Source organism: Phodopus roborovskii, unplaced genomic scaffold, assembly GCF_943737965.1.
Source record: "Phodopus roborovskii unplaced genomic scaffold, PHOROB, whole genome shotgun sequence".
Lineage (NCBI taxonomy): Eukaryota > Metazoa > Chordata > Mammalia > Rodentia > Cricetidae > Phodopus > Phodopus roborovskii.
This window is the reverse complement of record NW_026126412.1, coordinates 6,677,341-6,749,429: the sequence shown is the minus strand read 5'-3', so window position 1 is coordinate 6,749,429 and position 72,089 is coordinate 6,677,341. Positions and strand designations below refer to the sequence as shown.

At 40.2% G+C, this 72,089-nt stretch overlaps 1 protein-coding gene and 1 long non-coding RNA gene across 3 annotated transcripts; one reads left to right on the top strand and one right to left on the bottom strand.

The window, feature by feature from the left end:
- Positions 1–29,969: 29,969 nt before the first annotated feature.
- On the bottom strand, positions 29,970–42,729 carry Arrdc3 (arrestin domain containing 3). 2 transcript variants are annotated; one of them, XR_007834409.1, is made up of 8 exons: positions 42,185–42,729; positions 38,542–38,623; positions 36,781–36,928; positions 35,750–35,852; positions 35,172–35,428; positions 34,744–34,906; positions 34,329–34,521; positions 29,970–32,588 (listed from the first exon to the last, which is right to left on the bottom strand). XR_007834409.1 is itself a non-coding variant. In XM_051182794.1 (8 exons), the coding sequence occupies exons 1-8, from the start codon at positions 42,462–42,464 to the stop codon at positions 32,532–32,534; spliced, it is 1,245 nt and encodes a 414-aa protein (XP_051038751.1). In that variant the 5' UTR covers positions 42,465–42,727; the 3' UTR covers positions 29,970–32,531. The 2 variants fall into 2 exon arrangements, 1 of the variants encoding a protein (XP_051038751.1); XM_051182794.1 differs by having other exon boundaries at positions 34,329–34,483; positions 42,185–42,727.
- LOC127220903 (uncharacterized) lies at positions 39,855–41,870 on the top strand. The gene is made up of 2 exons (XR_007834410.1): positions 39,855–40,203; positions 41,196–41,870. It is a non-coding gene; the product is annotated as an uncharacterized LOC127220903 (long non-coding RNA).
- Positions 42,730–72,089: the final 29,360 nt, after the last annotated feature.

The following is a 72,089-nucleotide window of genomic DNA, read 5'->3' as shown; positions in this document are numbered from 1 at the left end:
TCCGCAACTGTTTATAAAGATTTTATGAGCATGATGGCAAGTACTTCAGTCCCAGCGCTGGGGAGGCAGAGGCAGGTAGCTCTCAGAAGAGGCAGCTGGATCTCTGGGTTCTAGGAGGAAGAGGTAGCTGATCTCTGGGTTCAAAGCATATAGTGAGTTCTAGGCTAACCAGGAAGTCTCTCAAAGAAAAAAGAAAAGATTCTGTGTGAAAAAATAACATAGTCTACCTTCTTGCGTCCCTGAGTTTACAGATGAAATAAAAGACCAGACTTTTTCGAAGGTATGGGTATAGTCTGGTACAGTCACAGCACTCAGCAAGATGGCAATTTGAGGCCAATGTTAGCTATATAGCAAAACCCTGCATCAAAACTCAACATCAAACAAAACAAAAACAATGACACTTTAAAAAAAGAAGTTAGCATGCTTTATGAGCAAAGGATTTCTTTACTTCCTTCCCCTTCACATCATCTACCACACAGTCCTGTCTATGCTGCACAAAGGCCTTGCCTGTCTGACGTCCCTTGTCTTAGTCTGTCTCTAGACTCCTGAAGGAGCTTCCCTGTCTTCCCACCAGTTTCAGTTACTTTCTGGTCACTGTGACAAAATACCTGGGCAAGTATTTAAGGGGGAAAGCCATGTCTTATTGTTGCTCATAGTTTCAGGGTTGCCTTCCACTATGGTGGGGAAGGAATGGAAGGTGAAGAGGCTGCTCACATTGCATCCACTGGGGTCCAGAAACAAGTAGAAATGCAAGCTGGTAGCCAGTTCAATTTTCTCATTCTTTTTTCTTCTGCCCAGGGCTCCAGCTGATATGATGGTGCTAATCACATGCAATGTAGATTGTCCCTCCTCACAGGCATCTGGATGTTGTTTTTGTTTTGTTTTGTTGAGACAGGGTCTCACTAGGCAGCCCCAGCTGGCCTGGGATTTGCTATGGAGACCAGGTTATCCTGCTTCTGCCTCTCAAGAGGGCTAGAATTAAAGGCATGGACCAAGTTATATGACTCTGGAAACACCCTCCCTTATGCAACTAACTGCCCAGAGGCAAATCTCCTAGGTGGTTCTAAATATAATCAAATTAGCAATGCAGATTAATCATGGGAACACCTTGAGGTATTGTAATAATCTAAACCAAATTATTCTATTCCTCTTCTTAAAATCCCTCAGAGCATTCCAACATGTTCAGGGTTAAATGCAGACTTTCTTGCACAATGCTATTGCTGTAGCCTCTGGTTCCCTGGGAGGCCTGGTACATTAACTTTCACTCACTGTATCCCAGGGGTACATTGGTCTTTCCCTTGTTTCTTTGTTGTGCTGAATGCTTGCCCTTCTCTTGGCCTGGAACAACCCTTCCTATATGTTTAAACCCACCCTGGATGTATTCATCCTTTGACACATATAGTCACTTTCAAAAGTGATGTCATTGCCTTTATCACTCTTTTTCTGACACTCTGGAAAGATCTCACTGGTTTATCATGATCTGTATTCTCTTTGGAGCCATGTCATGTGTTGTCAGTTAAGGTCATGTGACCAGTGCCAGCCAATGAAATACAAATGTAATGAACACGAAGGCAATGGCTTCCTTGGTCTTTTCATCCATCAACCTCATTCAAGTCTTTGTTGAAGCATCACACACTCAACAGCCTCCTCCTCCAGCTTGGTGAGTGTAGGCTTGGCTCTGGTTTTTCCCCTTGAATGTACTTTTGGCTATTGAAGTCATGTCTCTGTTTGTTTCTTTGTCTAATATTTTGTGTCCCACTAAGAATATTAAATTTCATAAGATGAAGGCTGTTTTATGTTATTGCCTGTGCCTGGTGTTATGCATGGCTAATGCTGCAGAAATAAGTACAAATTACATGAAGCCGAAATTGGGAACTTTACACCAATCAGGTAAAAAATTAGGAATTTTATAACTTTTGAAGACTTCTAATAGGAATATGACACTGGGCCACTGATAATTTGCCCCTTTTTATTAAAAGTGGGGTTTTACTCTATAGCATCAAATTCAAAGAGATTCACCTGTTTCTGACTCAAGTGCTAGATGATAGGTGTACACCAGTTCACCTGGCTGATTCAACTTTTTTGTGGGGGGAGGGGGTTGGTTTATCCAGGGTTTCTCTCCGCAGCTTTGGAGCCTGTCCTGGAACTCGCTTTGTAGACCAAGCTGGCCTTGAACTCACAGAGATCTTTGTACCTCTGCCTCCCCTCCTGAGTGCTGGGATTAAAGGTGTGTGCCGCCACCTCCAGGCAGCTGATTCAACTTTTAATAAAAACCAGTTGTGGCTCAGGCACTGTTCAATTATATTGTGAAGAAGCACATAAAAGAAGGCTCCAGCCCAAGCAGTGTTCAGCCTTTGGCTAAACAGTGCCTGCGCCCATCATGTATTTGTATAACAAGGCTGATTTGTTGGGTTTGATTTTGGTTTTGTTTTGAGACAGGATCTCACTGTTCAGCCCTTGCTGGTCTGGAGTTTGCTATATGGACCATGCTGGTCTTAAACTCATAGAGATCCCTGTCTCCCAAGTACTTGGACTAAAGGCATAGTACATCACCATGCCTGGCTTTCAAGGTGGACTTGAAAAATTAATAGAGATTAAAAAAGGTTGGGGGTTCAGGAGATGGCTCAGTTGGTAATGTGTTTTTGGCACAAGTGTGAGGACCTGCGTTCAACCGCCATTAAAAAGCTAGGCATGGTGGCATGTACCAGCAATACCAGCAATGATGGGCAGACAAAAGGACAACATAGCTCATTGACCAGCCATACTAAGTCAATGCACTTCTGGTTCAGTGAATATAAAACAATGAGCAACTAAGAATGGCACAGGAATTCAGCTACTGTACTCTTCATACACACAGACATGTGCACTGTAAGAGACATGAACAAACACATGTACCTCAACACACACACACATATACACATACACACATACACACACACACACAGTATAGAAGCCCACGACTTCCTTTCAATGCATTTGGCATTCCAACATTCCAACATTTTGACATTCCAACATTCCTGTTGGAATCTCTAGGCCTTTGACCGATTAGTGGAACAGATTGTAGCACGGGTGCTACACACAATACACATTAACAAACACATGGACCTCAATACACACAAACGTGTGCACCCAGTACACAGGAACAAACACATGTACCTTAGGACATACACATACATACACACACACACACACAATAAAGCAAAATCAAATGAAATGGTTCATTTGGCACAAGATTACAGAGTTTGTCAGGTCCAAATAGCATGGTACTGGCATCCTGGTAAAGACAAGTGTACTCTGACTTTGTCGCAAACGACATAGATGTGGAGGTAGAACTAGCTATATAGGTGTAAGAGGCATGTGGGCTTATAGGTGAGAGGGAGAGAAGAAACCTAACGGCATCTTGGTTTTGTTTCAAGTTCTTGTGATAAAATACCTCCACAAAAGCAACTTAGGAGAGAAAAGGTTTGTTTCAGGTCAATTCCAGTAACATCCCATCATAGCAGAAAGGCCACAGCAGCAAGAGCTGGAGAAAATGAACATATCATATCCACCTTCCTTCCTTCCTTCCTTTTTTTTTTTTTTTTTTTTTTTTTTTTTTTCTTTTCAGGTTGCTGTTTCTACTGCTGCTTAGTCCTGGACCCCCTGCAGCAAGAGTGGAGCCCAGGACAGTGGGCAGGTCTTCCCACCTCACAAGCATAATCAAGATAATGCTCACAGGGGCCAAACTGCTCAAGACAATATTCCTCATTAAAATGCACTTTCCAGATCATTCTACAGTTGTCAAATTGACAACTAAATCAACCATTATAATTAAAAATATGTTATTTCAGGGCATAGTTTTTATTTCTAAATATGTGACTTAAAAGGGAAAATAGTTTGAAAAGAAAAGAAATTCCTTATCTGCACTTATTGCCTAAATATGTTTCAAAAGAGTAGCTATGGGGGAGATTTAGATACAAGGTGCAAGAATGTAGTAAATTTAGAGCTAGGAGGAAGATCAGGAATGCCTTATTCGGAGCAAGGGTTGCTGCTTTGCCAATAGATTTTTAAAACCATGCTAGAAAAAACGCCAAACCACAAAAAAGAGTTCTACATCCTGGGCCTCTTGACAGGAGCAGAAGCGGGAGTTCCAGCAGTGTGCTTTTTACCACATCCCAGGAACCCTGATGCGGGTTGTCTTGGATTATAGTCTGAAATTTGGGTGGATTTCAGCCTCCATGAATGAAGACACCTACCTAAGGAAGTCTTCCTCTGTCCACCTCACTGGGTTCCTAGACATTGTTTTAAGGACACAGTGTGTGAGTGGACAGACTCTCTAGGAGAAGGCCACCGTAAGGTGACAGCCTGACCATCCTTCCTGTGCCTGCATGCAGCTTCTGAAAGCTGTCCTCATTCCTTTTAGGTGCTGATGATGGAAGGGACTATGTGGATATTGCACAGGGCTGAGGCATTCTGCATTTAAAAGGGGCAACAATTACTGTGTGAGTTCATGCACATACACATACATACCCACACACACATCCTCCAATACCCAGCACACACATGCTCCCACACACATATCCCACACATATGAACACCCCCCCACACCACACACACACACAGCTGTTATTGCACTGAGATTAGACTCTAACTTATGATTTCCTTGCTTCAGCCTCCTGAATACCGGGATCACAGATCTATACCACCACATATGGCCAAAACGTGTATTATGAAGTTGATTGTTCAAGTAAAAAAAAAAAATGTAAATTCTTGACTATTTATATCTGCATTCCAAAGAACTGATATACTCAGTAGTAATATATATGTTATATATATATATATGTGTGTGTGTGTGTGTGTGTGTGTGTGTGTGTGTGTATGTGTGTGTGTGTGTGTGTGTGTTTGTGTTTTGAGATAGGGTCTCATGTAGTCCAGGCCAGCTTCAAACTTGCTATGTAGCTGAGGATTAACCTTGATCATTCTGCCTCAATGTCCCATGATCTGGATTACAAGTGTGCACCACCAAACCTAGTTTATGTAGAGCAAGCATTCTACCAATGGGGTTACACCCCCTGCTGCTTTTTTGACTTTATGTGCAGCATCTACCTGCAGTCCCAGCATTTGATCAGCTGAGGCAGGAGGATAATAAGTTTAAGGCCAGTCTGTTCTATAACAAGACCCTGTCTGTTAAAACAACAAACAAACACATGTAAAAACCAGGCACACTCCCTCCTTGCAGTCACTATTGCCACTTACTCCTTCATTCATCTCGTCAATAAATACGTAGGACATCTGAGGTGACTTAGTGTCCACAAACTAAAATTCTAACAGAGAAAACAGGCAGTAAATATACTGAACAGGGAATGATGTATCAGAAAGAGTTAAGTGTCGTAGGAAAATATTGGACTACAGCACCTGTGTTATGTGTTAAAATGGTTAATCTGGCATTTCAGGATTATGTCAGATGTAGCTTAGCCCTGGTTCTCATGTAGCTTTGCATGCTTCCCAGTAAACATCATGTAAGAAGCTGGTACCATAACCTTATCGCTGGGAATAAACTGACTGTAGCTGAGATGCTCCATCCACCATAATGGACTGAACCCTCTGGAATGATGAGACCCCCCCCCCTCCTCAAGTTATCTTTAGGGTACTTTGTCATAGTGGCAACAAAAGTCACCAATATGGGATGCTTTCAGAGGAATGTTGATTAAGTTTCCCATCAGGTGGGATGGGTTATACGTGAAAGACCAAACTTAAGGATGCTGCTTTGAACTAAGCAGAGCTATGACAGAAGAGGCATGAGCAAGATGTATTCTGGTGTTTTGCCTAACCTTGCAGTGTTATGGGATATTTTATCACTTATGAAGATGTGTTTCTGCCCTTCATTGCCTGCCTAAGGCACCTTCTGATTAGTTTAATAAAGAGCTGAACAGCCAATACCTAGGCAGGAGAGGACAGGCAGGACTTCTGGGCAGAGATAGGAACTATAGGAACAAATCTAGCACAAGGGATTCACCATCCAAACATGGAGGAAGTCACAGTAAGGTACTGAGGAAAGTAACATGTCATGTGGCAGACACAGATTCATATAACCAGGATAATTTAAGTTTTAAGAGCTAGTTGGGAACAAACCTAAGCAAAAGCCAAGCTGTGAGGACAAGGATAATTCCTGCCTCAAGACATTTGAAACATCGATGGGATTCATAAATAAAACACTTAAAATCAGAAGCCAGAGCCATGGTGCATGCCTATAATCCCAGTACACAGGAGGCTGAGACAGGAGAGCCTGGCAAGTTCAAGGCCAGCCAGGTTTTATAGCAAGTACCAGGCCAGCCAGGGCTGTATAGTAAGACCTTTGTTGTAGAATAATATTTTAAGATGTGTTACATTTGTTTATGCTGTGGAACATTTGTTTAATGGTGCAAAGATGTGTTGCATTCCTTTATGTTGCATTTGTTTAAGGCTGTGAAACTGTGTTACTTTGTCTAAAACACCTGGTTGGTCTAATAAAGAGCTGAACAGCAGATAGCAAGGCAAGAAAGAGAAAGGGTAAACAGGGCTGGAAGAAGAAGAAATCTGGGGAGCAAGGGAAGGAGGACATCAGGGGGCAGCCACCCAGCTACACAGCAAGCCTTGAAGTAGGAAGAAAGGAATACAGAAATACAGAAAGGTAAAATCCCAGAGGAAAACCGGCAGTGGTGGCTCATGCCTTTAATCCCAGCACTCCAGAGGCAGAGGCAGGTGGAGCTCTGTGAGTATGAGTATGAGACCAGCCTGGTCTACAACAGCTAGTTCCAGGACAGCCTCCAAAGCCACAGATAGATCCAGTTTCAAAAAACAAAACAAACAAACAAACAAAAGCAAACAAAGAAAAAAGAAAACAAAAACAAACAAACAAAAAAAAAACGTCCATAGGCAAAAGGTAGATTGGATAATTTTAATTAAGAAAACCTGACTAGAAACAAGCCAGCCAAGCTAAGGCCAGGCATTCATGAAAAAGAATAAGGCTAACTGTGATTTTTTTGGGAGCTGGGTGGTGGGCCCCCCAAAGGGTCAAAGAGTAAAAAGAGAATCAACTACAAACCTTGTTACACAAAGCAAAACCAAACCGAGGGCAACAGCCCAGAAGCTAGAGATCTGCATCAGCTAACAGTACAATCTGAAGAGTTCCTGTGCTTGTGTCAGAGGTGGCCCTTCTTTGCTGTCCCATAAACGTACCCCCTCTCCTTCCCATGAGTAACTCTGCTGGAAAGCTGCAAGCTTTTCTGGGTACTAAAATAGAGTAGGAAGGAAGTCCATTAGCCTGTCAGATGATGTTAAAAGAAGAAAAGCAAGAAACACTTGGACACACCAGAGGGCATATCCACACACAAGCAAATATTTAGACATTCTCAGCAGTTATGATCAGATCCACACGTTAGCTGATGACGGTGCTAGACTGAGTAAAGAGTGGGTTTCTGAGAAGGAGGCAGAGATACTGCAGTGCTTAGCCTTGTCCTTACTCATTCAATAGTTTGCCGTCTAGCCCAGTTCCAGTATTGTTTCCTGCCCCCGAGCAAGGAAACATCTGATATTTATATAAGGCTGGCTGTCATTTTCCAGTAGGGATTCAACACCTTCCTCTGTGATCTTGGTGGCTCTGCCATTTTCATTCCTTGTCTTCCAGTCACTGTTTTCTTCAGGGATTTCAAACCATAACCCTCTCTGAGTTTTTAAAATCCTGTCCCAGCACTTAACACAGCTAGGACTGCCTCTCATTTTTAAAACACCACTAATGCAAGCCTAAGTGAACAAAAGTTCTGACTAACAGTAAGGATGTCCAGGGTTAGTGAAACCTACCTGGGACACCAGCGTTTGAGGCAAGAGGATCAAGAGTTCAAGGCAGTGGTGGCAATCACCTTTAATTCCTGCACTTGGGAGGCAGAGGCAAGCAGATCTCTGTGAGTTTGAAGCCGGCCTGGTCAGCAGAGTGCAATGAAACCCTGTCTTGAAAAAACAAAAACAAAAACAAAGAAAGAAAGGAAAGAAAGAAAGAGAAAGAAAGATAAAAGAGTTCAAGGTTCTCCTTAGCTACATTGCAAGTTAAATGCCAACATGAAATTCTATCTCAAACCAACAGAACAAGTAGAAATCAAACTGAACTAATCCAAACCATAAAGGTTCTATCCAGAGCAGGGAACAGCTTTAACACCAGCACTGTGTCTCTCCTAAAAATCTAGCAGTTCCTGTCATTCCATTATGGAGAGTTTTTCTTTGTTTTGTTGTTTTTCTTTTTGAGGTAGCCTTGCTATATATGTTCCATGGTGGCCTTAAGTTTGTAATCTTCCTGCCCCAACTTCCTGAATGCTGATGAGTTAAGAGTTTCTATATATCCTTAATATATAACTCTAAGTTTTGTTTTTCAGACCCCAGGTCTCTTTTCTCCCAGACATCTCTTACTTTTACTTTATTGTGGAAAGCAGTTTAATTCTTCAAACTCTTTCCTTTACCTAAACTGGGGGTTTTCAATCCTCCTTCGCACAGTAAGCAAATATATTAAGGTGTAGGGATCAATGTAAGAGACATTTATTTTAACCACCTTTAGTTGTGTTGTCTTAGAATGTACCACATAGACCAATTTCTTTTAAAATTAAATTATTTAATTAATTTATAAATGTATTCATCAGTGTGAGCATGTATGTATGTGAGCGCATGTGGACATCAGAGGAAAACTTTTAGGAGTTGATTCTCATCTCCTACTTTTCCGGTGAGCTCTTTCGTTGTTATGAAGCAGGAACTCTCTTGTTTACACTACACATTTGCTGCCCTTGAGCTATCCTGATTTCCCTGACTCTGCCTCTCCTCTTGCTATAGGAGTACTGGGCACACAGTTGTCTGGCTCTGGGGACTGAATTCAGATTGTCAGGTTTGTGCAGCTAGTGCTTTCATTTGGTGAGCCCCCTTACAGGGCCCCTCTTCAATAATGTCAATTGAGCTACTCCAGTAGGTAGTGCCTGGGTCTCTGAGAAACAACCAGGAAAATAGGTTGTGACCTTGTTCTGGCAAAACTTATGATGAATTGGCAAAAGGGGATAATATTTAAAAGAAAGGGATGGGGTGAAGAATCCTAGATTAGTTTGGTGGTACATGCCTTAAATCTCAGCATGTCGGAGGTGAAGTAGGAAAATCGGGAATTCAAAGTTATCCTCTGCCAAAAGGCCAGCTGGGACTAAAAACTATACATGTGCAAAAACAAAAGAAAGCCAAACAAAGAAGAGAGAGGAAATAAAAAAAAAAGTAAACAAACTTGTTGTGCAGACTCTGAAGAGTAAGTAGGGAAGGAAACATGCTATGAAGACTCACTGAAGGCTGATACCATTTAGTGAAAACAAATTAAGGAGTTTCCGGGACCTAAGATTAGATGTGAAAGTTCTGAAGAGAGAAAGACAAGCTTGGCAGAGCTGAAAGGCTTTGGGTGGAACAAATCAGAGCAAATGATGCTTGGGGCCAGAATGTCAAAGGAGGCAGAAGGTAATGTCACAGCTTCTTGCAAGTGGGTAACTGCCAAGGTTGAGATGTATACATCTAAAACTCATGTTTATGTTGTTTGGAGGAGAGATTCATGAAGGTAATAGAATTAGGATTAGATGATGTCATGAGGATCAAGCCTCCTGATGACATTAGTGGTTTGTTTTGTTTTTTGTTTTGAGATGGGTCCTGCTTTGTAGCCACCTATTTCTGTGTCCTGGGAGCAGACACCTCATACTAGCACGCTTATGCCACCCTGTGAGAACCTCTCCCATGTTATGAAACATCTGGTCAGATGTTCAGCACCAACTTCTCAGTCTATAGAACTGTGAGTCAACTCAATCAGTAATGATTCTGAGTTGTTTTTTTTTTTTTATGTAACAGCAAACGGACTGTGTATACCCTTGGCATTGCTTAGTACTGAAAGAAGCTATCGCTATATGGTAAGTGTAATAAAGATGGAAACAGAAATACAAAGACCAATGGAGATTGTGTTTGAAGTTTAAGCAAGAAGAGTTCAATGGACTGGTTGGTAAGGACCTATTGCTGAAGATATTATACAGTTTGGTTATAGGAAATAGAGAAATCAAATTGGTACTGGCCAGGAAGCTTCTCCCTGATGACTACCTCTTGTATTACTGGAAGGTCTTGTGGTGGCAGCTGTGAAAGAAAAGTCATCAGCAGTTATACTGAATTGTGAAACCCATGAGCTACAATTACCACTTGCATATCAGGATAATGACCATGTTACATTGATGCCATGAATGTTCTGCGGACAATTCTAGTAGTTTGAAAGAAATGGCCTCTAAAGGGATTGGTACTATTAGGAGACATGGCTTTGTTGAAGGAAGTATGTCACTGTGGGGTTGGGGCAGACTTTGCGGTCTCTTTTGCTCAAGCTTCCCTCAGTGTGACGATCAGTTGACTTCCTGTTGGCTGCAAGATGTAGCACTCTCGGCTCCAGAACTGTATCTGCCTGCACACTGCCACACTCCCTGACATGACAATAGTGGAAGGAACCTCTGAAACTGTAGCAAGCCACCCAATTAAATGTTTTCTTTGTAAGAGTTGCCCTGGTCATGGTGTCTCTTCACTGCAATGGTAACACTAAGACAATAACCAACTGCTTTCACAATGAATTTGAGATGAGGCCTGCTACACAGGAGGAATGGTTTTGAGAATCTGGCCATGTGCCCATAGTTGGGGAACTTATGAGCCCCAGGACTCAACCTCTATTATTTTGACAAATGCCCATAGCAACTCACTTCCCTCTACAGCAGTAATTATCTACTCATAGATTTATGCTGCTCATAGACCTCACCAGAGAAGTTTCTTTACAGTGGATGTGGTTAACACAGAAGCTCACAATTGACCAAAGTCCAGAGAGTAAGTAACTGTGAAGTGCTCAGCCATACATGGGACATCCATCTCTTGCCCCCCCATCTCAAGCTTTGTGCAAGAGCCAGCAGTCAAGGAGAAAGGATGAAACAATGTCTTCCAGACAGATCAGGGCAGGACTGCAACTCATAACAGTTGTGGCTGCCTAAATAAAACCTGTAGAGTAGCAAGCCAATCAATAGGTCTGTGCTAATTTCAACCAGCTCTTCCCTGGACTATATTGTGTCCCAAGGTCCTATGGCACACTATGTTTCAAATAAAGAAAAACAAAGATACCTCTTAGCCAAGGTTTCTTAATTTAGTACCACTGGCTTGAGGAAAGGAGAATTCTCCATTGTTGGGTGATGTGAAGTGCACTGTGGGATATTTGGCAGTTTGCTCAACTCTACCTACTGGATGCTACTAGCAGTTTAGCTGCCTTTATCCCTCAGTGACAGCTGAAACTATTTAGACATTAAACACTCTGTAGAATTGAGTGTACTGCGGAGGCCTAAGTTGCCCTGGTGAAAAGCCACACTAGCTAATATAACCAGAGATACTTACTTATCCCAATATCAGAAAATATTCAAAAATATTAACTGGGCTTTGAAAATAATAGAGATGGTAATTACAACTAAACAATATTTCTGGAAGCAGGGTCTTACTGTATAGCTATGGATGGCCTATAACCCATTATGTAGACCACGCTGTCCTCAAACTTCCAGAGAGCCACCCTCTCTGCCTCTTTAGTGCAGAGATTAAAGCACTATGCCTGGTCCAAAAATCATATTTGTGAGTTCACAAGTACAGTGATTCTATAATGTCCAGAACATACTGCTTTGCCCTGGCTCTCTTCTACAATGGTCTCTGAGCCCCCCTCTCCCTCTCCCTCTCCCTCTCTCTGTCTGTCTGTCTGTCTCTCTCTCTCTCCGTGTGTGTGTGTTCCACCCCACTAACTCTCTTGCACTTTGATTAGTGAGTTTCTGTGTTAGCCATTGAACACAGAGAGACTCTCTGTTAAGGTCTGAGAATGTTACTGTGGCTTAAACTGTTTAAAGAAAATACTTTTCAAGGCTCTCCCTTTGCTCTGACAGAACCTCCTAGAATGACTGGAATGATTCCCCACTTGCACACACATTTCCCTCAGCAGAAGCCTATTGCAGATACACAGGGACAATAATGCAACCACTTTCTGCGAAGGTTGGTTTTCCTCTTCTTGAATGTCTGGCCTGAATCTTTTGGATTTGTGTGAAATGTAACCCACAGTTAAGAGGGTTACAGCTGCCATGTGACGCTTTATTTTCATGACTCAAAAAATAAAAAATTAAAACTGTACTACATAAATGAGATTACATGAAAAAATCTGGCCCACATCAGCTGTTTCTTTTATTTATTTCATTTTTAAGGGGTGCCTCACTATTCAGTTCAGGCTGGGCTTCAGCTTATAACTTGCCTGTCTAATCCTCCTGAGGGCAAGGATTTCAGGCATCTGACACAACACCACTAGTCTTTCTTAGCCTAAGACTTTGACATGATAACTAGACAGGATCTTGTAAGGAGTAAGGTCCCATTGCCACGCCAGCCCCAAATAACACACCGAGACTCTGTATTTGATATAATTCAGTTGGCCAGGTACTAGTTTCTTATAGGCTAGCTCTGTCTTAAGTATTAACCTATTTCTATTAATCTAAGTATTTCCATGTGGTCTCATCTTACCGGAGAGGGGCTGGTGTTGTGCTCTCCCTGATCTCTACATGCTAACTCCTCCAAACTACTTCCTCGAATCCTCCTTGTCTCCTAGTCCTGCTTATCTTGCTTTCCTATTGGCCAACAGTGCTTTATTCATTAACCAGTATGCGAAACATATTTACAGAATGACATCTCCCATCAGGATCTCCTTCTTTTTCTGAATTGTTCCTCTTATCTGCAGAATCTAGATTCATGTTTGAATACAGGCACACACATGCCATTTCTACATATATATGACATGAAACCACAAGAGATACTTAGGGGAGAGACGTTGGGGAAGGGAGGATGGAAGGGTGAGAAGGGTGGATCTGAACACAGTGCAATGACATGCATATGTGTAACTGTCATAATGAAACATTGTTCATTAACTGAAAAGTAATTGTTATACAAGTAGGTAGCATTTGATTGTGGTTAGGTGGGGACTTGTAAGAACATGAGTTTGCAGTCATTGTGGTAATGTCAAATTAGGATTCTCTTTAGGCACTTTCAGAATTCCAAAATATAAAGGTTTTGATCAATTCTCTATGCAAGTGATCACTGGAGTTAATCTAGAGAGCAGGACATCTTGTACTATTTTGCAATCCAGGCTAGCAAATCATGCCACTTTCCCCCAGGAACTGGCAAGCTCCAAGAAAGCACACTTGTCCTAAGTATGCACAGTGTGTCTTTCCCTCTAAAAGATATAGTCCCTAGCTACAGCATTATACTCCCTCCCTAAAATCTGAATAACCAGTTCCTTTACAATGATGTATGTTAAGAGAAACCTAGGCTGTATAATTTACATTTCATATATGCTGTGCTTTGTAGGAAACACACACACACACACACACACACACACAGATCTCTACATGAGTAGCAAATGCTGTCTCTAAACTAAAACCAGTGGATTAGAAGGACCCTTGGCAAATTGTTTCACATACAGACACTCTCCAAAATGCTGAGGAAAAAGCTGTTCTAACCCTATAGGACGTGGTGGTAGTGGTGTAGGGGCAGGTACAAGTATTTTAGCCTTTCTGGATTCTTACATAAATTATATCCTATTATATCCTCAGACTTCAAGATGTCAATGACTGAAAGAAATAAGAATTTTAAATACGAGTAAGAAAAAAAAAATGGTGGCGGTCAGCCTGTGACAGGATACTTTGTCTTTAAACACCTTTTTCCTTTCCTCTTCCTCCTCTCTTTCTTCTTCCCTCCCTTTCTTCTTTCCTTTCTTCCTTCCTTACACTCATTGAAGTTCTTTTACAGTTAGTTTCTCATTTTGCATTCTTGCATATTGAAAAGGGGGGAAAAAGTACTCCCAAATGTAGCTTTTACAGTTCCACTTTTGGAGACATCCTATCAGTTCCTTTGGATGCTGTGGTGCCCTAGGCTTTATCATTACCATTTTGTTCTAACCTTGAAATGCATCTAGGCACTTCATATTCATCACAAGAAAAATCCATCAGGAAAAAGTCTCAGTTCTGACCCTCTATGCCCCAAATACAAAGACACCCACATTCATAAAAGAAACATTACTAAAGCTCAAATCTCACATAAAACCTCACAGACTTTATAGTGTTATGTTACATTCTCCAAGTTTTTCATACTTTCTATACATTCTTCTGTAGCATTTCCTAAGTTCTCTCTCTCTCTCTCTCTTTCTCTCTCTCTCTCCTCTCTCTCTCTCTCTGTCTCTCTCTCTGTGTGTGTGTGATGAAAAAAAAAGTTCCAGAGGAAGATATTGGGGTTCAACCTGAAGATCATTGAAGCAAATCAGCCAGCTACTAACTCTCACCTCGAGCTCAGGCTGAAAAGGCTGATCCATGCATGAGCTCTTCACCAAATCTCAAACTGCTGCCTCTCCTCAGTGTGGCTGGAGAATAAATGCCTCATACTGAATACTGAAGACCCTGCTTCTATCTTTTATACCCCTCTAGCACTGGGATTAAAAGCATGTGATCTGCTACTCTTTTAGAATGATTCAATCTTGTTTATCTTTGGGTAGCATTGAACTCACAGAGATCCATCTATATCTTAATCCTCAGTCCAAGGATTAAAGGGGTGTACCACCACCTCCTAGCTTCTGGGTGCTGAGATTAAAAGTGTGTGCCTCCCTTCTATAGTTTGTGGCAGATTTTGCTTTTCTGAATCCTTAGGCAAACTTTAATAAATCATAAGTAATATATCACTCTGTGCATGTGTCTCTCTGTGTGTGTGTGTGTGTGTGTGTGTGTGTGTGATATTGATGTCCTATTTAGAATGGAGCACTCAATAGTCAATATGTTCAGCTCTTTGAATAGTTAAATGTCTCTATTGACTTCTGTCCACTAAAAACAGAAGGTTCCCTGACACATTAACTATGGTTGTAAACATAAGCATGAAGGTCCTTTGACAATATGTCCATTTAGCAAAAACAATATTAGTAGGTTCTCTCAGAGGGCTCACAACATCCCCAAACATGAACTTTTAACCAGATACAGAATCAGGCATGAGTCTTCCCATGGAGTAGGCCTTATGTCCACTTGTTGATATCCAGTTTTCCTAGTGCCATTTGTTGAAGAGGCTATCTTTTCTCTAACTGATAGTCTAATTAGGAAGAAACTAATCAGTCCATATGAAACAAGATGATAATTATAAAGTAACAAGTTATCCAAGTTATAGGGTATGTTACAAATTAAATAGAGTCATGTACTACTTAACAATGAGGCTATGTTCTCAGAAATGTGTCATTAGCAATTTTGTTGTGTGAACATTGTAGAATGACCTTCTCAGACTTATGTGGTGTAGCCTGATACATACCTAGACTATATGGTATATGTATACAGTCTAGCCAATAGATACTTGAGGCCATGCTGAACAAAACAAGAGATTAAATCAAGCACAAAAGAGAATGATGCAATCAAGAGACATAATAAGCCTAAGATATACAAGCCTGGTGTGGGTGTAACAGGGCACTGTCTTCCAGTAAATGTTTTATACATTCTCTAAAGTAAATGTATAGTACAGTAAGTAAATAAGTTGGTAACAAGTCATTCATTATCACTACTAAGTCTTCTGCATTGTATACAATGGAGTGTGCTGTCTTTTTATATGTCTGAGTCTGAAAGTGTAATGGGTTTGTGTATGCCAGAACTACCACAAACATGTCAGTGAAGCATCATGTTACATCACTAGATGACAGGGACATTCCAGGCTCCATTAAAACATTATGGAACCATCTTTGAACACGTAGCCTGATGTAGATAGAAATGTCATGAGGAACATTCATATACATAAGTACTGTATGCTCTAACAACGACACAACTTGTCTAACTAATCCCAATAAGTATTCAAATATATGAGCCTATTCAAATCACCATGTATTGTTAAGCATACTACTAGTATTACAACATGAATGTATTATTTCAAAAAGAAAAACCCAGTTGTTGAAACATAACATCTAATGTGATGGAATTCAAGGTATGGTTGGACAAGGAGGGTTCCCTTAGAATGGAGGGCTCATGTAGCATCTAGCTTTCTAGCATTCCATGTGGCACCATGGTGAGGACATGTCTTTCTTTCCTCTTCACTTGCTGTCTTAGCAAAGAGCTGTACAGTCAATCCTGCCCCTCCTTCATCTTAGACCTCTCAGACTCCAGCAATATGAGAAGACATTTATGTTTTATTAAAAGTTTATTTATTTATTTGTATTTGTCTGTGTGAGTAGATACATATGTGTATGTTTGGGGGCGCGGGATGTACATGCCTGTGCATAGAGACCAGAAGAGGGTATCAGATGCTTTCCTCTATCACTGTTGAGTCAGCATCTCCCCCTGTATTATCAGGGTTCTCTAGAGTAACAGAACTTACAGAATGAATTTCAGTCTCTCATCTATAGCTATCTATCTGTCTATCTATCTATCTATCTATCTATCTATCTATCTATCTATCTTTCATCTATCTTTGTTAATCCCACCAGTCAAGAATAAGAGCACACTACAATTTGAAACAAGCTTTAACCAAATATTGGATAGGTGGGTGGTCTCTGGCATAGTTCATTTCCAGGTTCCTGGGAAATGGCCCCAAGTCATGATTTGCAGTGGCTTAAGTATTTCTATCAGGTCCAATCATAGGCAAAGCGTACATCCTGAGGTACCTTCAGACTACATACAATCAGGGAAAAGTATACACCCTGACATATTTCCTGCCTGTAACTCTCCTGACACATGTGATCAGGAATATCACTGCAGATCAGTCAAACAAACCTATTTAGGGGAGTGGAAACATGTGACTTGTTGTCTGCCATAAACAATGACCTCCAGCATTTCAGGAACTGTCTGTCCTTGAACAAGGGTTTGCATATCAGAGGCATTTTTGTTTCATGGATCTCTATAGCATAGTAATTAAAACTTCAAATATAGCTTTGGCTCTCAAACTGTCTAGTTCAAAAAGTTTGTGTGTGTGTGTGTGTGTGTGTGTGTGTGTGTGTGTGTGTGTGTGTGTGTGTGTCTGTGTGCTCATGTAGGGGATTTAGTATAATGACTGACAGGCCGCAGTCTACCTAATTCAACAATGGCTGGCTATTTCTGGAACAGAAAGTCCAAGAACTCAGTAGTTGCTGAGTCCAAAAGCCTGGATTTCTCAGCTGGTCTTTGATAGACACTGGAATACTGAGGAAGTAGGCTCCAGTGCCCATAAAGGAATGGACCTGCTACCAAGATGAGGGCAAGCATGCAAAGAGCAAAAACTTCTTTCTTCCATACCTTATATAGGCTTCTACCAGAAGGTGTGGCCAAGATCAGAGGTGGGTTTTCCCAGATCAAATGATCTGGATTAAAGGCATGCCTTCCTGTCTCAAAGATCTGGATTTAAAATGGGTCTTCCTGCTTCAAATTAAGCAAAAATTCCTCACAGGTGTGACCTCCATTTGGGGGGTTTTAGTTAATTCAAGATGTAGTCAAGGTGGCAACCAAGAATGGCCATCATGTTCCCTGAAATTGGAGCTTGTTTCAGCTAGACTCAAAGCCAGCAGGCCCCAGCTTTCCTTCTGCCCCTGACTATCTTGGAGTTGGTGTCAGACATACATGAGACACCAACCAGGCTTGCTACATGTGTGCTGGGAGGATATATAGGAACTCTGCCCCTTTGGTTGGTTGCTTAGCATGAGTTCTTAACCACTGAGACATCTCTCCAGCCCTAAGAAGACATATATTTCCATTCTTTATAAACTAGCCAGTATCTGCCACTCTGTCATAGCAGAATGAATGTCATAGCAGACTTAGGTACCTGGAAAGTAGTACATAGTCCACCTGTGTTGGCTGCCATTATCATTTCTACTGGAATCTATTCCTCAAGCAATGTTCACAGGTTCCCCCTTCTTATTCTAGCTTCTGAAGAGATGCAAAACCATTTTTTAAAATATACTAAACTGTGCTTGATAACACATACCCATAATCCTAGCACTTGGGAAATAGAGGCAGGAGGATCATCAGTAGTGAAGTCTTGGTCTAGCTCTTGCAGAGGGTGACGTGGGGGAGCAAAAATGTGGATAGAAAGTGCTACTCTACTTTCTGTCAGCTCCTCGGTCCTCTAAAGGGTGACAATATCTCTAGAGCAGAACAGGAAGTGTGACTCACTGACTTACTCTTTACTTACCTCTTTTTTGTTCCCTAAACAATTGTTGTTGTTGTTGTTGTTGTTATTTTCTGATTAGCTCCCTGTGTCCCCTACACACTTCTGATTTCTCTTGAAAATGTCTGAGAAAATCTGACATTATGTGTGGATATTTTGAAGAGCAGGAACGAACAGAATTGGCGTTCTGGTTTCAGGTATTAACTTTGAATTTTGTATGTGTGTGCATGTGTGTGTGTACATGTGTGCATGCATGTGTGTTTGTGTTAAGGAATGAATGCAAGCTGGCCACATACTTTCATGCTAATATAGATCCCCAGCCTTCCAGGTTGACTCTTTCCCGATTTCCTTCCCTATGGGTTTATATTAATCTGCAGTCATTAGATTGTCTGTAGGTTTTCCCACTTAAAGTTGATTTAGATGTCTGCTCTCTGAAGCAAGCAGTTTATCTGGAGTATATTATTCTATAATAACAAAAGTATATCACTCTGGACCTCCTGCTGCTTACAACTGGCTCCTTGCTGGTTGTGCTTACACTTCAAATGTCTTTGTAGTGAGCAGAGTCCTCACTGCTCCTAGTGGATGTTGATGGTACCCTTTATATCCCCTTGCACTGCCTCTTCGGATGTCCATTTTCTTGTTCCATTGTTCAGTTAGAAACTATGGTTTGCTGACCTGAAAGGAAAAATGAATGCAGTCATATGAAGTGCCTTAGTGTTAGATGAATCAGCCAAGACACGTTCTAGTACATGTGATTGGAGATAGCACATACAAGCCTTTGGGGGTAATTGTTGAGTGAGAGGGGGTAGATTTTCTCTCACGGACAAAACTTTCTTTCTCAGGATCAGCTTAGTTTTTTCTTCTATAAGAAAGATGTTTCTGGCTGTACATAATTCAAAGCCAGACTCACCCTGGCTTAGGCAAGGAAGGAAATGTACTGGCTCACAGAGCTCTGAAGTGCATGGTGAGGTCAGATTTCAGGGATAATCAGGTCAGCATTCCAGCTCTGTGACCTTTTGAGTTTCTTAGTTCTGCCTATGCCCGTGTCTTAGTTCATTTTCCATTGCTATAACCAAATACTTAAATCTGAGTAATTTATGTTCTGGAGGGCTGAGAAGTCCAGGAACACGGTGCTGCAATCACTGAGCATCTAGAGAGGGCCTCTCTGCTGCATCAGACAGGGCATACCAGGCACAGCTTAGATTTACAACAAAGTCAGTCCTCAATAGCCCATTAATCCATTCATTTTGGCAGAGTCATCAAGACACTAGCAACCCCAACAGTCCCATCTGTAAGCATCATTAACATATGGACCTAGGGATTACATTTCTTACAGGTGAGATAAGGGGGTCCACAGAACAAAGCAGGCCACCTCAGCTTTAGCTTGACTTTGTAACAGTTGACGGGGACTGAAATTGTTCAATCTACAGAGAAAGAGAGACCTGTTCCCAATGACTCATAGGTTAAAACAAGTTCCCTAGAAATCCATATAAAATTCTTCTGAGCTGTTTTTGGACAACATTGTCTGGATTGAATGAGTCCCTGTGACCTAAACAATATGATTAAGATAACAGGAAAGTCCACTCTTTAGTAGCTTATGACTTACCTTATGGTAAGAGCTGTGGGTCAGGGAAATTCATTGTTGTAAAGGAAGAGTATAAAACCACACTGAAACTCTTACCTTCCAACCTTAAGCATCCAGGAAGCTTTCCAGAACTGTGATTGATTTCTCAGGTGTTCAGTACAGTGGAAAAACCTATTTTGCCTGCTCTCTCTTAACCCCTCTCTGTATCTCTTTCTCTGTCTCATTTCCCTCTCTCTCTCTCTCTCTCTCTCTCTCTCTCTTGCACGTGCACGTGTGTGTGTATGTGTCTTTCTCTGTGTCTCTGATTCTCTCCTTCTCTCCATAAGTGTAAATGGCTACCAAATTCTGTTGGTAACACTGGCTTTTCTCAGTGTCAGTCTTAATCTGCTAGGGCAGCCCTATCAAAATGACAAAGGTCAGATGGCTTGAACAACAGAAACTTACTTTCTTACAGTTCCACAGGCTGGGAGTCTGAGAATTAGATCAATGTTCAGGCTGCTTCAGGAAGGACTCTGTGAGAGGCCACTCCCTGGCTCATAAACATTCATCTATGACTTTAATCCCAGCACTCAGCAGGTAATGGCAGAAGGATCTCTGAGTTTGAACCAGCCTGGTTTAAGTAGCATGTTCAGGATGCTCAGGGCTATACAGAGAGATCTTGTCTCTAAACAACAACAGAAAACAAGAAGCAACAACCCTATCATTTTGCTGTCCTAATGGGGCAGAGTAGAGACAAACCTTTTCCTGTCCTCCATTTCTTGTTAAGGATACAGCTCTACTGAATTAGGACCTCACCCTTAGGTATCAATTTAACTGTCAACCCCTAAAGACCTTCTCCAGACACCATTACATCTGTGGCTAGGGCATGAACTCTGGGAGAAAACAATTCAGTCCACACCAGTGTCCCAACTTTACCTTCGGAAACAGGGTCCTACTGTGACCTAAGCTTGCCGTCATTCATCATCCAGCTTAGCCTCACTTCCAGCTCACAGTATTAGTCTTCCTGTCTCAGTCTCCCCAGGGCTGAGATTGCAGGTGTGAGCCACCAGTCTTCAATGTCCAGCTGGAAACCACTGCTCAAGTATTTAAACATCTGTTTTACCTCAACGTGGACCACACCTTATGAGGAGTGTTAGCAACCCAGTAGGATAAAGTGCAAAGGCCTCTGATCTTACGGTTTCACTGAAAGACAGCATGAATACTTCTTTTTAAAAGTATTTTAGGAATTTATTCTTTGTTTATAATGTGTCTTGACTATATTCACCCCATTTCACTCTGTCACACCCCCCTTGTTTCACTGGACCCTTACTCCTTCCCAGAAAACACTCCTTATTTGTTGTTGTTTGGTGTGTGTGTGCATGCGCGCGTGTGTGCGTGCGTGCGTGCGTGCGTGTGTGTATGTGTGTGTGTGTGTGTATGTGTGGAGAGAGAGAGTTTATTCAGTATGGTGGTTAGGGTTGTTTGTATGAATATGAACTGGAAAGAAGGGGCTTATTTATTGGAACATGAACAGTGCACTAATAGATACATTACTAAAGAAAATTGGTCACCTTCCTGCAAGAAGCATGTTCCCCTCCCCAATCCATGTTGGAATGCTGACAGGCTCAATCTGGTGCAGGTCATGTATAGGTAACTATAGCTGCTAGGAGTTCATGTGTGCAGCAGATATGCCCTGTCCAAAATATACTGTTTCACCACACTCTTCCCCCAACACACGCTGGCTTTTTTTAAAAATAGATTTATTTATTTATTTATTTATTTATTTATTTATTTATTTATTTATTCATTTATTCATTTATTATGTATACAGTGTTCTGTTTGCATGTATCCCTGCAGGCCAGAAGATGGCACCAGATCTCATTATAGGTGGTTGTGAGCCATCATGTGGTTGCTGGGAATTGAACTCAGGACCTCTGGAAGAGCAATCAGTGTTCTTAACCTCTGAGCCATCTCTCCAGCCTCTCCCCCCCTTTTTTGTCTTTGATGTTTTCTGAGCATTGCAGGGGTGTAATACATAACTATTTAGGACTGACAACAACACTCAATAGCCACTTACTCTTAGCACGTTGACCAATCCAGAGCATCTGCATTAACTGTTGCCCATTGCAAGTAGAAGCTTCTCTGACCAAAAGCTAAAAGCGGAGCTATCTATAAGCAAAACTATTTAGAAGGCAATTTGACAACATGCTCATATAGGGAAGCAATAGTAGTTAGAGTCTATGAATTCTCTAGCTTTGGGTACTTGATGAGGTTTACAATACCAGGAATGGAGAAATATGTCTTATATCTAACAAAAAAGTGGTTGTTTACCCCATAACATCCATGCTTCTATTATTGCATCAGTGGGGCACAACAACATGTATCATATAAGGTCCTCTGCTTTTCTTTTCTTTCTTCTTCTTTTTTTTTTTTTTTTTTTTTTTTTTTTTTGTTTTTGTTTTTGTTCTTGTTTCTTGAGACAGGGCTTCTTTGTAGCCTTCAATGTCCTAGATCTGTCTACCTCTGCTGGGCACTTACAAGTGCTGGGATTAAAGGTGTGTGTCACCACTGCCCAGGCCAGGCCAGGTACATAGCTTTTTAAGACTGTTCATGGCAGGCAGTGGTGATAAAAGACTTTAATCCTAGCACTTGGGAGGCAGAGCTCCAGGTTTTAGGCCAGTCTGTTCTACATAGTGCGTTTCAGGACAGCCAGAGGTACAAAACCCTGTTTCGAAGGTAAAAGAAAAAAGACTGCTCATGCTCTTTCTCTCTCAGAGGCCTATACCTTCTGGTACTATGAAAACTAGCCACAGTAGAATAATATTTCATTAACCAGAACAAATACATTAGAGGGAAAATCAATGACAGGATCGAATTAGGGTTAGAATGATCTCAAAACTCTGTGGAGTTGATGTATAAGTCAAAACTATCATCTATCTATCTATCTATCTATCATCTATCTATCAATCTATCTATCTATCCATCTATCTACCTATCTATTATCTATCTGTCATTAATTTGGGACAGGGTCTCATGTTTCCTAGACTGGCTGTGAACTCACTAAGTAGCAGAGGATTTCCTTGAACTTGTAATCTTACTGCCTCCACCTCCTAAGTACTGGAAGTAACAGATGTGTATTACCATGCCCATAGTATGATGGGTTTTAGAGAGGGTAGAAGAAGATGTATGCAATGGGAACAAAATATATAGTGCAGGAGGGTAGCCGTGGGAATGGGATTGTATACAGTCTATACAATGGAACCATATAGTGGTCTGTCAGAAAAGATTGACAGGACATAATAACCAAGACAAGAGACTCAATGGATGACAAGACACTTTATTCTTTAATTGAGATCATAAATTAGATATTGGAATATGATTAGATATATAAGAAGGATTAAGAGTTAAAACCGTCTTGAGAAGCTAGAAAGTTTAACAAATAAATTACTTATAATGTCACTAAAATATAGATAAGAAGGAGAAAAAATTGGAGATAGTGGATGTTCAAATCATGATAGGGTTAGAAATTGAAGATGAAAAACTAAGAGATTTTCCTGAGAAAATATGAAGAGAGATGTGTGGAAGAAAAGAGGTAAACAGCCATCACTTCATCGTGAAGGGTCTTGTCATCAACTGTTGTATAACTGTATGGAACTATTAAGAATGAAGTATTGGACCCAGTTCTGATTCTCTCAGGATATATAGTATATTCGTGCTATGATAAGTGTGTGTTGGCTGCCTTTACTACCTAACGAATGCTAGGAGTTCATATTCTGCAAAGTCTGGTATATGTCAGGCATGTTTTGAAGTTAATACAGTTTTCCCACTTCCATCTAAGCGAGTGCTTTGCACAGTTTGTCATTCATACTCTTGAAGAAATAATGAACCAAAGTGGTTCCTCCATCAAAGGAAGGGGTTAATTAGCTTAGTTTTCAGTCACATCATCTGACTGTCAGAACATCCAGGTATGTTCACACAGACATTCCCAGTGGGCAAGGAGCCTGGGCACGCAATGCTCTGTGACCTAGTTTTCTCCTTGGACTCAGGTCCACTCTTGGGTTGACCATGGCCTCTCCTCCCCTTGGCAGGTCAGCTCTCACTGACCTTTCCTTCTATGCCAAAAGCTGCTCTTGTCAGTTTAGACTTAGAGACTTCTGTGTAGACAATATGTAGTGGTCCCCTTTAAATATCTGGAACCCACTTGACTCTCCTTTAGGGGCTCAGATCCTAAAGATGTCAAGCTCCCCCAAGCTGACTTCTTTGAGGTCAGCATTGACCTTGTGGTGCTTAGTTCTTGGGGAACTAAACTGTACCCAAATGAATGCTATGCTCCTGGGGCTGCTTTAAAGACTTGGCTCAAACCATGGGTCAGAGCCAACTAATAAAATACATTGGGTTACACTAGAATACAAGCAATTTAAATTCTGATAATTCTGGATCTGGGATCATTTTTAATTTGAGTAATGTGAGATTTAAGATTCAACCTTTATTGATCATGGTTTCCCCTTAAATTTTGAAAACATAAAAATTGTAAAAATACAAAAGTGAAAGTTATAAGGTTTAGTTAAGGTAATATACATAAAGAAATCTTGTGTATTGTAATATTAAAGGAACTTAAATGAATAGCTTTTATAGGACAAGCCCTAGACATATAAACTTATTGTTTTTTACATTTAGATAAATGTGTATATTACTTCTCTCCATTCCAAGTTACCCTACAAGGACTTAGAAATTTAGAGATTAAAGAAGAGAGAAATAAAATCTTTTCCCTGTTAAAAAGAATGTATTCCAGACTGCTCCCTGATCAGAGCTTTTTGATTTCTTTGTTTGGCAAGCTAGTTCATTGGTGTATTAAAAAAAAAAAAAAAACGAAGAAAACAAAACAAACAAACAAACAAACAAACAAAAAAAAAAAACAACTGGATCCTTAGAGAATGGAAAGAGTTAATTTTCCTTAAACTGGAGCAACTTTATTTTCCTCTATTGAATCAGGACAGCTAGTGCCAACGAGGAATAGAATGGTAACAAAATTCTATTACGTGTATTCCATTAAAGCTGAGCTAGCAGTACTTTGAGGAACAGATTTCACTCTGAAATAAAGGGGGATTGCTATGGAAGACTCTGTCGTATCCTCCCCCCCCCCCCCCGCCCCCTTCAGCTTCGAGCATTTATTCTTTGTGAAATCATTCCAAGTTCCTGATTTCTTCCTGACAGAATCTAATGTCAAAACTCTTGGAGATCATCCAAGCAAATGATGTAAGCATCATTACTACCCACCCTTTTTTGAAGTGAGTTTTCAGTTTTCTTCAGTCTTGCTCCAGCCCCACTCCCCCACCTCCTTTCCTGCAAGCCTGTGTCACAGTATCTTCACCAGCAAGCAGGCAGGTGACTTTGTTGCCACTCGGGAGAACTTAGCAACTTTTCACGAAGCTCCTTCCTTCTGACTCTTGTCCAGTTGGGACCCAAATGCCCTTTGTGAGTGTGAATTAATGTTTCCTGTATAAATTTTATCAACCAAATGTGTCATATCCTGGAAATGTATTAATCTATAGTTATACCTATGACATATTCTGTGTTATAATACAACAATTAAATATATTATGGGTTACAGTGCACATTTTCGTACATGTATACAGAGTATGAGGTCAAGGTAATTTGTATGTCTATTACCTGGGTCATGGCCATTTATTTGTGTTAGGAATATTCAAGATGCTATCAGCTTGTTTGCCTGTTTGTTTGAGACAAACTCTCTCTATATAGCCCTGGCTGTTTTAGAATCACTAAGTAGACCAAGATGACCTCAAACTCATAGAGATCTGTCTTCCTCTGCCTCCTGAGTGCTAGAATCAAAGGTGTATGTCACCAAGCCAGGTCAGTCTCTATTTGAAATGTTTTCAATCGTTGCAATTTCATTGTCCTATAGAGCATAAGAAGTCACTGGAGGTTTTTTAATGTCTTAGCTTTAGGGCTACATACTAGAACTGCTATTGCCAAGTAAAAAATCTTTATTCCAAAGTTGGGGATTTGGACATTCTGTTATCTTAAGCAAGGTTTGTTATGTATACTAATCAAACTAGCTGCAAATTCCATTTGTGGCATTGTGAGGGAAGGGGCTCTTCTGGCTGTCATTCTTGTTGCAAAATATGCTGCTATATTATTTATGATTTATTAAAGTTTGCCGGAGGATTTAGAAAGCAAAGCCAGCTACACGCTACAGAGGTCAGACAGTGGTGATACACATCTTTAATACTAGCAGCCACACACTAGGTAGCTAGGCAGTGGTGATACACACCTTTAATCCCAGGACTCAGGAGACAGGCAGATGGATCTCTCTGAGGTCAAGGCCACCTTGGCCTACACATGAGTGAAGAGTAACAGAGCTCGAGCCTTTAATCCTAGCACTGGGGAGGCGGAGACAGGAGGATATGGCTGGGCAGAGAAAGGAACATGAGGAGGAGGAGACGGGACTGAGAGCTTTTGCCTCTACCTTGGTAGAGGTAAAATGAACTGGTTTGGCTGCTTTGCTTATCAGTCTCTGGGTCTTTCTGGTTTTTTTTTTTTTGTGTGTGTGTGTTACATAAAAGGGTATATATAACTGGAAAACAATTTAGGAGTTATGGGAAATGTTCACTTGTAGTGATAAGAATGACGTCCAGGAAGACACTCCTGTGTTCCTCGTGATTAGTAGAGGAAGACTAGGATGAAGGTTGCTAATTCCTGGCAACATATACTTCCCCAAACAGGGCCTTTACTAGAAAAGATTGTGGCTAGCTTTATACAAACATGCCAGGATTCTACTATTTAAAGTAAGACAGTGGCCTAATCCAAGCTCAAGCTATTTCCTACAGAAACTAATTTGTGCAAATTTTGAGCTGCAGTATTCAAGCATTTGTATATGTTACAACAATATGACTCTTAAAGAATATGGGCGACACACAAGGCTCTGACATTTTTAGCTGAGTAGACACTACGAGTAAAAAGATGATGTTGGGAGGGTTACCAAAGTCCTTTTTAAAATACAGGCAAAAACAGGAAGTGAAGCTACAAAGAACTCTATCTCAGTGACTGAATCAGACCCGTCTTTAAAAAGGCGTGAGTGTGCGTGCGTGCGTGCGTGCGTGCGTGCGTGCGTGTGTGTGTGTGTGTGTGTGTGAGCTTCCTTTAAATGTCTGATGTCATAGTTCAGGGTTGAATTTGTTCTTATTATAGTTGTATTTTCCATATGTAAACTGCTTACTATATGTTACCAAGGAGAGAAGGAGGTGATGATGAGGTGAATTGGATCCTCAAAAAGATGTGCTGTCCATCTCCAAGTGCCAAGCTTACGTTGTGTGTGCCACTGTGTCTGTTTTTTATGTGATGTTTGGGAATTGCAGGGTTTCATGTATACTAGTCAATTGTTCTAACCACTGAGCTACATCCCAATTTCAGGGTTTTTTGTTGATTTGTTCACTTTTTTTTTTTTTTTTTTTTTTTTTTTTTGCTTCTTCTTCCTTTTATTTTTTTGCATTACATTAGGTCAGCAACATGTGCGTGCACATGTATGCTTTTGATGTCTACAATGAGAAACTGTTTGGATTGCTTGCTTTATGATTGCTGTGACCAACATACCATATATAAACAAGCTGAAGGACTTTGGTTCATGGTTTTAGAGTGTTGAGCAAATGGTAGCAAGGGAAAAACATTAGGGCAGCAGCAAAGAGTCCCTTTCTCATCCAGGACAGGACAGAGAGGAAATCACGCGGAGGTCCCAGGGACAAGATGTGCCCCCAATCACAGCTGGTTTCTTACTTCCCCAAAGCCGTACTTCTCCACACAGCAGCCAGGGGAACATTCAGATCTATGCCATAACACTTTGCATATTCACTTATTTACTGCATGTCCCTGTTTCTCTTCCCCTTTGGCAAGAGCATTGCACATAACATTCTTTAACAATCAAAATAAACTTGCATTTTAAAAATTGTACGTGTGGGACAGTGGAGGTGCTGGAGAGACAGCTCCGCGGTTAAGAGCACTTGCTGCTCTAACAGATAAGCTGAGTTCGGTTCCCAGTACCCCACGTGGACGTTTAGAACCACCTGAACTCCATCATCAGGGCACCTGGTGTGCTCTTTTGATCTCCACGGACACTGCAATCATATATGCGCACATAATTAAAACACACACTTATGTAGAATGTATGCATGTATGTATATATATGAGGTCATGCTGTGTGTGTGGGCATGTCTCAGGAGGCCAAAGGTCCACACACACAACTTCTACCTTATCGTTGGACACAGGGTCTCTCACTAAATCTGGAGCTTGCTGATTTGTCTAGACTTGCCACCTGGGAAAGGCTCTGGGACCCACACTTTGCCTCTCAGCACTGGGATTGTAAGTGTACAGCAGTGTTCAACATTTTTACTTAAAGACAGGGTTGGCTGCATGGAACATGTTGAATTTGAATTTACAGAGACTTGCCTGCCTCTGCTGAGCAGTAGGCCTGAAGGAAGGCTGGAACAGCTTCCTGTCCACACACACAGTCACCCCCTGCCTCAGCTTTCTGCCCTCACATCTTGTTTTTTTTTTTTTTTTTTTTTAATGTGGGCACTGGTCTGAAAGGTCTTCCATGTCAGAACACTGTCCTCTGACCCATCTTCCTACTCCACATTTTGTTGTTACCAATACAATGTCTTATGAGTCGAAACATGTCTACTCTTTGTAGTATGAAATCAAAGAATGAAAAGACAAGTATCTCACCACTCAAGCTTTCCTGGAAATGCATACTGTTTACACTGAACTTCACAAATGTAATTGCCCATTATCTCAGAGGTTACAAAACTCTACCTCAAGAATATCACCTTGTATCTTATGTTACTATTGTATTGATGTATAAAGACACCATGACCAAGGCAACTCTTGTAACAAAAGAAAACATTTAGTTGGGGGTTTTCTTATAGTTTCTGAATTAGTCCATGGTGTTATAGATAATTCCTGGAATTACTAGTGAATACATTGGTTTACTGAAGCTAGTCTGAGATTTTTGCCCATAAATCAAAAATCCTGATTGTTAGTATTCAGGCATCTGTACTGGCCTGCCTTTGGGGTTCTGACAGGATAGGCCCTCAGCTGCAGCCACTAAGTGCATCACCTGTGCATATTCACTATGTTCCCCTTGACTCTTTTGTTGTTGTTTTCGAAACTGGGTTTCTCTGTATTGCTTTGGAGCATGTCCTGGAACTAGCTCTGTAGACTAGCCTGGCCTCGAACTCACAGAGATCTGCCTGCACCAATGCCCCGTCTGTTCCCCTCTCCCTCTTTCCTCTCTTCTCTCTCCTGCTGCTCCTGCCTCTGGCAGCTAGTCTCCTCTCTTCCCTTCCACCTTTATATGATCCCTTTTCCTAATTAAAAAACACTCTGCTTGAACCCTGTTGGAATTCTGTCCTGTGCTGCTTTTCTTAAATCACAACACTGATAAATATAGCAAGATTAGCATTCAATAAGTTCTGTTAAGAGACCTCATGATGCTATAGTTTCAACACACAGGAGTGCTGCAAATTGGTAGCATTACTTCCTTAAAAAATGGGCAAATCCATGCATGTAAGAGTGAGACTCTTGAGTAATGTAACCTTTCTTGTTTCCAGAAGAGAAAACTAATTTGAGCATCTTGTTCCATGCCTGGTCCCCTCACAGAACTGAGCAACCCATTTCCTCCTTTCACTTATTCCCTTCATTAATCATATTATATATAGCCCTGTCTTCCACTGTGGCAAAAAAGACACTGATAAAGAATCTTTAGGTATATCTGTAAACAACAGAGAAAAATTAAACTTAACTCCAAACACATTTCGAAGGTTGACAATCAATGTAATGGTCATACCTATTTTTAAGACTATTTACTGCTGTTTTTAAAATGTGGAAAAAATGTTCAGTGCTTTTCAACCTAATGTCTAATGAACTCTTTTAACATTAGGAATAGGGATGTTATGGCAGGGACAGGGGAGGGCTACATCTAAATGCAAAAGTACCTGATTACATTTGGTTCATTATTTAAGATTTAAGTTAACATCTTTTAAATCCTCAGTAATTCCATTAGCACAAGTTTAGAAACAAAGCACTCAGAATGATCTAAGAGTTTAACTGTAATGCTAATAGTGCTTGACTGATGCATTACTAATATAACCAAAATAAATTCCAAATAAATTGCCAAACCATTATACAAAAAAAAAGGAAAAAAAAAAAAACACTTTTATTTTCCACAAGGAAGAGCAATAGGAAAAATTAAATCATTTTCCACATAGTTTTCTTAAAACAGAGCCTACAAGGACATATTCAGCACCAAATAAAAAAAAGAGATTACGAACAGCCATAGAGTATAATCTATAAAGCAAACATTTAATATTGCACTTTGTTTCTCGAACATTTTGGATTTTACTTTTCCTAAATGAAAAATTAGGAAGCTGTCTTGAATACTAGAGCACAATTGTGACCCTCACGTTATATCAGGAATTGACCAATATTTAGAAAAATGTAATGCCTCTAAATTAGTAAAGAAATATTTAATGATAAAAATAAACTTTATTTCACCAAGTCTTACAAGAATTTTGTCACCCAGTGCCAATTTTAATATTGGTCATTCTTGCTTATGTAGTATTTTGTAAAAGAATACGGTAGTGAGTGTCCCGATGCCATGCACATCAACAATTGTTCCCTAGTTAGACGTAACAGGAAGAGTAAGAGGTGTTTGCAGACGATTCCTCCCAAACGAAAACAAAACCACCAAATGCCCATTATGCCAAATACTCCATCAGCTTCTTCTGAGGGGGACATTCACAAAATGATTTAACAATAAAAAAATAATTCACCCCCCTTTCCTTATTATCTAGTATCAGTTTGCTATGGGAGCACAAACCCTTTACCCGAATCACTTAGAACGCGATTCATTTCTCCGATGGGCTTTCTTCACCCTGTTAGCATTATTCCAAACATGAATTGTCCTCCATGTTTTCTTAAAGGCCACTTATGGAAAAGCCTATTTTGTGTGAAGCTTTAAGACAGCATTTAACCAGGTCAAGCACCAAGCCAGAGTTACCACTATTTTCAGTCACTTTATTAACTGTGGGTTAAGATGGCAAGGTAGACAGATTTAATACCCATTTCACACATACGTTGCAATATCAGAGATGCTGGTGTCACTAAAAATAGAAGTAAACTTCTAAAAAGAAAAATCACTGTGTATTTGGGAAGGTGGGGTTTTACTTTTCCATGAATGCTGGTATTTTTGTTATAATCCAACCACAGATTACCTTCAAAAATAATTATTGATGTGTTCATTCTATACATACTCAAAGAGAGAGACCTCTTCAGATAGAAAATAATAACACATATATAGATAAATTAAAGCTATTGATCCCAGCACACAGTTCAGTATTTATAATTACGAAGTTATGAGAACAAATTTGGGACTTTATTCTCTTAAGCTTGAGCAAATGTATAAATCAAGCTTCTCCAGCCCTGACACACTCTGGCTTATTAAAGTACTTCACATCAGCAACAGTGATTTCCAAGCATATGTGTTTTGGAGGTAATTAAGTAACTGTATAAAAATAAATGCACTTTCCCCCCCTCTTCCCTAGTGACTGGACAACTTCCATTTATTTTTAAAATCATAAAAATAATTTTCATGAGCAACAGCCCTTAACTCTTTGCTGGTGCCTGGCCTACTGTCTTTCTTCAGTGCACTCTTAGCTCTGGTTTCCTCTTACATGTAATGATAAAAAGGGATGTGGGTGGGTTATCAATTTTGTGTATGTCCCGTTTCTGAATCTCCCTCTCCAAAAAGCCAAACATCATCATCATCATCATCAACAACAACAACAAAATAACAGTGCAACAAAACACAAATAGCATTCCGACAGTTTGGCAAGTGATGCATTCACCTGAGATTAAGTGATTTTAGGCAGTCAGTAACAAAATGCTGCTTTGCTGTCAATAGTAGAAAGGCAACACAGTCTCAAAGAAACCAGGGTCCCCAATCCTAGAGTCTCTCATTAGCTTCCTCCTGTCTCTTCCCCACAGACGTGTTGCGCATCTACTACAGTAGGCTGCAAAACGTACAGCAAAACGATTGGCTTGAAGGCATTTGATGTTTGTAAATAAATCCACAATAGGATCCAAGCTGAAGAGGTGATAAATGGTCAGCCTAGTAGGACAACTCTGAGCACGAGCATATGCAGGTGGAGTCCAGGCTACGTTAACTTAAACAAAAAACAAAAAACACCACAAACTGTCAGTGCATTGTTTTTTTTTCTTTTTTTTTCTTTTTCACGTAGAAGTTTTTCAAAGCTTTCCTTTTGTTCCTTGTTGCGCTGACCACAAACAAGTTTTGAGAGTATCAAGAGTCTGGCATAAATGGAAAAAAGCTGTAGTGACACAGAGCTGCACAATGTAAGCATTGAGCATGTGCAAATTTTCAAATCGGAGGACCATGTCCTCCACTGCAATGGTGTCTTGACACGTATGACACAGGCTAAGACGACTGACTGCTCTTAGCATGTGCAGTGTTAAAGGAGAAAGCTTAGATCTTCAAGCATGTTGGAGCAGCCCCAGAATGCTGCTGTAAGATTCTAAAGCATGATCACTGGTTGTTTCATGTATTTGCCATTTTCTGGGCAAAAGCAATTCCACTTCCTCTGAAAAACGTGTCTCCATGATACTTCTCTGTCCTCAGCCGGAAGAGAAACAGTTCAGAACCCATATCAACTCGATTCAATCAAGTGTTCCTTCAACGAGAGGGGCAGGATGGTCTATCCTCAGATGACTGATCAGGGTTTGGATCAATCTAGCAGAAACAAGATGAATGTACAAAGTTAATTTGGTATATGACTGCTTTTGAGTCAGCAAAGGTAACAATATAATCAGAGCATACATGTAAACTGCTTAGCAGATTATACCCTAATATGCTCTCTATCTGAAGTGCTATGTGGGAATGAAAGGGTGTTAGGTTACCAGTATGATTTCTAGTTATGCATGTACTAGGAAAATCTTTTTTGTGGAAGGGTACTTTCACTCATCATTGGGGTACTTAAAACCAGTTATACATTGGGGCACACCATCAAACCACTCAACTCTTTTGCAAAGTATCTTTTTTTTTTTTTTTTGTCCTAAAATGTCACTGCATCTCTTCCCTAGGCTCTGTGAACAACATTCCTGAGGGTCTGGTGAAGGTAACTCAGAAGATCTTCTGGACAAATTCTACTCACTTTAAATGTGAGAAAACCCACATTTTATGCCAAATGCATTTTGAAGAAAAAACCAATTACCTTTTACTTAAATCATATTCCAGGGCTATTTTAGGGTTGTACAATGTTTAAGTTATCTTATATTCATTTTGAAATGTGCAGAATGTATAACAAATTAGATAAAAGTGAATGATAGGTATTATTTTTTTTCAAATGTCCCCTTGAAAGCTATGAACACTCAAAATAAGCCAGAATTCAGTAAAAAAAAAAAAAAAGTCAGAATAAAAATACAGTAATAAAATGTGTGGGAAATGATAGAACATTTTCAGTATTTAGTATGTATTTTTATGAACCATAGTAAAAGGGAAAATGTCTAACAAAAATTTGCAAGAAAAGATTCTGAATACTCTAATTAATGAAGATGATTTTACATAATCACATCTAGGGCAAGTATTTCTCCAGTAAGGAGTCACAACTGCTTTCAAAGTAAACAAGTTTCTTCATGTCTAATGAATATGAGAAAGTATAGAATCTTAGTATAAAATAGTGGGGTAAACTATATAACCTGGAGTGTCTTGATTTATAGTTATTTTGGTATCAAGGCCATTTGAAAGGTTCTGTAAAAATGTGTACTGTTGGCACCTATCATGTTGAAGTTCCCTGAAATGGTTGAACCCATCCCTTCTTGTCCCTCAGCTGGGCTGCTCTTCCTGCCTGGACCATCCTACCTTTGGAGGGGCTATCTATTTTTGAAAATTCAGCTTCTCAGAAGAGTCCTTCTGTTTTCTAAGACCCAATATATGGTTCATTAGAAGAGTGGTGTTTCCTAACATGGTTGACACTGGTTTTTGCTTCTAAGTTAATTTTTCTCACTAGTTTGTAAGCTTATCTAATGCAAGTACTCATCCTATTCACATGTGTGCTGGTGTCATCAATATGAAGCACAGAATAATCTAACAATGTATGAATGCTGTTTTTAAGAAGCTATTTGGTCTGTTTGTTTTCTGTTTTTTGTTTTTTTGAGATAAGAGTTTCTCTGTATAGCCCTGTCTGTTCTGGAACTTGCTCTGTAAACCAGGCTGGCCTCGATCTAACAGAGATCCCCCTGCCTCTGCCTCCCAAATGCTGAAGTCAAAGGCATGTGTCACCACCACTCAGCTTAAAAAGCTATTTGGAAATATGCTATTTTCTCCTATAAATAAGAATGTTAAAAATGCAAGAATTAGAATCATCAGGATAACCAAGAAACAACTAAATTTTAAAGCCTGTATCTTTTTTAAAAGCTTACACTGCTGTTTCCTAGGAGACCCAGTATGTTTTGTACTTGACTTGGTGCTTACCTCTGAATAAAGAGGTGGAGGCAAGAACCGAAACTCCTGGATATATGCAAACAGTGGTCCCTGAAGAGCTCTCTCAAAACCATCACAAGCATTCCCTGGAGCAAGATTATTTCGTCTTTCTTCCTCAGTCACTACTTCTGCATAGCTGGGTGGTGCTGAAGGAAAAAGATACACGCAATTCGAACAACATGTTCTTATGCATGTCAAAATACACAGAATAGTAGATATTAAAAAAATGTCATGTAAAAAGATAATTATTTGTTTGGCGATTAAAACAATCGAGACACACAAAACAATATTAAGGTCACATATGCTAACTGAGGAAAGATAAAAATTTAACTAGGGTTGTAAAATATTAAAAACAAAAGAAAAGGTCTTAATAATGGAGTAAGTTTAGATATGTACATCAAATTACCTTCAGGTCTTTCAGGAAGGGATAGACCAAGCCAGTTCATGTTCATGCTACACTGACTGCTTACACTTGAGGTTCTGCTACCAAATGGATGAAGAGGAATGGTACCGATGACAAGTGGCAAATTAAGAAACAAATCCATAGCTCCAGGAATATCCACATATACCTAAACAGTAAGCAGATGCCAGAGTCAGCATTTAAAAGAATTTTCTTTAAAAACACAACCTAATTTTGGTATTAGCTGGGATCCCTTTTAGTTTCTAGAAAACTTCTCTTGTATGTGCAAAACCCTAGGTTTATATGAGGTAATTTAATCACAATGTAATGTTTTGTACATACATCTACAGTCTACCAAGCATGTTTAAGACAAAATAAGGACCCCACAGATTTAAGACAAAAGTGTAATAAGAACTTCTTACAGGAACACCTACCATTAGTGAATACTCCACACGGATTATACTACAATCAAGGATGGAGGGGGAAACTGGTGGAATTTTTAGGAGCTTGCCATTCCATGTTTCTGTTTTCCCAGATGACAGGGACTCGCCACGTAAGTTTGCCACAAGCTGTTTTACTTCCTTCATTTTCCCTTTGGCATAGAAGGCCTGTGTTTGGTAAATGGCTGCCTTTGGCACTACCATTCGGGAAGAGCAGTTCTCAATCTCAGCAAATATCTGTATTGATTCACCTGGAGAGGAAAACAGTTATTCATGATTAGAAAACAAACAGCCAGTATCAAGTGTAGACTTCTGAAGCTCAACTAACTCCATGGAGGAAAAGCTATCCTAGAAGCAAGGTAACTAACTCACTGTCATAAAAATGACCTGCTCCCTCACACTGACTACACACAAAAAAAGGAGACTACAGATTGTGAACAGAAAATGGATACATACAACTTACATAGCTTCACTAAGGAATGCTGAGTGTTTATGTTCGGTAACAATACTAAGTTTATACAAGATGCTTGGTAAAGAGAATTGCTTTTTGTAGGCACCAACCACATCCATACCTGGGGTATAGCCCTTCCTCTCGATTTTGGCACTTAAGGATATTGGGCCTGAGGCGCAGAACCAGCAACAGAGTGTCTTGTCTTTTGTGCCTGCTTGGGGTGACTGTAAGAAATAGAGAGAGAGAGAGAAAAAAATCAATGTATGAACTAATAAAAACGCCAGAATTGTTGTAAAATTAACTAAAAGAATCAATTTTGTTCCCGTAACAAATGGTTTTTAAATTATATCAAACTTCTGTCTTTATATAACTTCTATTTAATAAAGGGGAAAAAAATAGGTTAAAGGCCTAATACCCTATTCCAAAGCAGACTTTTAGCCCATTATGTACAATAAGAAAAACTAATCAAGTAAATTAAAAAAAAAAAAAAAAAGAGAAAAAACCCTTTCCAAATTCAACATAAATTGTCTTGTGGTTGTAATTCTAAATGGCAACATCTTATTTTGAAAAAGGAAAATAAGGTTGTTTGGTAAAACGTAAAACACATTTTTATTCCACTTAAAGATGTTATCATTTGTTTAAACCAAATCATTATCATTTTGAAGTCAAATTTGAATTAGTATCAGAAATTGCAATTTAAAAGAAATTAATTTTTTTCCCCATGAAAATGATGAATCCCCATCATGTGACCCTAGCTCTAACTGGAATAATGCAATTTGGTACAAAGTTTAGACTGTGACTGTTTCAAGAGATTTAAGCCAGAGTCCTAAATGATTGCTATTGTTTGTCAACTAAAGTCATTTAGGGACCTGACCTTGTTATTGCTGTGTCCTGCAAAAAAAGACACTTCGTATCACATATGTGTGAAGTGTGACTTTGAAATTTACGTGGCACCGTGTGAAAAACGAGTGTATCATTCATTAGCTTGTGTGCTCTAGTTCTAGTGTATATTAAATTGGCATTTTTAATGGAATTTAATAGAATTGCTTTATTAAAGCTTTGTATACTGCATGGACTGGGCGGCATAGATTAGGTGGCTATTCTTTTTATGTGTTCAAATGTCCAAACACAATGAACCCAGGCATTTCTTACCAGTAATGAAGGAGTGTTGATATCTATGTGCTCAAAGACTGTGAATTCCTTCTTTAACTTTACTGGTAGAAGCCAAGGCCTATGCAATTCAGCTTTCACCCAATAGCGCACACTACCATGTCGGCCTTCGAATGAGGTAGCAAGTGGTCTGTGCAAAAATATAAAAATGAAGATATTAATCTTACACCTCTTTCAAAAACTCAATAGTCAGTAGGTCAAAATAAACACGTTACCACACTGTACTGTCTACAAGGTACCACGTGTATAAAGATATCACCATGTCCTACTGTCTGTGGACCAATGAGGTACCACGTGTATAATCTTTTAAAACTTTCCAAAGGGGATATGATAAGTCACTGGGGAAAGTCCTTTTATTTTCAAATAATGATAAGAGTTAACTGTAAGAGAAATTTTGGTTTTAATGTCAGAAGAATACAGCCCCTTTAAAACTAAAGGGTCTACTTTTAATGTTGGTGGCAAAATCATGAAAGTTAAATGAACTATTCTTGAAAAGGTAAGCATTTTAATTTTAAAATAAAGCCAAGAATTGCCTCACTATTTCTACCTAATCCTAGACCCCAATCGTACCTTCAGAAAAAAAAAAAATACCCCCCTATATTGCTCCACTTTTGTTAGCTAGGAGTTAGAACCTCTTTTTATAGCAACTAATTAGCACAAAAAAGCCTAAAATAGTCTCACAATTTCCTATTTCATAAATTCATAGAAACAGAGAAGGTGCTTTTTATACCCTGTCTAGCCACATTCTAACTCTCCTTTGGCTATTAACCTTTATTTTCCAAGGCTTGAAAAGAAAAATATTCCCATTAACCTATCTCAGAATAATCAGAACTGTTTCTGGACTTGGCCAGGTTTTTTGTTGTCTGTAGAAGGTTTAACAAGCAGTCTGTTCCATTAGAGAAATGTCCAGTGCTATTATTTATAAGGCCAGATCAGACTGGTAGAAGCACCAGTATTTTACAATGATTACAAAGTCTATGTAGAATTCCAAGTGGATTAGTAAACATAGAATTATATACATCCAAGGCATAATAAACTGTTATTATGAGCTAAGTTTATTATATAGATCAATCAGTGCCAGTTTATAAGCTTTAGTATCTGCTAAAAGGCATTATGCAAAAATGTTTACATTCTCTCCCAGCAATCTGTTAAAATGCTGAGAATGTACTATATTTCAAGTCTTCCACTAAGGTAGCTCTGGGATGCTTCCTTTTAAGTCCAAGGTATGTTATCTTCCCCAGTAGCTTCTACTGAATTTGTGTCTAAAGAACGGGAATCCCCGAGTAAGGGTAGTCTTATCATTACATTCTAACGTTAACCATTCACATTAGCAGAAAAGGTGGAATTCTGAATTTTGATCCAGCAAGCTCCTGACATGCGAGCGAAGTGCTCTTTTGATGATGGAAAGGCTAGTCAAGTCAGCAATTTCATCAAAGACTGATTAGCACCTTAGGATTCACCAGTGCTAGATTAAATATTAATGTTTTATAACCTTAAAACAGTACTGTGGGATACTAACTACTGACTGTGCTTTCTGTAATTTTGCCACATTAAAAATAGCACCTTCTATTACATTGTTTTCCTCGACCAAGTTTCTGTAATGAAAAGGGTTTTTTTCAAGAAAAAAAAAAAAAACAAAAAACAAAAAAAAAACTAAAGTATTTAAATATGAAGTATCTAATTTTATAAGATCATACTTAACTAAGAGTGTCCAAGAAAAATTCTATTCCTTATAATACTTACGTCTGTGGAAGCTCGAAGCTAAATGCATATTCATGCCTTCCTGAATGGATAGTGTTGAACCCTTCTTCAGAATTATCATCATCTAAAAGGAACAAAAAGAAAAGAAAAAAACTTGTTGTTAAATATCTACATTCGCAGGCAGTAATCTTCAAGGATGTTGTTCATGATCAAAGCCACACACTTTCATCTTATAGATCAGAGTTCTAATCCCAACTTCATTATTTGTTCTGCCTAAAATTAAAACCTTCGTTCTTCATCTTCCTCATCCCCAAAGTAGGGATTGAACACTTACACTTATAGGCGGTTTCATTTTAATGAAAACAAAAATTCAAATAGTGAAAAAAAAATGTATCAAATACAGTATTCAACAAAAGGTTCAGGTATCTTGGTCACCAATTGTTCATTTAAGTGTGCATAAAGTAAAAACTACCTTTTTGAAATTGCCAGTTTTCAGTGAATATTGACTTTCCTGGGGCAACTATTCACGCTGCACCCAGGAAGCAGAGGTGGAGGAAAGGCTGGGATTCAAGGCCAGTCAGAGGGGACCTTGTGAAGGAGAGAAGGAATGACCATAATGTCTCAAAGCTAAAAACATTCGACCACATTCAAACCTATTGGTTTTAAGCAGAAACCAACATCAGGCTTTGTAAGTTTAATTACAAAGGGCAGACTTTAAAAGATGTCTTTTTACAAAGAAACATTTTGCTCAACACTTAAAAATTTAAGTTTAATTGGGTCGATTCCACTTTCGAGGGTTGAGTGTGTGTGTGTGTGGGGGGGGGCGTGTAATGACATTTCATTTTACAACCTTTTTTTTTTTTTTTGCTTGAATTCATTATTTGTGTCATGAAAATAAACTTAACAAAAAAAAAATGTGGTGGAAAAGGTTCGGAGTCCTGTTGACTGTCTAGATAATACACGAACGTGTTACTTGCTTTTCTTGGTGTGCAATCCTTTTTAATTAGCTGTGGGTGGAGGGGGGCTGGCACTGTATCTTTCTTTATATTTTCCTCACCTAAGTACTGAAAATACACAAAAAGACCATGACTTCCATCCCCAAATAATGGTGATTCGCCTATGTCTGGCACTGCTTCCCGAGGCTCCCATCAGTGTCAGTCCTGGAGCAGGGCAGGGGAGCCGGGGCTCCTCCATTCGCCCCCTCCAAGGCGCCCAAACTTTGCCTCCCTCCCGGTTCCCTTTTGTGCCAGCTCAGCAGTCTCATTGAGGCGAGCCGCGGGCCCGCGGCGCCGTGGTAAACAAGTGCCTGGCTGTCAATCAAGAACTAGACTGGAGCAGGAGAGGACCGGCCTAAACCGGCGCTGAGCAGATCCCAGCCGGCTCGCCCGCGCGCGCCCGCGGCCCGCGCGCCCCGCTATACATACGGCATACGTCGCGCGGCGCTCGCGCCCGCGCAGCCTAGCCTGCTGGGCCGGGGGCGGGGCCACGGCGCGCCGCGCTTCCGCTTTCCACGCCCCAGCCGGTGACCGGTTCGATCTGGCTCGGGCCACCCTGACACCTTCGCTGTGAGAGCGAGGGGGAACTGGGGCGGCGGCGGGCGGGGAAGTGACGGCCCCGGGGAACAAAGGGCGAGGCCGAGCAGATGGCGGCGCTCTCCCCCTCCCCGCCCGTGCTGCCACTGTCACGTCCCCTCGGCTCACACAGGTACCGGCCCCAGGGCTACGCTCGCGCCCGGACCTCCAGCTCCCTCCCGGGGCGGCTTTCAAGCAAAGCCACGGCCAGGGCACCGGCACCTGCGGCCGCTGCAGCGGGCGATGGCTCGGGGCGGGGATGGGGGCTGGGGCGCCCGGCCTGGGGGACCTTTACCGGCGCACGCCGGTTCCAAGCCTCGCCCCAACCGGCGCGAGCCGGCTCGCCCCCACCCGTCCGGGCCCAAGCCAAAGCCAATCAAGGCCTGGCATCGCCTTAGCAACAGGCTAACAAACCCGGCTCCGCCTATCGCCGCGCGCCCGGGGCGGGCGCTCAGCTACCAGGCTAGTTTGAGAGCTGCCTGTTTGAAGTCATTGAAACTATTCCAGCCTGGGGAGCTCGTCCACGCGTAGCCAGGCTTACGGGCACCTAGCAGGGTGCAGGTAGTTCTCTAAACCGTGAAATCGTGGTGCAACGGATGCAGTGTCTGTTCCCATAGCTCGTTCTACTCTCCCCTACTACTCGTCTTAACTCCTCGAGGAAGAGCCTTTGTCTCTTCTCACTCATTTTATTAAAGGCTGCAACGTCCAAGCAGGTTCTAAAGCAAATCCATGTGTTCGCTGCTTTTTTTTTTTTTTTTAAAAACCAACACTGTCATTAGTTACTGTATGCCCTATCAGTGTGGACGCTGGGGAAGGTTAACTAAGGAACCATTTCAGGATGCAGAATACATCGCTGCAGCTGCGTAAATCCTAAGAAATGAATTCACCTTCATATTTTAAAAAAAAAAAAGGATACGTTAATTCTGTATTACTTAAAGCATCCTCAATTTCTTACTTGCTTTAGTTCAATTAACATCTCAGGATGTACGTTTTAGATATTTTTTTTTTACAAAATGAAAGTATGCTATCTGAAAATATCGCCAGTATTTGCAATAAAATACTGCATTATTAAGGAGAAACACAAATTACATAACCAGTTTTAACATTATATTCTTCTTGGACTAGGAATTAAGTCATCGCCACCACCTGACGCGTGTAACCAATCTGCTGAGAGCTGAACAAGCGCCCCTCCTCACCATCCCCCAGAACTGGTCCGAAACAGGATTGAACCGCTTCTAACAAAGGGTGGAAACTTAGAAAACAAGCTTGGAGTCGCCTATATTTCCACATTGTAACCACTTAAACAACAGATTGCGAATTTCAGGACCCCCTCTCGTTTTGACAACGGCTTTATCTTCGTCTTGTACCAAAAAACCAAATCCTATGTACCATATACTTTACATTTCCATCTGTCTGCCTTGGGTTTCATTGAATCCACGTTCCAAAGTTAGACATGATGCTCAAGAAGAAAATTGGTGACCCCGAATGCTTTTTAAATTGACTTAATATGTTTGCATAATGATAGATATTATCCTTTAAAAATAAATGATGCTTGATGTACATTTTAAAAGGAATTGGGAGAAATAGGGAAAAAACACGTGGGGTGTTGATGCCATATGTCAAAATAAGCCATGGAAGCCCTTTATCAAAGAACAATAATCAAGTGTTTAAAGTCTTTTGCATGTGGGTATTAAAATCAGGTACATCTAGCAACCTTCTAAAAAATGTCACTACTGTTCTTTATTGGAGCTCAGTTTTGGATCTAAGATTGTAAAATAAAGGAGAAAATCCAATACTGGACTGCAGCTTTAGCAAACAAATTTGAAAATATTAGTAAAATGACCGAGTCAGATTTAAATACACTTTATAAGGTGCAAAAGGATTCCAAGTGCGTATGGCAGATATGAAGCCAGTTATAGATGTAGTTAAGTGCAGTTTGCAGTCACTTTGCAGACGCCTGCATGCATTACAGTTTAACACGCTTACACGTCAAGGAGAAACTACATCTTCTAAGTTTGCTAACCTTTTATCAAACTGCCGTCTAGAACTGCTTGAAATGAGATTCAAGTTCTCATACAAAGAAGACGAATCTAGTGACTAATATAAAAACTTACCTCTTTCGTGCCCAATTAGGATGTCTTTCTGGCTGAAATATTCTACTTCATCAGTGTAATTCTGGGTATAGGCAGTATTGGAGCCGGCGTTTCTAGATTCAGTCCAGCGGACTTTCGCATGTCCTCTTGCATGAATTTTAAGAGATTTTACTCTGATTTCCCCTGTAACTTCTAAATTCACCCTTCCTGAGACAGTGTCCCCGCTAGAATACACGGGGACATTGCTGTCATTAAGACAGTCAAAGCTTATTGTCAAACTCTTCACCTTTCCCAGCACCATGATTATAACAAAAATCTATAAAAATATAATGTAAAACCAAAAAAAAAAAGTCAAGATCGCATATAAGATGTGATCTTCACTTAACACTGATCAGTGTCTTTGCCGTGCAAAAAAAAAAAAAAAAATCTTGCAGGCAGGATCAGTGATTGTCTACAAATAGTTCATTGAGATTTCTTAAAAAGTCAGGGCAGCAAGGAAGCTGCTGCTCCACGTTCCTGCTCCTCTCAGTGGTCTCCTTACAAAGACGGGCGGCTGGAGGCTGCCAGCTCACTTTAAGAGCAGCTTTGTGAAAAACAACCCCAGTGCGCAGGCGCACGCCGCGGCTGGCGGCCAGCCTCCCTGCGCGCTCCCTCCCGCGCGGTGCGCGCGCCCGGCTCGCTGCGCGCTCTCGCCCGGTACAGTAGGTGTGGGGCTGACGCTGCCGGCTTCTGTGCACGGGCGGCAGGGATTGGCAGGCGAGCATACCACCACCCCCTGCCCTGCACGCGCTCCGCCAGCCGGGTTGAGGGGCCCGGCAGCGCCAGGCCAGGAGAGTTTGCACCAGGACCGCGGCCCGGGAGGAGGATGTGGGAGCCTTGGGGTGAAGGGGAGAAACCGGTTGGGCAAGCGGCTGGTAGCCCAGTCTAAGCTAATGAATTTCAAAAGAAAACGTAATAAAAAGCAGACAAATATTGTTCATAGAAGAAAGCATTGTTGACTTGGATAGAAACAACAAAAGCAAGCAGCCCTTGTAGGCAGGGTGGCAATGGACTAAGCCAGGGCCCGAGGAACCGTAAAACAATGCTCCAGGGAAGCCCTTGTCTTCTGGGGCCTTCCCAGACTCCTACAGAGTCAAAAGCTGTAGTTGTTGTCTGTGTGTGTAGGCCTGACCACTTCCTCGAAGGGAGGAAAAGTCCTTTCTCAAGACACCACCTACAGCTCCATTTGCAGGGAATGACGCAATTACAACTCCTGTATGCACAGGAGTAAGAATAGAGTTCACACCCCAAATTACCACCCCATAAGAGTCAGTTTGAACACAGTGATTTAGCTGACATTGTTTACAACAGACTGAAACTTAGCTAGGGAAACATATGCAGTGGTTTTGTTTTTTAAGTATGATTTGTTACATAAGTGAGGCTTAATTTTGTGAAGCTTTACTTTTAATTCAACATGCTAATTCCAATGCTACCTCTCAAAGACAGGTACATTTTCCCTCTGTGAATGCTTTGATTAAAACAGGCAGTGAGTTCTAAACTTCACCAGCATTCAGAGGGTGATGGAATAAACTGAGATTATTAACTAACAAAACTTCTTAGGACTATGCAAAATAAAAAAAAAATCTGTATTATGCATGACCAAAAAAGTGAGGGAGTGTGCCCATAGCTAAACACCTTAGACTCTTCTGCATGGTAAACCTGGATAGTTTGAATTACACAAATTAAACACATCCATCCTGTTGTTTTCTTTATTTAAGAAAAAAGCCTACAATTTTATTGTATTTTAGTTGAGAAGGCATCTAGAACTAAAAAGTACAGACTGTAACCATGTCAAGAATAATTAGTGGGCAAGCCATTTATCTGGAGTTTTAGCTTGTGCATAAAATTACGAATGTGTGTGTTAAGTGGGGAAAAAAAGGTCAACTTTCTTCTTCTCTCTGTTGACACCTGGTGGATGATACAGGTAAAGTACCCGGCCCTTTGGTTAACTGTCGGTAACGAATACTACTGGTGTTTTTCTCCCCCTAGTGGTCATAGCTAAAATGTCAAGTTTTGATCTGTGTAAGCTTGAGGCATTCAAATAAGATAGGTCAGGGAGTGGAATTAAAAGTGGACACAACGAGTACATAGGTAATTTTAAAAGATTTTATTTACTTATTGGTATGTATGTTTGCAGAAGAGCGTGCGATGTGTATGCAGTTACCTGTGAAAGACGACAGATGGGGTGGCCTGGGATTCCCTGGAAGGATAGTTGTTAACCTGGCAATATCGGTGCTACTAACTGAGCTCACTCAGGTCATATGGAAGAGCTGCAAACACTAACTGTTATGTCAGCTCTCCAGCCCTCAGTCCATACAGTCTTCATCAAACTGAAGGATAGTGGGTGACTGAGGTTTTGGTAAAATCTCTCCAGGTTGAATATGATACGTTTCTGAAAAATGAAAAATCAATATTTAAGTACACGAGAATTGCATTTGATGGGAAAGGACCCTGGTAGTATTTGTAGTTTGCAAAGTTTCTAAGTTCATTCTTTGATCTGATTCTCCTAAGATCTTTTGCTTCACTGTAGTTACTTTGCTCTTTTTCTAATGTGACTTCTCAAACACTTTAGTAATGGGCAAATTGCCTTCCATTCTTTTTTAGCCTTGTTGCCCTTTCCACTTTAGACTTTGTAGCACACTATTCCTCAAATGTCTAAAGAAATACACTTGACTCATTTTGTCTTCCCTTCCTGTTTATTCAAACCACAAAAAAAAAAAAAAAAAAAAAAACCAAAAACAAAAACCGAGAAACAAAACAAGTCTGGGGATGTCTAAATACTTGTTTATATTTTCATTTCTAAAAGAGACCAAATTATTTTGATTGTTATTTCCCCTGATTTTAATAACCTTCCATTTGTAGACTCAAAATGTCTCCTCTCTAGGCCTGTGGAGGTGCTGGACTGTGGCATGCTATCTTGGGCTTCTCTGCTTCTTCACTGGGCCTGGGTTGTGTTTTGCTTTAGATTTCAGCTGTTCATCTTCACATCACAGCAACTGCTTGCAACCCAGCCTACATCTCATATGCTTCCTCCTCCTACTTATCTGCTAATTCTCTACTCCTGTCAAGCACATCTCCTCCCCCTCTGTTGGCTTGGCTTGTGGGCAATATGTAGTTTTATCGAATTCTTGCGCACCTCTCTCTGAACCATCTCCTTCCCTCTTCTAGTCCCTGCAGTTGCTTCACTTGGAAGAGTGTTGCATAGTCACAGTCACCCTTGCACAGTTTCTCCCGGACCTAAAGTAACAATCTCTTTTCATTATAGTTATTCCAAAGATTTATGAATTGAAGTTCTCTGTTGGCATATAAAAATTTGAATTCCAATCTTGAGAATTGTCCAAACCTGGATATGAGAAAAAGTACTGTTATATCTGAGAATGTTTTTAGATTTTATGTCACTGTGCTCATAGAAATATACGAAATAGGCAATTTTAACTGAAATTCTTGGTGTGAGAACAACCATACTACTAGGACAAGTTGTTTCTTAAAGAAAAAATTTGCAAGCCGAGGGTAATCTTAGCCTTTGGCAGGTGCGTGTTGACAGAGCTAAGGTTTTGTCTTCTTTGGTGTTGATTCTGGATTTTAAGTGTATGTCTCAGATTTAATCCTTTAACATCACAAGAATTGGCCAAATTCATATGGAGACCACAAGAAAAATTTTTAATGATATTAGCAAAGTGAGAGTTACTTCATATATTTGAGTTAATTATTGTGGATGCTGTGGTAATTTTTCAGTTGTGTTTTCCTCCATTAAAAGCTAGGGTAGTTTGTGTTATCAGAATGCCATTTAACTTGTTCCTTTGATTTCTTCTCTGAAACAAATGTACCCACAATTCTGCTCTGCATGGAGCTTCCACTCCTCACACCCCAGGAAAGTTCTATCTGTAAACATTTGCCTCCTAAGCTGAGGGGAGACAGCAGAGGGGAGGATCTGAGGGGAGGCAGCCAGCACATAGGTGTTGAGTCTGCAAAGTTTATTCCGGGGCTCCAGTGTCATCCGGTTTGGAAACTCTTCATTTCTTTTCTGAACAGTTTTGCCTCGTTCATTCCTTCCCCCCTTTTCTTTTGTTTGTTTGTTTGCTGTTTTTGAGAAAGATTCACACTATAGCTCAGACTGTCCTCAGAGTCAAGATCCCCCTGCTTGCATCTCAGGAGAGGCAGGATTTCCAGCAACAGGCCATGACTATCTTGAGACTTTTCACCTGGTACAACATACTCAGGAGGAGGAGGAAAAAAAAAAATCATACAGTCTTGGGGATACTGAAATTTAAAGACAAAAGTTCATAGTTTTGTTTTGTGTAGCAAATTCACATTTTGCAGACTGATAATTTGTATAAAGGGAGTCACCCTTCCAGTCACCTACATTGTCTCTGTTGATAACCAGTTTATTTTAAATGAGTTAATAAGCCAGGCACGGTTGAACAATGCCTATAATCCCAGATTTGGGGAGGTAGAGGCAGACAGATCAGGAATTCAAGGCCAATCTTGGGTAGCTAAATTCCTAAAAAAACAAACAAACAAAAAAACAAAAAAAACAACAAAAAAAAAAACCTATGGCCACACCTTCTCCTATGCTTACAACTAGTTTTCCTTACATTTCCTGCAGTTGAGCATTTGTAAAAGGAGATTACCACTTACCCCGAAATCACTTCAGTTTTCATGTTGCTCTTGTTCCTGTCTGGGGAGAGTTCTGCTCGAATAGCTATGATTAAAAACAAACAAGAAGCTACCTACCTGGCAAAAGCTGGAAGGTGAAGCAATTTATGTTTCAAGGTTGGGTGAGGATGTGCTTTTTTGAGAATTCTAAGTTTTTCAAGTGACCTTTTATTTCAAGGTCAGGAAACAGATGGTCACTCAAGTTGTGAAAGACCATGTTTCACCTATTGCCTAGTGAATTCTCATGCATAATTGGCACTTGGGTTTATACTTATTAGGTTTTTTTGTAATATAAACCTTTTTAATTCCTGTGTCAATTGTGTAAACCAGCATACGACACTGGAGAGAAGCTACAGCAGAAATTCCTCCTCGGGATTAGCCTGACTTCCTTACAGCCATGTGTGTACTTTAATCAGACAGACTTTTAATGCTTTATCATTTTGGACTTTGAAACACATATGTGGGCTATCTACTTATCTGGGGGACACACCCCCTAAAAAAACAAAAACAAACAAACAAACAAACAAACAAAAAACAAAGAATGATTCTTCCCCCTTTAGCAGCTGTCAACTGCCATTAGCTCCCCAGGATGAGATGGGAGTGCAAACTCCTGTCCCATCCTTGCTGGAATTCTAGCTGGCTTGGTCTTGTGCAGGTAGCATACAGCTGGTGTGAGTTGATGAGTGTGATAGCCATGTCGTGTCCAGGAGCCAGCGCTGCCCTATGTTTCCACCTTCCTTTGGCTCTACAAACATTTGAAGAGTGCTATCTTTAAACAAATTTTTCTAGTAAGACTGTAGAATTTTATGGGAAGATTTTTTTTTTTTTTTTTTTTTTTAGCTAACCACAAAGAACAACAGGAGACTGATAAATTAAAAGTAAGTCCAAACCACCATTTTTTACAAAGTGAATACTGCACCATGATAGCCATACCATAGTGTAGTGTCCAGTTCCATTAAAGAAAAAAAATGAGGATTAGTGCTGGTTGGTTTTTGTCAACCCGACACAAACCTGGGCATATTTAGGCAGAGGAAATCTTAGCTGAGAAAATGCCTCTGTAAAGTTGGTTTGTAAACTAGTCTGTGGGGCATTTTCTTACCTAATTATTTATGTGGGAGGCCCAGCTCTCTGGGGAAGCAGGGATCATACAACCCCTGGGAAGGAGGTGCTGGGTGTTATAACAGTCTGAGTTCTCACACCATGAAAAGTGAACTAGTAGGCAGCACTCCTCCATGGTTTCTGGTTTAGTTCCTGCACACAGATTCTTGTGTTGAGATTCTTCCCTGGCTTCCCTTTCCTCCTCAAGTCCCTTTTGGTCATGCTCTTTACCAGAGCAACAGAAAACAAACAGACAGGCTTACTGGCCTTTGCTAAAGTTCTTATTGATTAAAAGGCAATATTAGTATTAAAACACATGTATTTTCTTCTGGCAGTATTTTGCTTTATGATTTTTATGTATAGTTTCTACTTGTCCTCGGTACTTAAACAAAGTGAAGAGGTGCCCAACAGTTGCTCGACACATGCTTAAGTTTTATTCCTTTGGAAAACGTTAGTCTGCATTAATTACACAAAATAAGTTTTCTTTTAAAATGTTTTATAAATTCTTTTGAGAACTTAATGGATTGTATTTTGGTCATGTTAACTTTCACTCTTTACACTAACTCTTCCTAGATGCATCCCACCTCCTCACCCACACACCAAGTTTTTGTGTTTTCTTTAAAAAGAACAACAACAACAAAACTCTTGGCTCTGATTTGTTTGGTTTAACTTCTTTATGTGTGTGGGAGTTTTGCTGTATGTGTGTGCATTATATGTGTGCCTGGTGCTTATGGAGCCTAAAGAGGCCATTGGATCCCCTGGAACTCCAGTTACCAAAGCTTGTGACCCACTGTGCAGATGCTGGGAATCAAATCCAAGTCCTTTGAAGAACATCCAGTGCTCTCAACCACTGAGCCGTCTCTACTCTCTAGGGCCTTGATTCCATTTTATGTTATCCACATACTCCTGGCTGTGGAGGTATCCAATGAAGCATAGTTAACCAACCAGAAACCAGTGGATTTAAAGAAAACTGATTCCCGCCCCCCCCAAGCTATGGACTGTCCATAGCTTCTCAGTTAGGGGTGGGTAGGTAAGGGGTGGGGGTTGGGGAGTAAGCAGGGATTCATGAGCCCTTCCTATTCCATGCTGAAATTTCTCAGCTCTATGCAAGCAACAGTTGCTGTGAGTTCATAAGTCCTGTCTGTTCCAGAAGATAGTGTTTTTCTCTAGTCCTCCCCAAACTCTGGCTCTTACAGTCTTTCCTCCCCTGTTTCAATGATTGCTCCTGGGCCTTTGGGGAAGGGTGGTACAGATGTCTCATTTGTGCCTTTGTACTTCACTTGTACTTATCCTCTGCACTTTGATCAACTGTGAGTTTCCGTGTTAACCAATGTTCCCTGCACAAAGAAACATGTCAAAGCTGGGAGTGGAGGCCCATGTCTTTAATCCCTGAGTTCAGAGTGAACCTGACCTAGTTTTAGGTCATTTAGGACTACACAGAGAAACTCTGCCAACAAGCAAACAAACAAACAAATCAATGTCTGAGAACTGCACTAGTCTATGAGTGGAGATATGATTGAAGGGCAGTTTGATTTTATCCCCATTGAGCAGAATAATAATAGTAGGGTCAACCCTGGAGCCTACGAATTCCTAACCGTAGATTCTAGGCTAGATACACAGTACAACTCGTTTGTTTTCTTCTATGGAATGAACTTTAAATTCAATTAGAAAGCAGTTGATAACCCCCATAATATGTGTGCCACTATTGTACCCATGAATCTATCCTGCCAAATTCATTGTTTTCACGCAGGTACCATGGTGCTTTGATTGTATTCTTCACACTATCACCCTCTGACATCTATTGCCCCTTTCCTGCCCATTCTCAACCCAATATTACCCTTTCTCTTTTAAATATAGATTTTGTGTGTTATGGAATAATTTTTTCGTACACAGTGAAAATGTGTTACTGTTATTGTTAATAAAAAGCTGATTGGCCGAAAGCTGGGCAGACGTTTTTGGGATAGAGAGAATGCTGGGAAGAAGAAGGGCAGAGTCCGAGGGTCACCAGCAGATGCAGAGGGAAGCAAGATGAATGTGCTGTGTTGTAAGAATGTGCTGTGTTTAAAATGTAAGAGTTAGTTAGTAATAAGCCTGAGCTATCAGGTGAACATTTACAATTAATATTAAGTCTCTGTGTCTGTTATTTGAGAGAGGTTGCTGGAATACAGAGAAACTCTGTCTACATTTGTGTAAAAGAAAGAAAAATTAATATTTGTCTTTCCGAGTCTGGCTTATTTTGCTTAACATTATGCTCCTTGCTTCCATCCATTTCCTATAAATGATAGTTTATCCAAACAAAAACACAGTTGAACACCAATGTTGACTGTTTTTATTAAAAGGCCTTTGTGTATAAGCACAATTGGGATGATTAAAACAAACCAGATTTTTCATTAAGATGTTTGAAATGTCTTTATCACTAAAGCTGGAGCTAGAGGATGCTTGATAATCTTAAGCCCAAGGTTATGGCTTGGATATGAAGATGACCTGAGCATCCCCAGTGGCTGGCAGACACAGTGATTGTCTCCTGAAACAGTGCTGTCTTCAGACATTTTCCACTGAATTCCTTCTTAGTGACTCTTGCTAAGGGCTCAATAATACAGTAGGTTAATTAGAGATTAATTTTACTTTATATTAATCATCCTCTTGTCAGAATAAATTAACCTCTTTAGTTCCCATTTTCTAGAATTCCCAGTGTCCACAGACACCATTCTTGAGGCGAGTGATAACCTCATAAAATTATAACTCAATTGAACTTTGAAATGTCAATTATTAGTATGATAATCAAGCTTAATAATCACAGAGATTTTTCTCATATTGTGGAAAATAAGCCTAATTTGAGCCATCCACAGGCTTGTTTCCTCCTCCCTGAAGGATCTGGAGACTTCATTATCACCTTCATTTCTTGATGTAGAGTGGGTGTAACTATAGACTTAGAGTGGATGCTAAAGTGCTGCTGGAGCACCTGGTGTCATTCCCGTCGGCATTGCGTTGCAATTAGAGCACTAAGAATAGTTCACATTCCATGGTCAACATTAGCTGCCCTCCTAATCTCCCTCCATCCTCTTCTCTGGATCTTTCTGTATTTTTGCCAGAGAGGGAAAGGTTGAGCGAGATGGACTTCTAACCACTTTCAGCTCCACAGTTCTGTCATTGGCTCAGGGAGCAGGTGAGTGTGTCAATTCCTTGAGGAACAGAGGTAAGTGAATGTCATGATTGAGACTCAGAAGCCCAAAACTACCTAAACTAAAAAAACAAACTGATTGGTAGTATTAGGTCATTTGTATTTTGCAAGGCAAAGTAAAACAGTGGATTTTATCCGATGTAATTTGGGAAATACTCAAACATTTGGTTTTAATTAAACAGTCAGGAAAATACATCAGAACTAGATTCCATTTGGGCGGGGTTTGTTTATACTTCTCATCTTGAATTTGAGCCAAAAACCTTCTGTTTTGACTAATTATTAGATGTTACCCAAATTTGGGCAGAGCCTTTGGCCTATTTGGAGATGGATGTCACTTAATTCAGCATTACACTAGAGAATTATTGGTACTTGGAACTCAGCCTTTACAAACACGGAGAGGATGTGAATGAGAGCCCGTGTGTGTGTGTGTGTGTGTGTGTGTGTGTGTGTGTGTGTGTGTGTGTGTATGTGTGTGTGGGTGGGTGTGTGGAGGCAGGGATGTGCCTAAGGAGTCAATAGATGTATCCTGGAGGTGGAGGAAATCTGGAATTTCTGTTGACAAACAACATTCATACTTTAAAAACATACTTGAAATTTCCAGGCAGCCTGGTTCTCTACTTTCCTTTACAACCAGTGACGCAAATTACCCTTCAAGGTGCAGGATTGGAATAGTTCCCTAATTCTGATTTGAAGACAGAATTGAGGACAAGGCTAAGTTGTCGGGGTATTTATGAGGAGAATGGAACATGAGATATTGGGGCATGTTGGAAGACAGTGTTTTTCTGTACTTTGTTTGGTTATTTACTTTTTGAGCCAAGGTCTTGTTATGCAGCTCAGCTAGTCCTAGGGCTCTGAATCCTCTTGCCTTATATGTATCACTACACTCAGTCAGGGTCTATTCTCTGAGAAGAACAAGGGCATCACTTCTTCACTAAGGAACTACTCTGAAAGCCAAAAATTGTCAAATGAATGATTTTCAAAATCAGTCTTTGGAATTAGTGGTGGTGTCACATGTTTCACCACAAGTACAAACACATGGGACAGAAAGTTCTCAGAGTCTGGGTCCCTCAGTGCTCACCTGTCCTGACAGCCATTTGCTACTGCTTTCCTATAGGCTCTGACAGTCTATGCAATTATAAACAAGTAGGACTATTGGTTACCTTTCCTCCTCTGCTTTATTGTGAGACTGAATTTGGGCCATTATATGTGCTTTCTTTACTTTATGTATTTTCACTATATTATATGAATATATATTAAATTGGTTTTGTTTCCAATTATTACTTAGTAATTGTACACATTTGTGGTATACATTGTAATATTTCAATGACTGTATTTAATGTGTACTGATTAAATCAAGGCAATTAGCATTTTTATTTCCTTATGTTTTTTTATGTTTGACTTTTCAAGCTATGTATTTTGACTATTTTAACTTTTATTATTTAAAAGTATTTATTATTGTCTCATTCTATCCTGTTTTACTGATATGTCATAATGAATTTAAACTATATTTTTTGTGTTTATGATAATCCTTTTATGAGTAAACTTAAAAGACCCCATTTTCAATTTATTCATGCATATATCTATGGAAAAGGGTGCATGCCAAAATAATTTTGAAAGTCATGGCTACCTTCATTAATAAAGAATTGTACAATTGTATATTCCTCATAGTAGCAAATGAAAGTGCATGAGTTTTCAACAAAGTATATTGCCAAATATGATTATGACAAATGGTTTCTTCCCCTTCCTTCCCTTCTACTCTTATCTCTGTCTTTCCCTGTTCCTTCATTATTTCTCTTATTCTCTCTCTCCTTCTTTCATTTCAAAATTTTGAAACTAACTCAAATACATGGGAAAGTTACAAATATATGAATCTACACCCTGCTTGAGCTATTTATGAATAATTTGGCAAGACTGTTGTGTCTGTACCCCTAAATAGGGGATATTACATGACTTGCAGGAGATTTATTAACTGCACAAAACATCAGTGGTGACTTAAGTAAGAATGGCTCCCATAGGCTTGTAGTTAAATGCTTAGGGAGTGGCATGTGGAGTGGTGTCCTGGTTGAAGGAGGTGTGTCACTGGGGGTATGCTTGGAGGTTTCAAATGTCCATGCCCTGCTCTGAATCTCTCTTTTTCTAATGCCTTCATGTATAAATATAGAACTCTCGGCTCCTTCTCTAACACTATGTGTGTCTATATGCAGCTGTACTTCTTGCCATGATGACAATGGACTAAACTCCTGAAACTGTAAGCCAACCCCAATTAAGTGTTTCCTTTATAAGAGTTGCTATGGTCATGGTGTCTCTTCACAGCATAGAACCCCTAATTAAAGACAGAAATTGGTGTCAGAGACTGGAGTATTACTGTAATAGGCCTTACCATGTTTCTTGGTGGAATATGGACATGGACTTTAGGAGTTTGGGTTAGGAAAGTAGTGGAATGCTTTAAGCTAGGTCATAATAGTATGACATGAAAGGCAGTGGTATTCAGGGTGACTTGAACTGTCAGGCAATGAATGAAGAGTTTCAAAGGAGAATATTATTATTATGTGGCCCAGAGACTGGTCTTGTGAAGTTCTCTGCCCTGTCCAAAAAAAAAAAAAAAAAAAAAAAAAAAAAAAAATTGAAGAATTATGTATTAACAGCTTTGGCAGAGGAGATTTCCATACAGGATTGTATTCACTGTGCTGTGTGGTTATTAGTGGCCATGTTTATGCAGCTCTATAATAAAAAGGAGCAAGCTCAGAAAGGAAAAATACAAAATGTACAGTTTGATGAGAAAAGACACCAGGGAGTGTAAACCGATTAAAGAAAAGCCTGAATCTAAGTGGAATAAAGGGAGTGGTGACCTCAGATCCAGACCCTACCCAGCTAAGTTTCCAGCTTTTGAAAGGAATTAAAGAAAAGCACAGGGCTGGGTGTGGTGGTACATGGATTTAGTTCCAGCATTCTGGAGGTAGAGCTCTCAGGGCTTTCCCACATGCTAAACAAGTACACTACCATGAAGCTATTTACACAGCCAGGTGAGCAATTTTTAACCAATATTTATCGATATACTCTTTCCATTTCTTTTTTTTATGTTTTGCTTTTGAGTCAGGGTTTCCCTGTATAGCCATGGCTTTTCTGGAACTCTCTCTAAACTCTCTCTCTGGACTCAAATTAAAAGATTTACCCCCCCCTTTGCCTTCTGAGGCTGACTGCTATGGTTATATACCACCGCAGTCCTGCTCCCTTTAGTTTTCTTACATAAAATTGTTATAAAATATATATTACTCAACAACACTTTTTGTGAATTACTTAATTGCTCTTAAATCAGAACTGAATTTTCAAAAATATTTTGTCTTATTTTAGACTTTTATGCACAAGTACAATGTATATTTTCATTATATCCACCCCTTCTCCTCTATCTCCTCCCATTACTCCCACTCTCAAATCCATATCTTCTTCCTCTTACTGCCTCCCATTAGTGTTGTCCATGCACTTGGGTATAGGACTAATCACTTAGGCATTGTCAACCTACCAGGGGTCTTGTACCTGAAGAAAATCTCTTCTTCCCTCAGTAGCTCTTCAACTGGGGATGGGACTTTGTGAATTTTCACCCTACACATGCTGGGATGTTGATTAATATGTTCATGTGCAGATAGCTATATTGTTGGAAATTTATAGGTGCAATCTTCCTGTCATGTCTAGGAGACACTATTTTGAAGTCCTCACAGTGCTTTAGCTCAGAGTCTTCTCACTCTTCTGTGATGTTCACTGAGACTTGGATTATAATGGGAACTTTTTATTCACTTATTATGTTCACTTTGACCAGCTGTGGCTCCCTGTGATAGCCTATTTGTTGCAAAAAGAAGATTAACTAATGAGTTCTGAAAGTGCACTTATCTATAGGTATAAAGATAAGTATTTGGAAGGCAGTTGTATATTCTCAATTTAAGGAAATGATAGTAGTGAGTCTCCTCTAGGATCTCCGACCTCTCCAACTGCAGCTCCTTGGCTAGGCTTGCAATATTAGGCATGAGTTCTTGCCTATTGAGTGGCTGTGCTTGCTAGTTTTATATCAACTTCATGCAAATTAGAGTCATTGGAGAGGACGGAGCCTTAATTGATAAAATGTCTTCATAAGATTGGGCTGTGGGCAAGCCTATAGGGTATTTTCTTAATTAATAATTGACATGGGAAGATCTAGCTCATTTTGGGTAGGGTTACTTTGGGATGGTGGCCTTAGGTTTTATGAGCAAAAGGGCTGAGCAAGCCATGGAGAGCAAGCCAGTAAGCAGCACTCCTCCATGATCTTTGCTTCAGCTCCTACCTCCTGAACTGTTTGAGTTCCTGTCATGACTTCCTTCAGTGATGGGCTATGATGTGAAAAATGTCCCTTCCCAATGTTCTTTTAGGTATTGTGTTTCATCATAGCAATAGTAATACTAACTAAGATAGGGCCCTTAGATCCAATAAGACAGTTCTCTCCAAGGTGCCAATGCAATCATTATACCATTGGACTAACCTTGCTGGGACAGTGACTTTGTAGTTCACTGGATTTATAGCTGGATTGGACTGCTGATGATTTTTCTCCACCAGTAGCTTTCCAGAATGAAAATTTGTATTTACTGACACAATAAAATTATTTTAATAATTTATTTAATAAATGTTTCTTGAACTCACTACAATCTTGCTACTGTCCTAGATACTTAAAGTCCAGTGGTAGAAAAGAGAGAGACAATTGCCTCCCCTGATAGAATTTATATTTTTAGTAGTGTAATTGAGTAATGAGCATATTCACCTAAATGTGTAGAATATAATTGTAGATAGTGAAAATATTGCAAAGAGAATAAGGCACAATATGAGTGGCAGGTCATGGGAACACCAGCAATGGCTCATCAGACAGCCCATCACAGAACAGGTAAGCATACTAGTTACAAGTAGGTTTTCCCTGCTGGCCTGGACCCACTGTGGTGCCAGCCCCAATTATCACACTGAGACACTGTATTTGATATAAAACTGTTGGCCAGTTACTTGTTTCTTATTGGCTAGCTCTGTCTTAAGTATTAACCCATTTCCATTAATCTAAGTATTCCCATGCGGTCTCATCTTACTGGAGAGTGGGGCCGGCGTCTGCTCTCCCCAGTCTCTACATGCTGACTCCTCCCTACTACTTCCTCGAATCCTCCTTGTCTCCTAGTCCTGCCTATCATCCTTCCCTATTGGCCAACAGTGCTTTCTTCATTAACTAATAAGAGAAACATATTTACTGAATGACATCTCCCATCACATATGCAGCAGCCTTTAGTCTCATATCATAGACTCTTTTTAACCTTAACTGTGGGGGGCTGCTTTTTTAAATTCAGGCAACGTTGCCCTCTCGACTCCAATTACAAAAAAACAAACAGCAGAAGTATAACCAAAACTGCTACTTATTTTTTTTTCCTATTTCTAATCCTATGTTATTGTTTTATCAGATTAAGGAATATTAATGTCATCTTGAAAAATTGAGGGTCTTCAAGCTTAATTCAAGCTTAATAAACTTGCCCTATATCTTGTAGATAGTATGATACTGAGAAGAAAACAAAATTTTAAGATCACATTTATCCGTGTGTGTGTGTGTGTGTGTGTGTGTGTGTGTGTGTGTGTGTTGTGTTGTCATGGTACCTCGTCCTGCTATGTAGGTCCCAGGGATTACACTAAGTTCATTAAGCTTGGCAGCTGGTCCCTTAACTTAATCAGTCACCTAGACAACTCAAGCAAAAATGAGCTGTTTCAAATGCTCAGGTTCTTCCATTGATGCCAATTCCTGGCAAATATTGATGGCAATATTTTGGGGAAGTGCCCAGAGGAAACCCCACTACAAGGGAAATGATAGCCTCAGATGAAAAAGCATTCTATTGCTGAAACAAAAAAAAAATACTTTTGAAAAACTTTTATTTATTTTTACTTTATGTGCATTGTTGTTTTTGACTATATGTGTGTCTGTATTAGGGTGTCAAATCTTGTGGTTACAGACAGTTGTTAGCTGCCATGTGGGAACTGAACCTGGTTCTTCAGGGCAGCTGAGCCATATCTCATTAAATACAAATGATTTTTGGTCTTAATCTTCTCAGAAATCTGAGTCAGGTAGCCTCATCATTTCTTATGGGTTTTACCTTTCATTACTTACAGCGAGCTTTCCAGCACATGGTGTTTTCTCCTCTCCTCTCTTCTCTCCTCTCCTTCCATTACATCCCTTCCCCTCCCCTCCTTTTCCATCTTCTTCCCTCCTCCCCTTCTTTCCTCTCCTTTTTCTTGTTTGTGGACAGAAAACAGGAAAAAGCCTAAACCATAACACAATGAGATGCCTGCAAAATTAATAATGAAGAAGTCATTAATTCACTAGGACAGGCAAAGATATACACAGGAGTGTCCAATAACAGAAGAAAAGACACACAGCTTCACTTTCCACTAGAAAAGAGAAAATAAAACATTTAGGCAGCACCGTTTCACACAGCTCAGCTTGGCATGACATTGCAGAATTTGACTGATGTGCTGGTGAATAACAGCAAGAAGAATTCACACTGTTTAGGAGACTGTTCCAAGTGCCCATGTGGGAGTCAGCAATAATCTCATATATGTGTGTGTAAGAAGGCATACCAAGCTGATGGCAGTACTGCTCATAGTACAAATACAGAAAAATATGCAATTGTACAATCATAGAAGAGTAACGTGTGGCATAAAATTCAAGTGAACTATAGCTCAGATCAACCTGTGGCTGAGCCCCAATTTTATTTTATTTTTTTATTATATATAATTTTGTATTTAAATTAGAAACAAGCTCATTTTACATATCAATCCCAGTTCCTGCACCCTCCTGTCCTCCCTTGTCCCCCTCCCATCCTCCCATTCCCTTTCTGCTCCCCAGGGAGGATGAGGCCTTCCATGGGGAGTCTTCAAAGTCTGTCATATCATTGGAGCAGGACCCAGGCCCTCCCCCATGTGTCTAGGCTGAGAGAGTATCCCTCTATGTGGGATGGGCTCCCAAAGTCCATTCGTATACTAGGGACAAATACTAGTACATTACTAGAGGCCCCATAAACTGCCCAGTCCTCCCAATTAACACTCACATTCAGGTAATCTGGGTTGGTCCTATGCTAGTTTCCTAGCTATCAAACTGGAGACCATGAGCTTACCCTTGTTCAGGTCAGCAGTTTCTATGGGTTTCTCCAGCCTGGTCTTGACTGCTTTGTTCATCACTCCTTCTTGTCTGCAACTGGATTCCAAGAGTTCTGCTCAGTGTTTAGCTGTGGGTGTCTGCTTCTGCATCCATCAGCTATTGGATGAAGGCTCTAGGATGGCATATAAAGTAGTCATCAATCTCATTATTGGGGAAGGGCATTTGAGGTAGCCTCTCCACTATTGCTCAGGTTGTTAGTTGGGGTCATCCTTGTAGATCTCTGGACATTTCCCTAGTGCAAGATTTCTCCTTAAATTTATAATGGCTCCCTCTATTATGGCATCTCTTTTCTTGTTCTCCTGTATTCTTTCCCTAACTCAATCTTCCTGGTCTGTCATGTCCACCTCTTGCCTCCTCTTCCTCTTAACTCCCTCTCCCCTTCCCCCATGCTCCCAATTTGCTTGGGAGGTCTTGTCCCTTTCCCCTTCTCCAGGGGACCATGTGTGTCTCTCTTAGGGTCCTCCTTGTTTCCTAGCTTTTCTGGTGATGTGGACTGTAGGCTGGTAACCCTTTGCTCTATGACTAAAAGCCATATATGAGTGAGCACATATTGTGTTTGTCTTTTTGTGACTGGTGAACCCTAATTTTATATTAAGACTAGAAAAATGGGCAAAGGTTTGGATAATATAGTATTTTGGGAGTGTAAATTTTAACATTGGACAAACAATATTGCATATTGTTTATGGATACTTTAATGTATAGTAAAGACACAGTATGCAAGGTAGTGATAATCACCAAATAGAGGCAGTGTTTGTCTCTGGTTGGGAGGGGAAAAGGGGATTAGTGTGTCCTGGGAGACACACAAAAGAGCCCTGCCTCTGCTTTATGTTGTAAGCTTGTGGTGGATACACAGGTATTATGATTGTTATTCTCCTTATATTTAGATAGACTTAAAAACCTGTGGTTTATGTAAGACTAGTGTAGTGGGCATACACATGGAATCTTAGCATTAAGGAATTTCAGGTGAGCCTGGGGTATTATGGTGGTTTGAGTAATATGGTGCCCAGAGATTTAGGGGTTTGAATGCTTGGCCCATAGGGAGTACCACTATTAGGAGGTGTGGCCTTGTTGGAGTAGGTGTGTCCTTGTTGGAGGAAGTGTGTCACTGAATGTGTGGGCTTTGAGATCTCATATATACTCAGGCTATGCCCAGTATACAATCACACTTTCTTCTGCCTTCAGATCAAGATGCAGACCTCAGCTCCTTCTCCAGCACCATGCCTGTCTACATGCTGCCTTCTCCCATCATGATGACAATGGACTAAACTTCTGAACTGTAAGCCAGCCCCAATGAAATCTTTTCCTTTATATGAGTTGCTGTGGTCACGGCGTCTCAGCAATAGAAACCCAAACTAAGATAATTACATCGGAAATCACAAGATCAATAGTTACATCAAAGTAGAACAGCTGGGACATAATTCCTGATGCTTAAAAACAGGATAATGCCATTTTCCAAAACTGTGGCAGTCAGTGAATCTGATTACCTGCTGAGTTTCTACTGACCTGAGTAAGCTATGCTGCTCGTGTATTTACTGCAGAGAAGTAGTCCATATGTAAAGAAATACACTCAGGGCCTAGGGAGACAGCTCAGGAGTGTCAGGTGGGTGTGGCTATTGTCTGTAACTCCAGCCTTATGGGAGAAGACAGGAGATCCCTGGAGCAGACTGGCTAGTCAGAACTGGTTAGTGGTTAGTGGATTTGATTGACAGACCCTGCCTCAAAGAATAATGTAGAATAATATTCAAGGAAGCACTCTGGAAAGTATCAACCTTGGGGTTCCTTATACAGATGCATACATGGGCACAATCACCCACAATACACATGTATGCCCTCTACCTGCGGGAAGTCATATACACACATTCACCCCACACACATGCACATGAAAAGAAAAGAAAGAAGAAATTATGTTTTTAAGTTCATTAGTGCAAAAATGATTTATTTTTCTCTCCAGAAAAACAAAGAACTACACTGGAGCAGGGAAAATTACTGATGTTTATTTAGGTTAAAACTACTTGAAGATAAGAAATGTCGCCAGTGGCAATAACTCTTGTTTTCTAATATAAGTAATGATTTTCTTTCCGAGAGTACAAATAACCAATTGTTTATTGCTTAAGTACTGTTCTTTTCCTGGGACTGTGTACTTGAATGGGTCATAACACATAAAAATCTAAGTGTGATTACTGTTATGTAAACAAAAGCTGCTTGCTGAGGTCTCCAAGGCTTCCGTCTTCCAGATGAAGGGTTGAGTGATAACCCTACTAGGCTAGGATGTTGAAATGTTCTTTCTCATTGCTGGATGATGGTTTGGTTTTGTTTACGCAGCATTTCAACTTGTATGAAATATTGTAATGTGACAGACATTTAAGAACATTGTTAACGCAAACCATTGAGAGAGAAAGAAGGAAAAAAGCTGTAGTGTAAAAAGAAAGCATATAGTTTACCCTCCTCTAATGTTTTGATCTTCTGTGTGTGTGTTTGTTTGTTCTTCTGTATCTTAACCCATGTCCCCAAGATTTCTGGGTTACTGTAGAGTCATGCTGGGAATTCTTTTTCTAGCTTTCCCCTACCCTCCAAGTCTTAGTCAGCACTCTGCTTAAGTGATGATGGGCGGAGACAGGGTGAAATCACTCAGCTTTGTTTGGAGGGCTGTATGTCTCCGCCATGAATCAAAATTTGAACTGTCCATTTTCAGGTCATTTCTCACAAAGGTTGTCTTTTGTCACCGTTTTCACTGGCCCAGTTCAAAAGCAGGGACATGAAGTTCGGGTTCGATCTTGAGGCTCTTTTCCCTGCTTTGGTGATTAAAGAGTGATGGTGATAGTTGACGGTAGAAGTCCCTTTTAGAGACCTTTCCTGGTAGCAGTATGAATTTGCAAAGGCCATGTTCTTCCCACCTCCCACTCTTCTAAACTCCCCCAGCACATATTTCTCTCTCTCTTAAAGCCTTTGCTGCTCAGAGAAAGGTGGTGATTTTGGTCACACGTTTCGTGTTCAAATGCCGCACTCTTTCCCCGCCCGCTTCTCATAGTCGTTTCTGGTGTCTGTCTTCACTTTCTCTGACATCCATATCATATTTGCTCTTTAGTAAGTCTTTGTTTAAAAAATAAAACTCTCTGTGTGTGTGTGTGTGTGTGAGAGAGAGAGAGACAGACAGACAGAGAGAGAGAGAGAGAGAGAGAGAGAGAGAGAGAGAGAGAGAGAGAGTTGCATATCCAAAGGTCAGAGGACATCTTCGCAGAATAAATTTCATTCTTCTACCTTTACATGGATACTGGGTGTAGAACTCAGGTTGTCAGGCTTGTGTGGCAAGCACCTGTACCTGCTGAGCTATCTTGCCGGCCCTTAGTGAGTCGTCATCCTGTAGCACCTTTGTGCCCACCCCCCCACCCCCCGGCTCTTGTGCAAGTGTTTGCCAAGACTTCCTATGTTGACTGTCATAGGATTTCTTTCCCCCAAATATGTCTTCTCTCCAACCAGTCTCAATGCTGCTAAGAGGAAGAAACTTTGGAATTCCCTTCACTTCCTTATTCCATGGAGAATAGACAGACACTGGATTCTGGTAAAGATCAACCTGATTTAGTGCTATGTACAGTACGATGACTCAACTGTTGCGAGTTACAGAATCTGTTTGCCTTCTATTGTTAGCTCTCTGCTTTGCAGGTGCCCCCGGGCTGGTGTGTCCATGTGACAATGTGAGTGAGAGTAGTAAGTCACTTTCAAGTGGATGGGCTTTGGGAGAGAGTATTTTTGTTCACCCCTCTTTCATTCCAAGATGACCAGAGGATGTTTAGCTTGGCTCCTGGAGTAAGGGCACTGTGTGTGTGTGTGTGTGTGTGGGGGGGGAGCTGTAAATGAATTGTAATGGGCTTGGAGATGAGCAAGAATAAATCCTATATCCCAGTTCAGTGACACCCTGAGGTTGTAGGTAACAGCATTGTAACCTTATCTATGAACACAAATATAAACTGTGATGGTTAAAAGATTCTAATAATCCCAGTACTTGGGAGGCATAGATGGGCGGATCTCTGTGAGTTTGAGGCCAGCTTGGTCTACAAACAAGTTCCAGGACAGCCAGAGCTGTTACATAGACAAATCTTGTGTGGGGGGGGGGGGGAAAAAAAAAAACAGAAACAAAAACAAAAAAAAAAAAAAAAAAAAAACCTAAAACAAACAACGAAAAAAAAAATTCTATTTGAATTAAGTTTTATTATTCAAGTGTGTGAATATACATACGTGTGTGTGTGTGTGTGTGTGTGTGTGTGTGTGTGTGTGTGTGCAGATGCTGGCCTACCGTGGTGGGAGTGTGGAGGTCAGAGGAAGCCGACTTTATGGAGCTGGTTCCCTCCTTCCAGGCCAGAATGGATACATTGTGTACTTTTCACCTGCTGAGCTACCTATCTGGCCCTCTAATTTTTTTTTTTTTTTTTTTTGACAATTTCTACCCTTATTGATTGAAAATGTCAAGTATTGCTGCTTCAGTTAGAGAAGAAACTGAAATCATCTCATTGAGATAAAAAAAAAAAATGAAAACTCAAAATCTCACAGGGTCACCAACAAAACCTGTAGAACACGTTTTACAAGCAGATTCCCTGACACAGCTTTGATCTGGCCTGTGGGAAGTACCCAAGCAGCATACTGGAAAAGAACAGTATTTCCAAATACTGCTGAAATATTTCTCCCCTTTCCTCCAACCCTTGATTATCTCACTTTTCATACCATTATATTGGATTTGCAATAAAACTTCCCACCTGGGAGGAATTCTCCATTAAGCTTATGAAAAACAAGTTTTCAATGGGATACAATAAAACAGAAACCAAGCATCTGGTTGAGAATACATAAAGAAGTCTCAGCTCACAGGAAATGATTTCTCATGATTAAAAGTGGCTGCTGTGTACATAAACTCGAAAGTCCAAACCAACAGTTTGAAACTTCAGCTCCAGATCAGACACCCCTTCCTGACTTCCTCAGGCTCCAGGCTCACATGGGATGTTCATATATAGTACAGATAAATCATTCATGTGCAAAATAAATAAATAAATAAATAAATAAATAAATAAATAAATAAATAAATAAATAATAAAAACAAAACAAAACAAAATCTAAAAAAGAAAAAAAAAATAAAGAAAACAAATGATTAACTATATCGAACTCTTCTTCAATGTGTTTGGAAAGTCAGTCCAAGTATTTCTGAGGGCTTGGCGCCATCTGCTGGCTGAACATGAACTTTTCCCATTCCCTTTGATTCTTTTTCTTTTTTTTAATACTTTTTTTAATTTTTTTTATTTTTATTTTACATATCGATCCCAGTTCCCTCTCCCTCCCTCCCTCTTTCCCTCTATCCCACCCTCACATGCACCCCGACCACCCTCCCCTGCCATTCTTCCCCCCTCCCCCACTCCATATGTAAGGTGATGCCCTCCAGGAGGGGTCATCTAAATCTGTCAAGTCATTTGAAGTAGGGAGGACTAGGACTTCTCTCCTGTCTCTAGGCTAAGGGAGTATCCCTCCAAGGGGGGATGTGCTTGCAAAGTCCTTTTGTGCACCAGGAATACATCCTGGTTCCACTGTCAGAGGTCCCTTAGACTGCTCAGGCCTTCTAGCTGAGACCCATGTTCAGGGGGTCTGAGTCAGCCCCATGCTGGATTCCCAGCTATCAGTCTGGGGGCCCATTAGCTCCTTGTTCAGGTCTGCTGTCTCTCTGTGTTTCTGCAGTCTGGTCTTGTCCTCCCTCTCTGCATCTGGATTCCAGTTCAGCTCAGTGTTTAGTTGTGGGTGTTTGCTTCTGTTTCCACCAGCTACTAGATGAGGGCTCCATGATGGTGGATCTCATCAGGGAAGGGCATTTATGGTAGCCTTTCCACTGTTGCTCAAATTGTTAGTTGATCTCAGTCTTGTAGGTCTCTGGATGTTTCTTTAGGTTCAGTTTTTTCTTCAAACCTGTAAGTCTCCCTCTTTTATGTTCTCTCTCCCTCCTCCCTTCTATTCCTCCCCCGACTCAATCTTCCCAGTCCCACATGCTCTCGTTTCCTCCTCTTCTCTTTCTCCTAGTTCCCTCTCCACTCACTGCACCCCCACTCCCCATCTGATTATTTTCCTTCGTGAATTATGATTTTTAAAAGAGGAAACATTAATTTTAGTCATAAATTTTAAAGAACAACGCTAAGTAAGCAAGTGAAATCATTCAAAATATCACCCTCGGGACTTGTACAAATTCTGAAGACACATTTCTGTAAATATAAGCAATCTGTAGTTACAGGACAGTTTCAATATCAACTTTTTTGATTTTAATTTTTCACTTTTTTTGAGAGTGGTACACACATAAAACTGACAACTTCCCTTAATATAAAAACACTCTTTTCTAAAAAGAGAAGTTGGCTTTTTAAATAGACTAATTTTATTTATGAGACTGTGTTAAGGAGTGTATGTGCATATGTGAGCATTTAACTAATCAGTTAAATTAACAAAATCTTTCTATTTTGGCTCAGCTTGGTTTTGAACTGAATACTCTTGCCTTCTTCCCCTAGGAGCTGATTATGGGCCTGTGCCCATAATCGGACATTGTTTTCATTAATTAAAAGCACTATCCATGAATAAAATAGGTGTACATATTGCACTTGGAGCTGAATTAGTTGCTTTCAGCTGGCTTCTAACCCCTTCCACAACCATCCTTCAAATTGGACATTCCTGTCCAAGATTGGCAACTGGGTAAAAGAGCTGAAACATCAAAGACATAAACACCAACATTTTAGGAAAGATTAGAGGGTGTTATAACAGAACTGTGGCTGGTGCTCAAGTTCAGGTGTAGTGAGTGGTTACACTGGTGTTAGTGAGATTAGGTGTGTCTTTATTTGAATTCTGACTTGAGGCAGTTGCTGGAAGCCATAGTTCCTAACTTAAACTCTTTCTGGTTGCATTTCCTGTCAAAGTATTTTTTTAATGACAATTTCATTCGTGTATACAATGAAAATGAGCATATTTACCCCCATTACCCTCTCTTTATCTTATCTTCCTGATATTTATTTATTTATTTATTTAATTTAAGCCAATCAAGAAGCCTGAAACTGCACTAGGTATTGGGAATCTCAGTGAAGCACTGGGCCTTTCTCAGGGTGAGGTTTTTTTTTTTGTTTTTGTTTTTGTTTTTTTTTTTTTTTTGCACAAAAACTATGTCCTTGGGTGACATACTTCAGTTAACAAGAACAGTTAACAAGAAGCAGAACTACAGAAGCCAAAAACCAAAGATTAGTACATTCGAGACTTTTCCAGAACTATGGACTTCGGCAGGATAGTTCTTTGTTTTCATGTTGGCAGGTGGCACCGTCTACTAGCTGAGTTTTAAGATCTTATTCTTACTTCCATCATGGACCCAGTTGTGCTAAGGTTTGGGTCCCTGTGACATTCCCCACTGGTCACAGTGATTGAGTCAAATCGTGGACTCACTATGCTTTAAAGAAACATAGTTGGTCCTAAGGACCATGCCATTTTCAGAATTGGTACATAAGTGGCCATATAGTTTAAGATGTAGAGTTCCACCATCAATCCAATCAGAATGATTATTACAAGTTGAACCAGCACTGTTAGCCAAGGAGCTAGCCAGTGGGACCAAGAGAATTGAGGCTGGTATCAAAGATCATTATCTTATTTGTGTTTTTGTCTATTCCTCTTTTTGAGATTATTTTTTTCAACCATGCTCCCCACTCTCTGGCCACACGCAAGGTTCTTTTTTGTTTGTTTGTTTTGTGTTTTTGTATTTTGTTTAGCCCTGGCTGTCCTGTCCCTTTGTAGATCAGGCTGACCTTGAACTCATAGATTGCCTGCCTCTGCCTCCCAGTTGCTGGAACTAAAAGTATTCACTACCATAGCTTGACAAGATCTTTTACAAAATTAATTTTATTTTTATTGAAAATAGATTCTTCTGTTGTGCAATATATCTTGAACACAGTTTCCCACCCCACTGCCAAGTTCCCCTCTCCCCCAGACACACTCCCTACTCTATTCCCTCTTCAGAAAGAGCAGACCCCCAAGATATGACAGCCAAACAGGATAAAACAAAACAGCAAGACAAGGCAAAATCCTCCTGTTGATAGTGGACAGAGCAATGCAGTAGGAAGAAAAGAGTCTCAAGAGTGGACAAAAGAGTCAGAGAAACAGCTCTCAGTTAGGAATGCCACAAGAGCACCAAGCTCACAGCCATGGCATAAAAACAGGTGACATGGTGCAGACTCCTGCAGGCCCCTGGCTTGTTCCTTCAGTCTCTGTGAGTCCATGTGAACCCCGCTTACTTGATCAGTGAGCCCTGTTTTCTTGGTGTCCCCCATTCCCTGACTTCTACAATCTTCCCTCCTCTTTTTCCATGTTGTTCCCCAATCTCCAAGGAGAGGGACCGATGGACCTCAGATTTAGACACTTTCTCTGTATAATGATTGCCTGTGGGTCTCTCTACCTGCTTCCATCTGTTGCCCAGGAAAGTCTCTCTGATGTTGGTTGGACAAGGCACTAATCTATGAATATGGCAGAATATTATTAGGACTCATTTCATTTTTTTCTTCCAGTTGTGTTTGGTTCTACCTTAGGTTTCTGGACTATCCAGTCTTCAGTTTCTGCTCATTCAGGCAGTATAGGGAATGGGCTCCTTCTCATGGTGTGGGTCTCTGGGTAAACCAGACATTAGTTGGCCACTCCAACATGTTTTGTGGCACCATTGTCCCAGCACACTTTGCAGACAGGACAGGTTGTAGGTGGAGGGTTTGGTGGCTCAATTGATGTCCAGGTTTCTCTTTCAACAGCCTGCAAAGTACTTTATTGAACCAAAGAGACTAGAACATAGGAGTGAAGGCTCCATTTTCATACCAGCTTCACTTCATCATCTCTAGTGAGCTGTGTGGATGTTCACTTAGGCAATGGGGCCCCTATTTCAAGTTTCGGAGAGGGACCTTCTGTCCTAGAATCAGCCTGGATTGTTTAGAGATTTCCATGAGACCCCTCTTGGCCAACAACTTAAGGGGATGTAACCCAGTCCTACCACTAGAAGCCTTGCCTGGCCATCTCAGACTCCATATACTCCATTAATAGGAATTCTCACTAAGGTCACCCTCATAGATGCCAGGAAATTTCCACTGCACTGTGTCCACCCTGTATCCCCTCAGTGCTCCCAATTCCAGCTGTATACCCCCTCGTTCTCTCCCCCCACTCAGCCATCCTTCCCACTTCTGTCCACATCCACTCCACCTACTGCACAAGTTTGCACTCCCACCAGCAATGGAGGAGTGTTCTCTTTGCTGTGTAATCCCACCAGTATGACCTGTCACCACTCTGACAGGTGTAAGATGGAATCTCAAAGTAGCTTTGACTTGCATTTCCCTGATGGCTAAGGATGTTGGACATTTCTTTGAGCATTTCTCAGCCATCTGAGTTTCCTCTATTGAGAATTATTCTGTTTAGATCTGTACCCACATTGTTTAATTGGATTATTTGTTTTTAATATCTACTTTCTTGGACTCTTTATGTATTTTGGGTATTAGGACTTTATTGGATGTGGAGCTGGTAAAAATCCTTTCCAGTTCTGTAGGATGCCTCTTTGGTCTTTGCCTTCCAGTATCATGAGGTCTCATTTATTATTGTTGATATTAGTGCCATCACTATCAGAGTTCTGTCCAGGAAGTTGTCTCCTGTGCCAATGCATTCAAAGTTATTCTCTACTTTCTCTTCTGTCAGGTTCAGTGTATCTGGCTTTATGTTGAGGTCTTTGATCCAGTTGGACTTGAGTTTTATGCAGCATGATAAATATATTTCTATTTTGATTCTTCTACATGTAGACATCCAGTATGTGTTTGGACTGATGTTTGGGTCTTCAGTTTGATTCCATTGATCAATGTGTCCATTTTTTTTTAAAATTCCAATACCATTTGGTTTTTATTACTATAGCTCTGTAGTACAGCTTGATATCAGGGATGGCGATACTGACTGGCAGCAGTTTTGTATTTTTGTTTTTGTTTTGTCTTGTTTTTGTTTAAGGTGTTTTAGCTATCCTGGAATTTTTGTTTTTCCTTATAAAGATGTGAATTGTCTTTACAAGAATTGTGTTGGAATTTTGATGGGGATTACATTAAATCTGTAGATTGCTTTTGGTGGGATGGCTATCTGTACTCCATGAATATGGGAGATCTTTTCATCTTCTGATATCTTCTTTACCTTTTTTCTTCAAAGACTTGAGCTTTTTATCACTTTTTGCACTCACTTGGTTAGAATTACCCCAAGAGATTTGATATTATCTGGGGCTATTGTGAAATGTATTATTTCTCTGAATTCTTCCTCAGTTCATTTGTCATTTGTATATAAGAGGGCTACTGATATTTTTGAGTTAACCTTGTACTTAGTCACTTTGCTGAAAGTGTTTATCAGCTATAGGAGTTCTCTGATGGAATTTTATGTCCCTTATGTATATTATCATACCATTTGCAAATAATGATACTTCTAATTATTCCTTCCCAATTTGTATCCCCTTAATCTTCTATTGTCTTACTGCTCTAGCTAAGACTTTGAGTATTATATTGAATAGGTATGGAGAGAGTAGACAGTTTTATCTTGCTTCTGATTTTAGTGGAATTGTTCTGTGTTTCTTTCCACTTGATGTTGGCTATAAGCTTGCTGTGAATTGCCTTTATTATGTTGCGGTATGTTCCTTGCATCCCTGCTCTCTCCAGGACTTTTATCATGAAGGTGTATTGGATTTTGTCAAAGGCCTTTACAGGATCTAATGAAATGATCATATTTTTTCCTGTTGGTTTGTTTATGGTGGATTACATTTATTGATTTTCATATTTTGAACCATCTCTGAAATGAAGGCTACTTGATAGTGGTGGATAATCTTTTTCGTGTATTTTTGGATTCTACTTGAAAGTATCTTATTAAATATTTTTGCACGTATGTTCATAAAGGAAATTGGCCTGTAATTTTCTTTCTTTGTTGAATATTTGTGTGGCAGGGTGAGTGTGGCCTCACATAAATGAATTTGGCAATGCTCCCTTTGTTCCTGTTCTGTGGAATAATTTGAGGAGTATTGGTATTAGCTCTTCTTTGAAAGTCTGGAATTCTGTGCTAAAACTGTCTGGCCCTGGGCTTTTTATTTTATTTTATTTATTTATTTTAGTCGGGAGACTTTTAATGACTGTTTCTATTTCACTAGAGGTTGTAAGTCTATTTAAATTGTTTATCTGATCTTGATTTCACTTTGGCAAGTGGTGCCTATGGAGAAAATTATAAGTTTTTTTTAGGTTTTTTTCCAATTTTGTAGTCTAGGTTTTTAGAGTATTTTCTTAGGATTCACTCAATTATTTCCTCATTGTCTGTTCTTATGCCCCCTTTTCATTTCTGATTTTTGTCACTTTGGATAGCCTATCTGTCTTTTAGCTGGTTTGGATAAGGGTTTGTCAATCTTGTTGATTTTTTTTTCAAAGAAGCAACTCTGTTTTATTGATTCTTTGTATTGTTCTCCTTGTTTCTAGTTTATTGATTTCAGCCTTCAGTCTGATGATTTCTTGCCATCTGTTCTTCTTTTTGTGTGCTTATTTATTTTTGTCCTAGAGCTTCCAAGTTTGCTGTTAAGTTGCTAGTATGAGAGCTATGTGGGCTTTCCTTCTTAGCTCCACTTAATTGTGTCCCATAAGTTTGGGTACTTTCTTTTCTGGTCCAATCTATTCAGCGCTCTATATGCTTCTAGAAAATGTTCTATAATTTTGTTGAAAAGTTTTTTTATGCCTTTGAGCTGGGATTCTTCTCCTTCCTCTATTCCTATTTTATCCATTTCCTCTTTAAGGACCTCTATCATTTTCATATAGTTGGTTTTAAGGTCTTTTCTTGTGTTTCAGCTATGTTGGAATATTCAGGCCTGCTGTTGGTAGGATAGCTGGGCTCTGGTGGAGACACATTTCCCTGGCTGTTATTGATTGTGTTCTTATGTTGGTGTCTAGGCATCTGTGTTTTGGGCGATTGTAAGTCTAGGTTGTGTTTCCTGGGTTTGCTTTTTTGGATGAGTGTTTTGTTTCTTGGTTTGTGTTTCCTCTCTGAATTTTCAGAGAGTGTGTTGGCTGTGTGTTGCCTGGTTTACTGGCCTGTACCATGGCATTGGTGTTCTGTTGCAGCACTAGGGGCAACCCTCAGAATTGGGTCTAGGGTAACAGATAGAGTAGGGGAAGGTCCTTGGGTATAGTTTAAAACTGTAAGTACAACTATTTAGAACAGTTGTCTACATCCCTATTTAGCTTAGACACCGTAGTGTTTTGCTCAGGAATGCAATGCCAAGCAGGCATTTCTTTCTGTGGAGGGGGCTTTCAAACAGAAAGTGGTTGGTTACATTCCCCATAAAGAGTTGTGTCACTATTGCAGCACCGGAGATTGGTGTTTGAATTCTGTTTTAGGATGATGAAAAGCATGGCTCACTTCTGCTCATTTCTCATACAGTCTCATTATTTTGATGGCCAAAGAAGGGTTGTGTATATGGTGGATTTTGTCAGCGATGTGGAGAAGGGAAGAAGGGGGAAGAATAGAAAAGAAGGAAAAGAGAGGTGGGAACAGATAATCCGATGTTTGTCAGCAAAGATAGAGTGGGGCACTTTGCTTGTGATAAAGTGACACTGTGGAGGTCAAGCAGAGGAAAGTTCACATCAATGGCGGTTTTCTCCCATATGCCAGGTACTGTCAAACACTTTATAATCACGGATTCATTAGTCCACTAACAGTAGGAGTGAATTGTTTCCGGTATTACAGATGGGGAAATTGTGCTGTTTGATATGGTTAAATAAATTCCCCAAGATCACACATGTTAAGTAGCAGAGTCAAGGTTTAAATTTGTTTATTTCCTCATTCATTCATCCATTCATTCTGCAAATATTGAATGAGTGACATAGTGTCTTTCATCAGGTAGCCTACCTCCCTCTCAAATGCCATTTAGAAGCCAAATACTTTTTTCAAGTATTTTCAGTCAAAGCCTGTTTTCAAAACTCCAAATGTCATTTGACAGATCTGCTTGCAAGTGAGCATACACCTCAAACAAATGCGTGCAAACAGAAGAGTTTAGCCCCAGTTTTGTCTTTTCCTCGCTGTCCATTTTCTTTGCAAATTTTACAACCATTTTATGCAGCTAGGAAGAAAATGAAGACTTGTCCTTAATTCCCTTCTCTATTCTTTTGAATTCTCAGCTCCTACCTTCATGTTTTTCAAGGCTATCTGTGGTTTATCTTCCGGTTCCATGCCTCCCTTTCTGTCTGGCTTTGAATTTGATGGCATGCAGGCCTTCTGTTATTGAGAGCCTCATCTTTGTCCCAGGAGGGATTTTCACTTTCTCTCATTTTGATGGAGTGCTCCTTTGATCATTTCTCTCAGGTGTCAGCTTCGATGGAACCCCTCAGAGAAAAACTGTTCCTGGGAAATTCTAAATTTTCTAAGTTTGAAATTCATGGTCTTGATGTGTTTCCTAGACCGTCCTTGAACTCACAATCCCCTGCCCCAACCTCTCCAGTGATGGAATTATTGGTAGGTACCACACACCAATATGGAGGTTTGTTATTGTATTAATAATACTTAACTCATGGCGTTTGAAAATATATATATATATATATATATATATATATATATATTGATTTTACTTTATTTACTTATGATGTCTGTTCCTTATGTTGGCTGTCTTATCTTCACCACTGATATGCACCCTCCCTTCTTTTGCTCATATTTTGCTTTTATAATCATATTCA

Coding starts and splice junctions, on each gene's coding strand:
- Arrdc3 (XM_051182794.1), bottom strand. CDS start 42,464: ATGGTGCTGGGAAAGGTGAAGAGTTTGACAATAAGCTTTGACTGTCTT. Junction 38,624..42,184: donor CCTAATTGGGCACGAAAGAG/GTAAGTTTTTAT, acceptor TGTTCCTTTTAG/ATGATGATAATTCTGAAGAA. Junction 34,484..34,743: donor CCTTCCTGAAAGACCTGAAG/GTAATTTGATGT, acceptor TTTTTCCTTCAG/CACCACCCAGCTATGCAGAA.